General features: G+C 38.8%; 1 long non-coding RNA gene across 1 annotated transcript in view; it reads right to left on the bottom strand.

Moving 5' to 3' along the window:
* LOC310893262 overlaps positions 1–330 on the bottom strand; it is a 2,696-nt gene extending 2,366 nt beyond the window's left edge. Inside the window, exons 1-2 of the long non-coding RNA XR_014578854.1 lie at positions 256–330; positions 1–23 (exon numbers count right to left, since the gene is read on the bottom strand). The exon at positions 1–23 is cut by the window's left edge and continues 54 nt beyond it. This is a non-coding gene — a long non-coding RNA (uncharacterized lncRNA). The remainder of the gene's footprint in view (positions 24–255) is intronic.
* Between the last annotated feature and the right edge of the window lie 71,759 nt (positions 331–72,089).

Raw genomic sequence — 72,089 nt, 5'->3', positions numbered from 1 at the left:
GGAAACAATCAAAACAATTTTCACTGGAAAAAAAAAAAAAGCAAAAAGTAAGACAGCTTCTATTGTTAAAAGAACTCAGATACTTCAAACCATTCTATTTCAATTAGCTGCCACTATCTTAAATTAACTAATTAATTCTATCAATGCAACAAAGAAGAATATTATTTAGGCAGTAGAAAGACAGTGGAAACAAAGTTTTTTGGAATTGTAAAGTTATTTACAAAGACCAAGAGAAAATTCAATGGATTTTTTTACCCAGGGTTTGACTTGTGCTGGAAAGGGAAGGGAAGGGAAGGGAAGGGAAGGGAAGGGAAGGGAAGGGAAGGGAAGGGAAGGGAAGGGAAGGGAAGGGAAGGGAAGGGAAGGGAAGGGAAGGGAAGGGGAGGGGAGGGGAGGGGAGGGGAGGGGAGGGGAGGGGAGGGGAGGGGAGGGGGGAGGAGGGGAGGAGGGGAGGAGGGAAGGAGGGAAGGAAGGAAGGAAGGAAGGAAGGAAGGAAGGAAGGAAGGAAGGAAGGAAGGAAGGAGAGATAAAGATGAAGGAGGCTGCCAGGGAAAAGATTTTCCAGCACTTCCACTAATTCTGTTCTGTTCAAATCTCACTTCCAGCATACCCAGAATTGTATGAGACAGAATCATGCAATGTCACCTTCTACATTTATTAAACTCCAGGAAATAAATATTAAGGAGCAATATATATTCCTGTTTACTAGGCTGTGAAATATGGAATTATTCAACCATGGAGAAAGTTGTATCATTTATTCTGAAGAAAGATAAAATACTTTTTTTATAGATTAAGTAAAGAAACACACATTATTTTTTTCATTAAAAAAAAATTAATCTAGGAAGTGTTGAGTTCAAAACTTATGAAGGCAAAGTAGGTGTATTTTGAGATATGTGAATAATATATAACAGTACTCAGACAAGCTCATCTCTTCATATCGCCTTAGAAATCCGGTATATGAACTAAGAGCCACCTGATTAACTGAAAATGGTTGTGTGGTATAACTTCACATTTTTAGGTGGAACTGTCATTTTGATACATCACATCATTACACATTGTAACAATATGACATGCTGAAATGATAAAATGTCAGCTTTCAGCTGCAGAATTCGAGAAGGAAAAAAAAAAAAAAAGAATTTGGGATAGAAAAATTGTTGTTAAGTTATACATCAACCGTTCCCTTAGCTAGTGCAGGACCAAACACACAGCAGTCTTTACTCACCATACAGGGTGCTTGTGAAGGACACGACTATATGGCAAAGAGCCAATATTTAGATAATACATTATGTTCATGTTCAGTGTAAAATCTCATTTTCATCCTGCATTAATAATGACTCAAAAAATGCAAACACTTTTCACACTTCGGGAAGTTAAAGGCAAGACAAAATCAACACCACCACAAGATATTTATGCAAAGTTATTTATATTTTCCTTTACTCCTTGAAGAAAAAATGGGGAAGAAAACAAACACACAAATAAAAATTGCTAAATTTGATGCACGCTCTTCTCAAAGAATGAGTTGTGAACCAGACAGCTGGTCCATCTCTGGCTCACAATCAAATTACAATTTCATGTACAAACTCAAATAAAATAAAATAAAATAAAGATATATATATGTATTTGAGCTCTTAAAGAAAAATGCGTTGTGGCAGAGGCATGTATGTATATTCCTTCATCTTCATGTTCCTACAACAGCAAACAATGAAGCAAGGGGAGCTTGACCAAACCAGGCTAGAGTAAAAATATTAGGTCTTACATGCTTTATGGATCCATAGACTTGTAGGGGTGGCATATTCCATGGTACAATATTAGCCCAAAAGTACACTATGAAAGAATCACTGAAAAAATAAACCTGACTGTATTTTCTTGGCCTAAGGTGAATCTGTAACTCAGTATATAAGAACAATCCTGTTTTTAAATTTAAAGTTCTATTTTACAACTTCTGCATGTTGTTATCTTTATATCAGATTGTTTCACCACACTTATAATAGCTTAGAGGTAAGGCAGAGTTACTTCTGTTCTTCAATTTACCATTATTCATAACAGTTAGAGTTTTATTTTTCATTAACATAATAAGTTAGTAAGTTTGGAAACAAATTGAGATCTTCCAAATAGTTTTTCAGTTTAACTGACATATTTAATTTATGGTGGTAAAGTTATTAATATTTAGGATAAACTTCTTAGCCAGACCTCTCAAATCCTGACTAAAAGAACATACTTGTAAAGTAAAAGCTAGAAGTTTGTGATTGTTTTGAAATCCCCACTTCTGAGCTAAGATAATACTGGGTGTGCCAGTCCTACTGGCTCCACCAAGAGCCATTTCTCCATATTGTCACATATTCACTGTTTGATTCCTTCTTAGAATTGTGGCAGTTAACAAGATACTTAAGGAGTCTGTCCCTCCCAGGTACGGGTATTTAGCTTTGTTAATATTAGAATGTTTTATTTCTTCAACTTTTTTTTTTCTTTTTTTTTTCTTTTTTTTCTCCTGAAACAGTGTAAACCAGGTCTCTGCAATCACTTGGCACAAAACATGGGAGCAGAGGAGAAGCTGCTGTCTAAATGTTCTCTCATTATGATCATAGATAATAAAGCTTCTGTCTGCCTTGTCTTACATCATATTTGCATTATTGCATACATAGAGTCCCTATATTCTGAGCTTAGTGAGGGAACTAGCATATTAATTATTCCAGAAGCATACCAAAGCCATTAAAAAAGGGAAAGACAAGAGTATTTTGTCAGGAACAGAAGGTGAAGGAGAGGGTGGGACTACCTCTTCTATAGGTCACGTTTTACACTGGCTAAGCTTTTCTTGTTTTACCAGCCTACACACGTATAAAAGTTACTCAGATCAATGAGACCTGATTTTACGAGCAAAGCCAATAACAATTGCAACTATTTGACATATATAAAATAAAGCCATTTTAACAAAAATATCTACTTGTGATTTCAGGCAGCTGTCACTAACATCTTTCTTGGTCACTGTTCATCTGCATTCCAGTTGTTTTAAAGTACCAATAAAATAGTCTGGTGCACTGCCATTTCCTACAATGTCAACTCTCCTTTCTATCTGCCGAGAAAGAGAGAAGGATGCACTCAAACATGCTTTTCATTATGGCACTTGAAATAACGTTTTAGAATTGTTAATGAACCAGCCATCAACAGTAAGTTTCATTCCTCTAACTCCATCCAGTTGTTTTTTGTTTTTGTTTTGTTTTCACAAATAACTTTGATAACTATCATTAAAAACGGTTATTGTGAAGTGTAAAAATCTATACACAATACATCTGATTAGAAGATATATAACTGAAATATCTTTTCCCTTCCATTTCTGAGACCCAGACAGTTGCAGAATGGCTCTGTATTCTGAATATGTCAGTATATTACACATAAAAAAAACTAAATCTTTTCCTGTTAACATTGATTAAGATGTTCCATAGCAGCTAATATCAATGCACTATCCCTGATATTCTTTTTCTTACTTTACACCACTTGGGCCTACAAAGTTAATCATTTGCACACTTTTTAAGATAAAGAAATATATTGGCTATTGAGAATGGCTATAATGAGGTTTCTTAGTTTCATTATAAAACCTGCAAATCTTCTAACTCCTTTGGAAATGCACACAATACTACAGAAATATTTCAGACCAGATCCTCTGCAGCAGTAAATCAATATAGCTTTGCTGAAATCAATGGAGCTAGCATGATTTACAGTAGCTCAAGATCTGCCCTTTCGATTGCAGACGTGATATAAGAGACTCAAGAGGGTTATTACAGTAATATTCAGGAATATATTTTCCAGTAAATTACAGTTCTTTAAATAGAGACCAAGGAAATAATGCACGGGTACTGCTCAGTTCTCTACACAGTACTTCACTATAACACTGTTGTAGCAGAGGACTGAGCACACAGGGCTCTGCATACCAGCTCCAGCTACCTGTTATTATCCAAGTCAGATACCAGACCTAGCCTGTCTGACATAGATTTCTGCTATAGGTCATTAAGAGAGGTAGAGACTACCATTTTCCCTTTTCTGCACATTGTCATGAACTTCCAGAGATGCTTGTTGCTTCTTCTCTATTGTAAGAGAACTTGTGCAGCCGGTTTACCCCAGACATCCAACTCCCCAAAAGGTGGAGGAGTCTTGTCATCAGCCAAAGTTCTGGGTTTGATTATCCTGCATCCTTGTCACGGTTTTGTCTGGGAAGAGTTAAATTTTTTCACCGAGGACCACATAACATTGTGTTTGGATTTTTGATTAAAGCAGTGGTGATAACACTGATATTTTTAGTCGTTGCAGCACAATGCTTACTCAGAGCCAAGAACTTTTTGCTTCTTGTGCTGTCTTGCCAACAATGAGGCTGGAGGTGCACAGGAGTCTGGGAGGGACACAGCTAGGACAGGTGACCTAGACTGGCCAAAGGGATATTCTATACCATGTGACATCATGCTCAGCAGTGGAAGCTGGGGTAAAGAAGGAGGAAAGGGCACATTTGGAGTGATGGCATTTGTCTTCCCAAGAAACCATCATGTGTAATGAGCCCTGCTTTCCTGGAAGTGGCTGAATACCTGCCTGTCAATGGAAAGTAACAAATAAATTGCTTGTTTTGCTTTTCTTGCACACTCAGCTTTTGCTTTACCTAGTAAACTGTCTTTATCTCAACCCATAAGTTATGGTGCTTTTATCCTTACGATTCTCTCTCCCATTGCACCTGGGGAGAATGAGTGAGTGGCTGAGTGGTTCTAAGCTGTCTCCCAGGGCTAAACCACAACAGTCCTCCAGCAGAAGAGAGGTTGCTAAAGTACCTCCTCATCAGTCTCTGCAGGTGGGTCTAAATTTCTGTTCTGATTACCAGTGAAAAAGACCTTTCGTACTTCAGCACTTCACGTGACTAAAGCTAGCAACTCCAGCCTGTGACCTGAGAAATTAATATAAACTGTTTGCAATATAAGCATTCAAAATTAGGAGATTTAGAAATCTGCATGAGTTCACACTTAAAACCAATGTAAAACTAGAATAACTTAAAAGAAGAGTCAAGAAGACCATATTATATAATTACGTAGTTTAGTTTAAAGATATTTCTGCTTTTGAAGGTTTCTTAACTAGCTACTTAGTGCTTGCAGCATAAACCCTGGCAAACTAAATGCACTTTAATGCAAACTAAATGTGAAAACAACTGAGATGTGACACTATAATATATACTTAGTATCTCTTGCTCATTCTTCATATAGTTATACCCTTAAAGACACTTAGAAGCCAAATTTATTACAGCAGATTTTTTTTATTACCAACTTTGCCAAATGTTCTTACACGACTACCTGCCAGTTTGCTGGCTCGGATACATCTTCCTTTTGGCTTATCAAATTGCCATTTGATCATGCTGAAAGCTCTGGTTTAAAAAGGGTTTAAAATATATTAAAATAGAGAATTAATATACCAAATGTGGCTATAACACCACAATTTTTTTTATTTATTATTTTTTTTTTCACCTGCAATATTGAAACAACTAACCTGATTTGAGGACATAAGACACAATCTGGATGGAGAGAGATAACATTTTTCTATATCTGGAAAAACAATCAGAAGACCCTCTGTCAAGAACAAAACTTTTCTGTTAGATTTTGGTAATTTATTTTGTGAAGAATAAATAAAAAATAATAATAATTTTATTTGATTTTGATCTGAAATGAGCAACATAAAAGTAAAAAGGAGACTGAATTTAGAACAATTTCATCTCAGGTGAATATACTACTTTTGTAAGTCAACACTTAGAATTCTATAAACTTATAGATGACTTTGGAATTTAATTTTTTAAACATTCTGGCTATTTAAGGTTTCTAATAAAATAAGTCTTCATTTCTTCCTTTTTTAATGAGACTTCCACATCTCTTACCACAGAAATTGACAAGATCGGGGGTTGGGGATAGAATGTTTAGTTACTGTCTTAGGCTGTTTAATGTTTGCAAAAGCTTCTTAGAACTGTGGATGGAAAAAAAAAAAAAAAAGAATGATTATCACTTAATTATAGTTTTTAAAGAAAACAAATACATCTCATCTTTGAACTGTATTTACGCCAGATAACACAATACTCATGGGTTCAAAAAAATAAATAAAATAAAAATAATAAAAATAAAGATAAAAAACTCAGAAATCACTGAAAGATATCTGAGTATCTGGCTATCTGTTGTATCACTGCTTACACTTCAGTGATTTCTGTTTTCATTTTTGAAGAAAAACACATTAATACAAGTGCAGTAGACCTAAAAAGACTATATGAAGGTTCTGCGATACAGAATGCTGTGTTTAAACTTTTATATTTTATTTTATTTTATTTATTTTTGATGAATCGTTTGGAGAGCCAAAAATGCAGTCAGAGAGGGGAAGAATTGAATTTACACCCTAGGAATACCAAGGAAAAAATAAGTAACGTTTCTCTAATGGATACCTAATCACTCCTTATACCAATTCAAAGTCACAATTATATTCTTTACTGGTATTTTGAAAAGACGTTTATAGAAATTAACTGATGTTAATTCCTTTTAAGACAAGAGAGAAGGGAACATAAAGGAATAAATGTTATTTGTTTATTGCTAAGATGCAATCTTTTCTTTGGATAGAGATTTGTAAATTCAAATAGTAATTTGTAAATTCAACCTTTCAGGTAAATTATTCATAACAGAACTAGGTAAATGTTTTTATGATTGTATCTTGGAAAATCTGCCTTAATAAATATTGTTTAAAACAGGACATCTATAGCACTGCTAAGGCTATACGTCATTACTTGTGATTCGATTTCACAAAGAGAGAGGGAGAGGGAAGTATTATTTCCCTGCTGTCACACAATTTTCCTTATTCCAGTCAGTCGAAGAATTGCTATAAATTCTGTTTCTATTAATGTGTCTTAGAGTATGTTAACTCCATTCTAAAACTAATTATTTTCAAAATTTAAGATACTTAAGCGAGTTTTGATAGGAATTAAGAATAAACTAGCTAGGAGCTATTGTAGAATAAGTCAAAATCTACCTCCTGAAAGTCTTGGAATGTATCTTTGGCATGAATATTACCTTCACCTTGATATAGTCATAGACAAATTTTAGATATAAAGTCAGCTACAGAGAACATCTTTATAATAATAAAAAAAACTTGATGATATTGTGTTGGGTTAACCCCCGTCAACTAGACACCCACAAAACCACTTTTTCACTACCCTGATCCTTCCAGCAGTACAGGGGAGAGAACAGAAAAAGACATAGTGAGAAAACCTGTGGGTCCAAATAGAGACAGTTAAATAAGCGAAGGAAGTGTGTGGAAGGGAAGTGATGTAAAGGCAATCATTCACCACCTCTCACAATGTCAGTCTTTGAGCAACGGCCTCCTTGAAAGACAAAACCACTAGCTCATTCTAACTCTACTCTTTTTTTTTTTTTTTTTTTTCCTTCAGAGCATGACATGCTTTGCAAAGGGAATATCCCTTTGGAGAATGTGTGTCCTATCCCAGCTTCTTGCTGCTCCACAGCCTACTCATTGAGTGAGGCAGAATGAGAAATAGAAGGCATCAATACTGTGCAAGCACAGTTCAGCAATAACCAAAACGCTGGTGTGTTATCAACACTTTTTTTGTCACAAATCCAAGACAGATTACCATGTGGGGTGTTATGAAAAAAGTGAGCTTCATCCCAGCCAGAATGTGGCTAATGAAACTTCTTATTACACCTGAGTTTACATTATTAGGCTAATGAAGCTAGTTGGAGAAACTCATAGCAGAAGGAAAAGAGATTCAGAGACCTAGCTTTGCTAAGGAGAAGGCAGACATACCATAAGTAACAAGAGAAAGCACAATAATTTTCAGATATAATTACCAGCTTTAGTACATTAAAAAATAAAAGGGGGGGGGGGGGGGGAGGAATGAGAAGCTCAGCAGAACCTCCAAAAATATAAACAACAATCAGAGAGGGAAGTCCAGTGAAGACATCTGCATTACCTACATACATCCTTGTTTTACAACGGTCATCTCACAATACTAAAGAGAAGAAACAAGAGGTAAACGTATATGTTGACTAAATAAAAGTCAAAACATGCAGTTTTATCTCAGTTTCCTCATCCCTCTCATTTATTGGAAAATAAATTATTCTTAACAACTTACTAGCATTAGTGATGCTTTTGTAAGTAAAGGAAATAAGGGTTAGGAAAAACACATTAACACATTCCCATATATTTTAATGTGCAAATATAAAAATCTTTGTATGGTAAACCCAAAGCTATTCCTCTTATAACAGGCATCATATAGCAGGGATAGGAGAGCTCTGCACACTCTGAATAAGTTCTCTTCCCCTATCCTTAAATACATTCATGAATTTATTGATCTGTTCTTGTTAGGAGTAAGGAAAGACATACACCTGGTTTACTTGATCAGCACTCCATAAGGCATGCCCCAGGAGCATACAGTGAAACATCTGAAGTTTTACATCTGCTTCTGCTCCTGGGCAACCTACAGTACCCAAACAGGTGGAGCTTTTTGCTTTCTGAGTGGCAGTGTTACTATAGGGGTTTGTGTGGGTATTGTTTTTTTTTCCCTCTTTTCTTTAAATATATGGTCTTGCTGGAAAATTCACAACCACTGTACCATTGTAAATAAAATTTACTACTAGAAAAGCTAGACTTACATTTTTACTTGTCTATGAGGTAAGGATTTTGAAGATAAGACAATGTGTTGTTTTCTTTTTTGTTTGTTTTGTTTTTATTAACTTGAATGTGCTATGTTGTGTGGTATCAGTGAGAGGCTGCCTTTCACAGCTGTGTTCACCCTGACAGTGATTCAAAATCACATATATAACTGCCTGATGTTCTCTCTCTGATTTTCTGAAGCGGTCTGTCCTCCTTTCTGCACCTCCGGATGGTGATGCCTGGGATTACACATGGACCTGGGGACCCAGCCAGCACTGTGCACAGGTGAGCATACCCCTCAGCAGCCCATTGCCTAGAGGGAAGCTCTTGGCTTGCCTCAGCCCTGATGAGTGACCCCAGGCCCTCTGGAGCCTCACAGGATGGTACAGTAAACCACAAGCACCAACTGCAGCCCCCTGAGCTGGGCTCTTGGGGTAGGGGGTTTGGAGCAAGCACCAGCTGATCTGTTCCCAATCCTCTTCCCACCCAGCCAGAGCCTTTGTCGCCCCCGGGGCTGTTCACACCTGTTTGTTGATGCACTGTCGGCACATGCGCTCCCCCTACCCGATGACCACACTGTGGCCACAAACCCCTGGCACCTCAATCAAGATTCCTCCTAGAGCTTCCAAGTCAATTTGAACATCAGTGCCACAACTTCAGTTAATTTAATTTACTGCCCATTAAGATAAAATTTTAACTCCCAAGAAAAACAAGACAACATTGGGAAACACCCTCCCTCTCATCCTCAGGATCATCTTCAAAAACCCACCTCACATTTCCCCCCACGTGAGGAAAAAAAAAAAAAAAAAGCATTGTTCTTACCTTTTCACCTAATTTGAGATGGAAAGAAATGCTACTTAAATAAATAAAAAATATATATTTTTGCCATTCTTGGTATCTGGTCTTGATGCAGGAAAGCTCGAAAACACTGCATAGCTTTGAGCTGGCGGCCTGTGTCACCAGTTTAAAAGGCTCCTTCCTTACTGTAGCACTGTGTCAGGGTGAGCTTGGAGGGGGGAGGGGAGGGGAAAGCATGGCCAGGTGACCTCTGCATGCAGGCCTCAGCTTGGGAACCTGCTGGACACTGGTGACCATGTTTGCAGAGTAAGGATTTCTAGCACCAGGCTTTTAATGTGTCAGGGTTTCCAGAGCAGGCGAGACTGAGTGAAAAAAATACCACCAACACTGTGGAAATCCATATAAAGATTGCAGGAGGGTGTATGTTTATTGTACACAACAAAAAGGAAGAGGAGGGCAAAGGAGTCAAAGTGGAGAAAGTAGAATATATCTTGATGTTCTCTGTTCCATCAGACAAATAAAAGACCATTTGGTGATGTTTTGATGTTTTGTGTTGAGGCACCAATGACTACAGTACTCACATTTCATGTTTTTTTTTTTCTTACTTTTTTTTTTTTCTTCACTTTTTTTCTTACTTTGAACAAGCTATCCCTGAGGTTCCCCATTAGCAGCTGGAGAACACAGAACATTAAGTGTTCCGAGTGCATCTTCTGGTTCAACTTCCATTTACATGTAGTTCATGTCTCATCACGTATAGGCCTGACCAGAGGGACCAGGCCTGGTATATTCAATACAAAATTTTTTGCATAAAATAGGTTTCTACAAAACCACTATGAACCTAGTTTAGGCAAGAAGAATCTCTTGGCTTTGAGTTTTTTGTTTGTTAGTTTGTTTGGTTTTCCTACTTACTGCTTTATTCTTTGTGTATTCCCACAATAATCTCTTTGTTATTGTACCTTCTGATATCTTTAGAAATATGTTTGCTGTATCAAATTTACCCATATTCATACTGACGCTATTCTTTATGCTATTCACTTTTCACAGTCCAATCACAGTGCAAATATCTCCTAATTGTCGTTAAAAGCAGGTTTGTTTTGTTTTGTTTTGTTTTGTTTTGTTTTTCAACTGTTACTTCAATTGTTCCTGGAGCAGACTTGAAAGGTAATTTTAAGCTTGGTCTGTGCTGGTATATATCACATCACAAAACAACTCTGGTAAGACAGTATGAAACTACTGTTTTCTTACATAAGCTAGTTATAGGAAGTCATAGAGAAGATAGGATTTGCATCTGCTTATACAGTTAATAGCTTCAGGCTGAAAAAATTATTGCGGTCTCTGCATAACCAGCTCCCACTCAGAGATGCACGCTGCTTCTTCACCACCAAGCATTTAGCAGAGACATCTGTTTCAGAGACAATTTTGTGTTGTCACATGGTTTCACCTAGGCAGTCATTGCAGGATGCCTGTGATGAAATAATCTATTACACTGTTACTAGTGATACATGGTAGTAAAAAATTAATAATGTAATAGAAAAAAAAAAAAGAGAGAGAAACTGGAAATGTCATGCTCTTGAAATTAACTTTAAACTGAATAGTTTTCAGCATATAATTCTGTTTTATATTTTTTGTGAGAGAAAAAAAATGATATTGTAAAATATATTTTTGCCAAAAAAATAATAATGAAAAAGCATCTTCATCTCTGTATTGAGCTCAATTATTGAGCTCTTGATATCTGTTTGATGTAGAAAATGTTACTGTCAACAATTCTCCTTTATCCTTCATAAAAATGATTGGTAACTACTGTAGAGTAACTTTGAAGAAAACTTTTGAAAAGAAAAATATTAAATGTTGAAAAATTGCTTTCAAAGGAGTTCAGATGAATCTTAACTATTTAGATTATCTCCTTCAAAAGAGATTTATAAATAAGTTGGAAGTGGACACAGTGTGATCTCAGTTAAGAGTTATCGTCAGAAACTTTCTGCTCCACCTTCATCTCCTTCAGATTAAGCGTGTAACTCAGGTGTCTAGATACAGGCAAAGTAGCTTCAGTACCAAGTCCATATCCCCTGATCATTTCCATTGCCACAGAGAAAATCTGAAGATATCACTGGCTGAATCCCTTAGCTTTGAAAAATTCGGATTCAATCCCACTTAACAAAGGCAACGGAGACAGAGACGTGTTTCCCATGTTCCAGCTAGAGAGAAGTATTTTAAGAAAAAGACATCATTTATATCTCCTAAGAGTGTTCTACTCTTAGCTGAACAACACTGAAAGTATTAATTCTTCTGTCTTTGACCCTTTTTCTATTAGTATTGGTAGCATTGAAACCTCTGCATCATTTAGATTTAATACCCAGATCTTTTATTTGTATTCTTAACAGCAAATCTAAATACTGCCCAGGTAACCAATGTACTTCCAATGAAAAAAAAAGAAATATTTCAACCAAACAATTGGCTTGAACTAGTTTTTCCCCTCCAATCTCCAATTTTTCATCTAGCTGAAACACAGAAACTAGACCATTTAACAGGAAGGCCAGGTTTTGAAGATTGATATTAGCTAGAGTTATATAGCTATATTTTTCTATCCCATTTTCCTTGCTACCAGAGTTACAGACAACTTTTACCTTTTGACTACTCAGACTAACTGAAACTAAGCTACCCTCTTTTCGCATTTTTGTCCCTCTTTTTTTGCTTTTCTTTTGATGACATTAAGCATCAATTCAGGAACCCTGAGGAAAACTAAAATAATGAAAAGATCTATCTGAGCTATAATACAAAACAAAAAGATTATATGTGATTCACCTTGAAAGTAGAAGCCATCATTATACTTTTCATGGCTATTTAAAAAGTTAAAAAGGAAAAGCTGAAATAATATTTTCACCTTTATACATTGTCCCAAAAAAAAGTACCGTGGTTGAAAAATCATCAGAAATTCTATTTTTCATTTTCATTGTCAAACTAAGGGAGCTTTTGCATTCTAAGATGTACCCCCACATTGGGACAGCAGTCCCCTGGATTGCTCTGACTCTTAAATAAGAGTGCTTTGGAGAAGGTAGAAGGGAAAAAAAAAAAAAAAAAGTCTTTCAAAAGATCTCACACTAATGACATACTAAACTTTTAAGAAGTTTTCTTTTTGTATTTATTGAAGCCAGGCAGTTAACTCTGTACCCATGGGTCCCAACGTATTCACAGTTTCCTACAGGAGATTTGGATATTTCACTACTTGGACAATTGTGGCTGTAATTATCTATTATTCCAGCAGCCTGAGCCCTTTTGTGAGCACGTATTATTAGTTGGTGGAAGCGCTCAAATACTATCTCACATAGGCAAAGAACAATCTCTGGGCCCAGCTTTTCTTCATATATGCTGGTATGTGAATCAATAATAGCTCTTCAGAACTCAAAAAAATCTAACCCAGAGTGATATTGGAGTAATAATGAGGCAAAAATCAGTCTCTCTAGTTTGAAATTATCTTATTACAGAAAGTAGTTTGTACTTATAAGTGAACTTTTTCCTTTTTCATTTCTTCCCCCCCCCCCCCCCCCCTTTTTTTTTTCTTCATCTGTGGGAACTGTGGTCTGGTGAGGGTGAGGGTCAAATATAGTCTTAACAAGGAGGATGTTGTAACCGCTTTTTTATCAAATGTGCAAAGTACAAACGCAGGATGATGTTGTATTTAGCCTGTCAGGAAATCTTGGGTGGGAGGTTGCTAGAAATTCTTTGAATATTATGTCTTCATTCCAACAATATTTCATATGACATCTCAGTTTAACTGATACAAATCTTCTGAAACTAGAGTCAAGACCTGGTATTCATTGCAGGAAGGCATGTCTTTATCCCTACATTGCAAGTCTCAGCCCCTATGAATATGTAAGCTGTTCATCTGGGGAAGTGCCAGTCAAGGTACAATGGAAGAGGTACTCTGCTCACCTGCAGTTCCAGGCTCTTACCTTGTCTGAAACTCAGCTCTGCAGGAGCCCACAGATCTTCCGCGCTATCACTGGACGGGCAATTTGGACAGCCTCTAAACTGTAATTTGATTGCATGTGGTGAAGGTCTTTACCATTTCTCTAGCCTAGTCTATACATAAACTGTAGGAAATAGTACAAGGACATGTTTTTCTTAAAGTGATTTGTAAGCTTGGGCACTAATGTGGGGTAATCTGTGCAGAGGTTCTATTAATACTGGTCAACCATCCTCCTAAAATTCCTGAGGCTCTTTCAAAACATTAGTTCAATCATTTCAAAATCATTTCAAATCATTCAAATCATCATATCATTCAAATCATAATTTCAAATCATTAATATGAAGGACTAGTAAATAATGAGAGCCGAGAAGGCTGTCTTTCCCCTGCCATCTTTCTTGGAGAAGACAGAATGAACACCCCTGCTATATAAAGAACACTTCTTTGGAAATTAAGGAGTTTCCACAACACAGTGAATTAAATGTAAATTCAATAAAATACATTAGAGATTATCAGCTTATCTTTATGCCCAACACCTGTTAACATAAGCACATGTGCATTTTTTAATCCTCTTATGTTTTTCTCTGCCAATGAGTCACTGCAACCCTGTATCCGTTTTAGCACTACAAAATTTTAAGTTCTTAAAATAACTTAGTGAAATTGAGCTTGTACAGATTTATGATATATTCTATTCAGACTAAAAATGTGGCATCTTGAGAACTCAGCAGAAACTAAATTTTCACTTTTAACTTAAGTTTGATATTTATGATGGTGAAATTGTTCTCATTTTGTGTTCTCCTTTAGCCAAATGAATTACCATATTTCTGAGTTTAAGCAGGAAGAAATTACATGTAAGAATTAAACAAACAAACAAACAAACAAAGACTGTATAAGTAGACCAGAGTTAATATCAGGAAATTTCAGTGGAACTGTTCTCATCGTTTCACCTGTTCTTGGCCACTTCCAATAGATGACAACTAAGACAACCTATAGTCAGTCTATAGTCAGTGTTTAAAAGTGTAAATTAAAAATGAATCTTACTGGAAAGTATTAAGTCTTCATTTTCTACCTTGTCTTCTGAAATCCAAAGTTAGTCAAAGCACACTTGTTTTGTGTTTGCTGTCATAATAACACTGTACATTAAAGCAAATTGTAGGAGTTTTTAAAATTCTGTTTTCAACAATGTTAATTCATTAACTTAAGTTGTAGAATTAATCTATGTAAAATATAAAACACTATGTCTCTGAATTAACCTATGATAAAGACAAAATGCTGAAAAGAAAATGAAATGAAAATTTGACTTTACATCTCAGTCATTTAAGGGTGTCCATTCTTACAAGACTGAAGGAGACAGCTTTTGAAAAACAGCTATAAAAGCGGGGCATATTAGGACAAAAACAGTACAAGTGGAAAGCTTCAGTTATCATCGAGTAGACTAAGAAAATGCTACATTAGGTGAGGGATGCATTTTTAGGGATCAGATAGGAGTTCATCTTTAGAAAAAATATATATATATATTAAAAGACACATGACCTCTCTTTCTCTCTACATGCCCCACTCCCAGTATGCTGGGGAATAAAATAAATAAATATATATTGGATAAGGCCTAAAATCTGTTTTAAGAGATAACTGTCAGGGAGACCAAATTATATTTCAATTCAACTTCATTATAAAATTTCCTCTCTCCTCTCCTCTGAAAAAGGCTATATCTGGCTACTATACAGTGCTGACGTTTAACAACAGCAACAAAAATAGATGTAAGACACTGAAAAAAAGTAACAGTTTCTGGTGGCATGAGGACTGTTTGGAAAACTTGTGCAGGATTCTCATCTGTAGAAAGAATTTCTCCGGCTCAAAAAACCGCGATAGTTCAAGAACTTAATACAGGAAGTCAGTAGAGAAAGCTTTTTGAAAGCAGAAATCATGTGCAATTACTGAAAGTTTTAAAAAATCTCAGAATATTAAACAGAAATAATTGTTGAGCAATCTCCCTGTTCTTATTTCAACCCTTGAGCCCTTTTCATCATATTTTCTCCATGTTCCTCTTTGAGGAGGGGAAGTGAGAGAGCGGTTGTGGTAGAACTCAGCTGCCCACCCAAGTAAAACCACCATAAAAAAATAGGGTTGTACAGAAGTGCCCTGCAGTAAAGAACTGGTAGAACCCAGAGACACTTTACAAAAACTGAAGAGGTACTGACTAGCCTGTCTTCACTATGAATCAAGGGGAAACAGGTATTAATGCACTTGAAAATAAGATTTTGGGTCAAATGACTCCAGACACCAAATCAATCTTTATTTCATATGAACACTTTCTGTGTCCAAAGAGTCCTGAGCCAATGTTTCACTTTTTTGACTCATGGTATTTCCCAGAAGACTCTGAGGCTTATTGCTTTTACTAATATTATTTGTAATGTAATTGTTATTTTATTTCATTAAACACTTTATAGTATCAAACAAAATTATTTTTGGTCCTGCTGAACTCTCTGAAGTAATAAAAGACTGCATTTTAATTTTATGTATTATTGCACTGGAAAGTATTACTGTTTGAATGTTAACTTTTAATGAAATAACTTCATTCTGAAAAAAAATAATCTACAATTAAAACAACTATAAGATGTAGAAATTTAATGTTTCTCTGCAAACTGTTTCAGATCTCCATGTTCATCAATATCATGAAAGGAAACATCTCTAGATCTTTATTTCTTTCAGCAGATACGCATCAAAATCTTGTCCTCCATCTGCTGAACATATGTCATAGTTGTGCATGTTGATCTTAGGGAGCACAATGCTCAACATTTCATTCTGGGAATGATATTTTACAATCCTTAGCAGTATTACTGGCGACACTGTAAATAGCTGTTGCATATCAGGCAGTCGGGCAGTTTTAAGGGTATCTCTTTTCCAACTGTCTCATATTTTTATGTTTTATTTCAACTGTTATGAAAAAGGGTGGTAACTCAGGTCATCTATACAAAAACCAGATGGCTAACAAGTTTAATAAATACACCTCTAGGACATAACAATGCCAAAACTATCTTCCTTTATGCGCCACAGTTTCTTGCATGAAAAAACAAAACTGATATTTAGTAGAAATATTACTAAACAAAGAGCAAAATGGAGTTGTCCCCAAATTTTCAAAACTCTGGATGATATTTACGTTAAAAAAAAAAAAAAAAAAGTGGAGCTAAATGTTCATAATTTTTTTTTTTTTTTTCATGCAGGGAGAAAATGGGGTAACTTCTTAACTTATAAACAAATAGACACAGGCATCCCAAAATATACAAGGCACATGCCAACACTATTCAAGAACTACTTTTATGATGTGGTCATAGAAATTGTCCAAGAACTAGAATTCTGGAGTCCTGATTTATTGTTATTGTGTGTGTGCATGCTTGTGGAAAACTGCAAAGTAGAGCCGAAAAAGAGCTTCCAACATAAACAAGAAGCCTCCAAGTGTTACCCCAAGCCAAGGCTGGCAGAGAAAACCTTGGGGATAAATAGAAAAGAAACAGTTCTTAAGCAGGTTTGGGGCTTCTGCTCATTTCATTAAAAATTGAACAAAAGATGGTGTTGCTTGGTCTCAAGCAAAAGAAAAACAAAACCAAACCCTCAGACAGAATCCCTCTGTAGTCTAAGTAACCTGTTCAACCTGGAATTTTGGGTGACTCAAAAAAAAAAAAAAAGATAAAAAAAAAAAAAAGATATAAAGATGTTTGGGAAGTTTAAAAGATGTTTATAGGACCTGTGGAACCCAGAAAGGGAAGGCACTTTATATTTGAAATCAAGAGTCACTAGCAAAAATGAAACTATTTGTATATGTATAAGAAGGAAAATAGTGATCGTGTTTTTTTGTTGTTGTTGCTGTTGTTGTTTGTTTGTTGGTGTTTGTTTGGTTTAGTTTGCTTCCTTATTTTTCCTAGTAGTGTTTTTCTCATTAGCATTTTTTTCCTTAGGAAATCTTTAATGAACTCAGTAGTATTGTAGCTCACTAAGTGGTCTGGAAAGTAAAAACACAGATTAAATAGGGGCTGTTCAGCAGTTCAACGCTTTAGACATTCCCTTTTCTGGTTGATACATTCCAAGTATTCTGGCCAGAAACATAAGAATATAGGAGGAAGCAGGGGAATAAGTAAGATTGCTATCCTGGAATTCAGGACAGCTAATTTTGGCCTCTTCAGTGACCTTCTTGGAAGAATCCCATGGGATCAGGCTCTAGAAGGAAGAGAGATCTATGAGAACTGATTAATATTCAAGGATCACTTCCTCCAGGCTCGAGAACAGTGCATCTCTATGAGCAAGAAATTGAGTAGAGGGGTAGAAGACCTGTATGGATTAACAAGGAACTCCTGACAAACTCAAACATAAGCAGGAGGCAGAAGCAAGGACAGACCACTCAGGATGAATATATGGATGCTGTGAAAGTATGCAGAAATGGAATGAGGAAGGCCAAGGCCCATCTGGAATTAAATCTGGTCAGGGATGTCAAGGACAACAATCACAGAATCATAGAATAACTTAGGTTGGAAAAGACCTTTAAGGTCATCAGGTCCAACCATTAACCTAGCACTGCCAAGTCTACCACTAAACCATGTCCCTAAACAACACATCTACATGTCTTTTGAATACCTTCAGGGATGGTAACTCAACCACTTCCGTGGGCAGCCTGCTCCAATGCTTCTTCCAGTGAAGAATTTTCTTTCTAATATCCAACCCAAACCTCCTCTGGTGCAACTTAAGGCCATTTTCTCTTGTTCTATCACTTGTTGCTTAGAAAAAGAGACCAACCTCCACCCTGTTTCATCCTCCTTTGAGGTATTTATAGAGAGCGATAAGATCTCCCCTGATTTCTTTAGGCTAAATAGCCCTAGTTCCCTCAGCTGCTTCTCATAAGACTTATTCTCTAGACCCTTCACCAGCTTTGTTGACCTTCTTTGTAAGTGCTGCATGACCTCAGTGTCCTTCTTGTAGTGAGGGGCCCAAAACTGAACACAGTATTTGAGGTGCGGCTTCAGCAGAGCAGGGGGGGAAATCACTTCCCTAGTCCTGTTGGCCACATTCTTTCTGATACCAGCCAGGAGGTTGTTGGCTTTCCTGGCCACCTGAACTCACCGTTGGTTCATATTCAGCTGGCTATCGACTAATACCCCCAAGGTCCCTTTCCACTGGGCAGCTTTCAAGCCATGATTCCCCCAGCCTGTAGCATTGCATGGGATTGTTGTGCCCCAGGTGCAGGACCTGGCACTTCACCTTGTTGAACCTCATACAGTTGGCCTCAGCTCATCAATCAGCTTATTCAGATCCCTCTGTAAAGCCTTCCTACCCTCAAGCAGATCAACATTTCCCCCCATCTCGGTGTCTTATATAGACTTATTGAGTGTGCACTTGATTCCCTCATCTTGATCACTAAAGATATTAAAGAGAATTGATACCAATACCGAGCCGTGGGGGACACCACTTGTGACTGACCTCCAATTGGATTTAACTCCATTCACAACAACTCTTTGGGCCTGGCTACCCAGCCAGTTTTTTACCCAGCAAAATGTATGCCTGTACAGGCCATGAACAGACTGTTTCTCCAGCAAAATGCTGTAGGAAACAGTGTAAAAATATTTAGTAAAATTTAGGTAGACAACATCCACAGCCTTTCCCTCATCCACTAAGTATGTCACCTTGTTATTGAAGGAGATCAAGCTAGTCAAGCAGGAACTACTTTTTATAAACCTATACTGACTGGGTCTGATCACCTTGTTGTCCTGTATGTGCCATGTGATGGCACTCAAGATAATCTGCTCCATAACATTCCCTGGCACTGAATTCAGAATGATAGGCCTGTAGTTCCCTGGGTCTTTCTTCTGGCCTTTGTTGTAGATGGGCAATGCCTTTGCTAGTCACCAGTTGACTGGGACCTCCCCTGATAGCCAGGACTGCTGATAAATGATGGAAAGTGGCTTGGTGAGTACTTCAGCAAGCCCTTGGGTGGATACCATCTGGCCCCATAGATGTGAGTACACCTAGGTGTTCTGGGCTCCCCAGTACAAGAGAGACATGGAGCTCCTGGAGAGTCCAGAAAAGGGCTACTAAAATAATTAAGAGACTGAAACATCTTTCATATGAAGAAAGGCTGAGGGAGCTAGGGAGCTGGAGAAGAAAAGGCTTAGGGGGGATCTGATCAATGTAACAGGTCTGATCAAGAAGTATATGAAGAGTGTCAAGAGGATGGAGCCAGACTCTTCTGAGTGGTGCCCAGCAATAGGACAAGTGGCAATGAGTACAAACTGCAACACAGGAAGTTCTGCCTGAAAGTGAAGAAAAACTTCTTTACTGTGAGGGTGACTGAGCACTGGCACAGATTGCCCAGGGAGGTTGTGGAGCCTCCTACCCCAGAGATCTTAAAAAGCTCTCCGGACACAATCCTGGGTAATGTGCTCTAGATAACCCTGCTTGAGCAAGGAGGTTGGACTAAATGATCTCTAGGGGTCACTTCCAACCTCAGTCATTCTGTGAGTCTGTGACATTCACACATAAATGCTGATCTACCTTTATGATGTCTAGCACAAAATGACTGATATATTGGTGGCCTACATTTTCACTGATGACATTCTCAAAATGCTAGAGAGTTCAGATCTCACTATTCCCCTTCTGCTTTTGAAGGACAAAAAGCATCTAGGTGGAGCAGTTGTACATGAATGTAACTGGGATAGAAGCTGAGAGATGCTTAATATCGGCCCAGATTTCTCTTCACAGTAAACCGATTGGGTCCTTCCACTAGTTCCTATTGTGTGCTTGTATCCTAAAAATTGAACTTGTTTTTCCCAGTTCTGTACCTAGCCATGGTACTTGGCCAAATACACATACTTTTCTCCTGGCAACTCCTACAGCCGTTTTTTAATTCTTTTACTAATACCTTGGCTTTTTGCTAGCCATTCCCACTTTGCACCACACTGTACTCGTCTTCAACAAAATGTGATTATCAGCCTCAAATGCCTATGACTGGACCTCCCCCAGACATCTAAAAGTGTCCCTATAATTCTGCATACATATTCGCTGAACTTACCCTAACAAACAGTAACCATTTATTCCTATTAGTTATTCAAACATTCTCTTAAAAGCATGCATTTGAATTTCCCTGCTCCTCAGATAGCGCTCAGTTATTTCTAATATATTATTTAGCTTCTTTCCACCTACTTTGTGTAATTCTTTCTTTCCCTTGTCAGTTTATTAATATGTAGTGTATTTTACATCAACATAGTTTTACATCATTTACATCATTTACATTTACATCAACATACTAATTGATTCCAGATATAGCGGCTAGATACTTAGCTAAATTATACATTCTCAAATACCTTACTGAAAAATTTCCAAAGGTGAACATTTTCATCCACATACATAAATCACATCAGTTCCAATTGTCTGACTCTAAGATGTTTCTTTCATTGACTCAGACCCCTGAGAGTCTTTTCCCCTGAGTGTTAATGAGAATGATGACATGTCCTGTCCAATTCAGTCAAGACCTTCTCTCACAGTCTATGAAAAGATGAGATCTAGGGATCCCATACATATACATATGCAACCTAGGAAAAAGAAGGGGAAAAAAAAAAAAGTCAATTACAACTAAAAAAAAAAAGTCAATTACAATTAATAGAATTGAGCTGAGTCTCTGTGATGAGACTCTTCAGTCTGAGGAAAAGGAGATTTAATCCTAACGGGATATCCAATTCACAGGAAGCTGACACATTGAGTAAGTTGGGGATGAAGTGGTAAAAACAGGTTATTTATCATTTAAATAACCTATTTAGATCACAGATTTTCTAAACAATTTACATATATTGCAATAATGACTGCATAAAACAATTTGCATCAGAACCATGTATATTTTATATAATAAATTACCACACTACTTGCAGACTTTTTATAAGATAAAAGAGCAGTCAGAACTCTTATACTTCACATTTTCGGTGACTGCAGTTTGAGGAGGTGTAAAGGGGAAAAATTTTAATTGATTTCTGAACTGGGGATTGGTTTTAGATTTTGCAGCTGTAAAGAGCAGAGCAAGAACACTGTGACTGTACCAGAACTGTGCTGGATTACAAAATGCAAAGTAGAGTGGTTTCACTAAGGTCTGTCATCTATACTTCATTTGGTCTATGTAGTCTCACAGCTTTCCCAATTATATAACAACCAAATTTGCCATTTAATTATAAAGTCAAAAATCTGTAGTAACTCCATAACTTACTTATATTCCGTTACCAGTATAACAGTAGAATTTCAACTGCTTCTTTTATGACAAACTAAACCACAGATTTTTGTTTCCGTATTTTTCCGAGACTAAATATTAAGCCATCCATAAATGTGGAACTCAGTTATGAATCTCAAAAATTATTTCTATTCTAAGATTTTATCAAACCCAAAACTGCAGAAAAGTTTAATTTACTTTAAATATATTACACCTGAGGAAACTGATTTCATTGATACATATTAGCTGATTTAATTCTTCTCAGTCTTGTGCTTTTCTTGGAGGGGCAATGGAGATGGAAAGAGTTTTTGTTGTTGTTGTTGTTTGTTTGTTTATTTGTTTTCCTCTTTGCTTTTGGAGAGGAGGTTTTATGAAAAACTTCCAGGATACTAACATGATTTTATCTGAATATTCTCAGGTCAGGTGTTAAGCCTCCTGTATTAGAGATTTCACCATCACTGAAAGTGGGACTACTACACTGCATACTGAGTTTTGGTGCACTGCTGCTCACTTCACAAAACAGTCCTGCAAACAGGACACCTATCCAAGAGACTGGCAGTTCATTTCAGAAGTTGAAAGAGGAAAATCAATAGATAGCTCTTTTATCTTAAGTGCTGTCTTTGACATGAAAAGGATAGCAGGTTGCAATTTAAAGTGTTGTAGCTTGATGGTAGTGCTAATAACTTTATTCTTAGATCTGTGTGCGTGTGAGCATGTGGGTGCACACGGATATATGAGAGAGACTTCTTGATAAAAACGGAATCTTATGTCTGCAGTAACTAAGCAATGAAAAAAAAAATAGTAGAAATTCAATCTACCTAACCAAAAAAAAAAAAATCCATTATTTTAAATCATTGCTTCTCTACATTGTGGTAATTGCCTGGCATCAGAAGACATTTCCCATACTGGCAACCCCATGATATATAGATTCATTCTGTATTGCTCAGTGACTATCATAGAATCTTAGAATGGCTTGGGTTGGAAGGGACCTTAAAGATCATCTAGTTCTAACTCCCCTACCATGGCTACCCACTAGATCAGATTACCCAGGGCCTTGTCCAGCCTGGTCCTAAACACCACCAGGGATGGGGTACCCACAACTTCTCTGGGCAACCTCTTCCAGTGCCTCACCACCCTCTGAGTGAAGAAATTCCTCCTAACCTCTAATCTAAATCTCCCTAAATCTCCCTGCTTTTAGTTTAAAGCCATTCCTCTCAACCTGTCATAATCCGACTGAACAAAAAGTTGCTCTCCATCTTTTTTGTAAGTCCCCTTTAAGTACTGAAAAGTTGCAATAAGGTCACCCCAGAGCCTTCTCTTCTTTAGGCTGAACAGCCCCAGCTCCCTCAGCCTTTCTTCATAGAAGAGGTGCTCCAGCACTCTGATCAACTTTGTGGAACTTCTCTGTACCCGTTCTAACAGATCAACATCTTTCCTGTGTTGGGGGCCCCAGATCTGGGTGTAGTACTCCAAGTGGGAACTCCCAAGGACAGAGGAGAGGGGGACAATCACCTCCCTCGACTTGCTGGCCAATCTTCTTTTGATGCAACCCAGGATGCAGTTGGCCTTCTCTGCTGCAAATGCACACTGGTGGCTCATGTCAAACTTTTCGTCCACCAGAACCCCCAAGTCCTTCTCTGCAGGGCTTCCTCTCAGTGAGTTCTCCTCCCGGTCTGTATTCCTGTGTGGGATTGCCCCAACCCATGTGTAGCACCTTGTACCTGGACTTGTTGAATCTGATTAGGTTCACGTGGTCTCACTTTTCAAGCTTGTCCAGGTCCCTTTGAATGGCATCCCTTCCTTTTGCTGCACCCCTGCACCACTCAGTTTAGTATCATCTGCGACCTTGCTGAGGGTTCACTCGAACCCACTATGTGATTGATAAAGGTATTAAACAATACCTATGCAGGGACAAATCCCTGAGGGACACCACTCACCACCAGCCTCCACCTGGACATAGAGGATAAGAAGTCCTTATCCATATCCTTAAGAAAATATCCATATCCTTATATCTTTCCTTATATAGAGAGAGAAAGATATGGATAAATAGAGAAGCTGACAGCTCCATGTAAGCCATTGTATAACTTCCAAATATTCCTTTTAGCTTTTCATCCAAAAGTTACCTTACTCAGCAAAACAACATTTCTAATACTCTGGAACATGCAAGCCGAAGTCCCATCATCTGAGATGAGGAAGAAAGCAATTCTCTCTTGCAGTAATTTTCATGGATATGATCATTTATTAATCTTATCAGGTTATTAGTACATAAGCAAAAGTTATGTTTTCCTCTCTTAGTTTAGACTACTTTCAAACAGCTAACACCCCACCTCCCTTCAATCCTCTTGAAGTGCGGGGGAAAAAAAAGAAAGAGAGAAATAACAAATTTAAGATTAATTGGGCAATAAAAGAAAATCTGCTTTTGCTAGTATCATTTACTTTGAGTAATTAATTTTATGCTGCTGCTACAGACATCTCTCCAAATCATCATCTAAAAACCTACAACATAGCTAAATTGCTTTTTATTGTTTATTTATTTAATTATTTAATTATTTGTTCAAACAAAGGAATGTTCAGAATTAGCATTGGACTAAAACTATTCATGATATCAGTAAAATAAGTAAAAAAAAAAAAAAAAAGATCTTGACAACTTTGAATAACCACTGGAAAAATCACATTAGTATAAAAAACCTTTCCCACAATTTTCACCCCCAGGTTATTCTGTCTTTCTCCACTTTTCTCCTAATCCTTCTTATATATACTACAAACTACAGTACTATACACCATACCATTTTTCTCATAGTTACCCTCTGAGAAATTATTGTATGATGACTGTGCACAATTTTTACTTTTATTCGTTTCAGTCCAAGAAAAGTAAGGAGTCTGCATTTGGCCTGCAGCTTAAACAGTCTTTGAAGTACTACCCTTACATTATTGAAGTAATATACCTCAAATAATTTCTGACAATTTTTTAGTTATATTTAATCATGGATATGTAGCATGTAAATCAATAACAACAAAAAAAAAAAAGTCTCCACATATATTGTATTAGCACTATAAAACAAATATATGCTGAATGAGAATATATGCATTCTGTCAGCTTCACTGAAATGGATTATGTTCACAGGTCAGTTATGTCTAAGCAATTAATTAAGAAGTTATCCTTTTCTTGGCTGTGAATTACTACCACCCAGCTGAGATACCATAATTGACTGCATGCACACTCCGAGTTATTTAAATTTAGTTTAGGTTAAAAGGGTTACACAGACTCACTATTTGAAGAAGTTTTAAACTCATGATTAAGGTTTATGCCATCAACTTAACAGTAAAACAGTCTAAAAGTGCTTATAAAGACAGGATAGGTGGTCACTGCTAACTAGCTAAGGAATAATCAATCAATTCTTAAGTAACTGCAATAGCCTGATATATACCACAATATACTTTAATGCTAACTACTACAACATCTGCACTATGCATAACTACATATATGCTACCTGAAGACTGGACTTCCTACATATAGTAAGTTTCTGATTCTCACCTATGTGCACTAACATAGCAACAGAAAGTTCTCCAAGCTGAGACTTTGGACCAAGCCTAAAAATCAGTGTTAATATGTTTTAAGATATTTCATATGAGAAATATGAAGTAAGACAATTTGCTTTGGAAAGATTCAGTCATGCCACATGGTACTCTCAAATTTATAACATATTCTGGTTATTAATTCTTTCAATTGAAATAAAATTCATGCAAACAGTTACACAATATAGCAAATTTTGTGTGATTCTATTTTAAAAAGACTAAAATAAGACCTAAGTATAACTTGAGGTAAACTTGCAGATTCGAAAGAATTGTTTCTTATCACTACCAAGCAAACAGGAGTACTTGCTTAAGAATGATTGAAGAAGTGTGATAAACTGGCATCTCAAAGAGTAGCAAATCTTTAACAAGTGTTATCCAGATTCATAACATCAACAGGAATCATTTCTCCTATTCTAAATCTCAGAGGCCCTCAGGTCTACTGTGCTTATTCTGTGTTGATACCTCTAATGAAAGAGATCCAGTATTGAAAGTGCAGAATAAATTAGACAGGTCTTTGGTGCAATATAACTATGAAACAACTAAACACAAACTACATTTATTAGCTTTTTTAATATGAAAAAAAAATCTTCTGAATTAACCAAAAAACTCCTCAGTTTGTATGTAGTGCACAGAGGAGTGTTACTTGAAAAGCTTCCAGCTAACTCCTGTGGAGCTAAATGTGAAGAATTACGTGCCTGAATCGCAGCAAGTCTACACTGCATGTAATTAGCTCTGCACCTCAAAAGTGCAGCCCTCAAATTAATGTGACTGTACAGTGTATAGAAATCTATGACTGAGCAAGCATCTCATCCGAGTGTTGTGATGCTCTAGAAAGTTTACTTAATTGCTCAGTGTCAGCTCAAGGATTTATAATGTAGCATGAGATGACTATGCTGTGTAGCTATACCAGGATACCTGTCCTAAAAAAAAAAAAAAAAAAATTTCCAGAAGTAAATATGAAATTAAAAAACTACATTTTATATAAAATATAAACAAGCAAAAAATAGCAAAAAGCTTCAAGAGAAAATTAAGTATAAAATATAAAAGGTAAAAGGCTACCCTTTTCTAGGTTTTGTTTTCCCTTTAGGAAGCTTCACAACAGTGCAATTCTAGTGACTGTTCCAGTGACACTGTGTAGGGAAAAAAAAATAATCTCGAGTAGATAGATGGTCCTGAGCAAAATTCCATAGCTGAAAAATAATGAACTTAGGGGAGTTAAATTCCATACTTAGCTCCTGGCAGCCCCTCTGTGGCTTCAAAATATTGGCTAGATCCCATTTCTACATGTGCAGGGAAAAGAAGATGACAAGGAAGAAAATGAATGCTACCCTGGGACGTTTCTTAAAAGGTAAGTGTAATGTCTATACAAACGATAAGATAGCTGAATGTGAGATCCATGGAGGTAAACAGGAATATGAAAAGGAAGAGAAAATTTGCTCAAACATGAAACAGGAAAGATATCTTGCCAGAAAACTTCATAATATCTTTAATTTGCTCTAGGAGTGAGAGGAAAACATAACAGGTGGAGAGATTTTTTCTTACGGTAAATAAGAAACATTTTCTAGACCTAAGGTCTCATGAGAAGATGTCCTTGAAAAAAGACTAAGCTAATTCAAAGACATTTTGAGGTCAAACGGTACTCCTTTAATGTTTCAGAGAGTCTAACTTCCATATGTAGAAAAGCATTAACTGTAGGTGCAGCAGCCACCTGTATAGCACCTGTTAGTAAACAACAATATACTGATTTTTCTTTCTTTTAAAATGTGAAATAGAGGGTACATATTACAAAATAGACTAGATTTGAGCAACAGAGAAGTTACAAATTCAGAAAAAACAAACTAACAAACAAACAACAACAAAAAAACACATACTTTTCAAAAATCTTTACCTTCCCAAGATAATGCAAAGAACTGTGTAACACAACAAAATAATTTGTTTACTTAGCTGTGGAACACCCTTGTGATATAACACTTATTTTCACAGACAGACAAGGATGGATCAAAGATGTCCAACCTCAAAGCAGGAGTTTGGAGGAATTTCAGTATTTAATAGTGAAATTGAGAAAATTCTTCTACAAGCATACAAAATCCACTGGCATATGGTGTCTACAGTACTGCTTTTTTTCTGAGCATACCAAGAAGGGTCTTGGCAATGGGAGTCTGAGAATCAAGATCACTCACAAGATACATCAAGATCTGTCTGGATATATCTGAAGATCTCAACTCCTATCAACCGAACTCCCTCCTAAATATGCCTATCTTGTGCCTGCCCCACTGATCGCCACAGCAAAAGGGCTAGATAAATGACCCTCACTGGAGTAGATATTCACTTTAGGAAACAATGCAGGACTAAGCAGAAAATATGATACAAAATATGTTTTTTCTTGTTGTTGGTGGTGTTGTTTTTGTTTGTTTGTTTGTTTCCCAACACAACAGCATACATAACTGAGAGGTAGAGTACTGAGATGAGTAAAGAGTAGGGTTGCGAAGCACAGGATTAATGAGTCATACAGAGGCCAACATGAAAAAGGGTTTTGAGGAGAGGGGAGAAGCCAGATAGTTTGAGAAAGGTAAAGCCACCAACTTAGAACAGACAGGAAGAGAAATCACCACTGGTGCTTTACTCTCCATGGACTAGCTAGTTGGAAAGGGTGGGCTGGATGGAGAGGGAATTTACAAATAAGGCACAGCAGCTAGCTTATTACAATAGGTCAGATAAACTTCATTAGTACTGCACTCTGGCAGGGTTCATTAGCTGTTCTAAGTATCCTGGTTCCACTATTTATTTCTGTATGGTACATCACCCATAGCAATTTGTTTATATAGGGAGCGTGTTTGTTTATACGTGGAACTGGTGTGTTAGGAAACTAAACCAAGTCTTGAAAATCTTAGATTAGCCTGATTAGTACTGGCATATCATCTAGAATAGAAGCCCAGCTCTACTCACTCTACTGAACATTCCTTTTTCAATTTTAATCTTCTACACTGCCAAATAGGTCAAACAAACACTACTGTATATTCTGTTAGTTAAAAACAGATCTGTATGACATAAAAATGAAATAGATCACAGAAATCTAGTTCAAACGTCAACACATCTCACGTTAATATTAGAACAACTCCATCTAAGCACAAGACTATAAAAATACATTATCAACATTGTCTAGTACCTACAGCAATATTCATCACCTACCATTTAACTTCTGCTTTTAAAAGACAGTTGACTTGTTTCATTTCACTATGCAGCTAGGTTATAGTCTCTATTCCTCCTCTACCATTGTCTTCAACAGCAAGTCATTCTAATCTGAGCTATTAATGACATAAGTTTCTCTGTGGTGTTCTGACATGCCAAGATGTCAAGTACATTTCTGTGATAAGGTCCCCTAAAGCACACCATGATCATGTTCATGTTGCGTACTGTGCGCAAAACAGAACCTATTCCTGGAAATTTAATTTTCCTCGATTCATTAATTTTTCAAGACCAAGAGTTTATTTTCTTAAATTAGCATTGCAAAAGCCTCCATTCTTTCCATGACAGACATGATAGCACAAGACAAATTAGTGTTTAGCTCTTTCATGTGTCCAAACAAACTTGGCTGTAGAAGATACACTCATCACATTACAATAAATACTGTTTTCGGTGTTAATTCTCACCAGACCATAATTTCTTTTATTTTCCACAGTCTCAGGACTCCTGTGACCCTAATCCTGCTCACAACCACAGTAAACCTTTCTGCGGCCCCACTACCTTAACCAGAACAGTTGTACTGTAATCAAACCTAGTAACATTCCCAATGTTACCTTCTCTTCACCCACTACTCCCTAGTAAATTCACCTCACTGTTTGCTTCTCTTTCAGTCTTATTTTCCCCAAGACCAATTACTGTCTAACACTATGTTATTTCACAAAGCTGGAGGTAGTCTTGTACACAGGAGGATTACTGAAGAGATAGGCTTCAACACATCTTGTTCAGACACAGAGCTAGTCCCACGCATTTTGATTTCAACTTACTTATACTTCATAGATTTTAACAATTGATATTTCTTAATTAGTACTCTGAAAAATGCTTCCGAATCATGTCTCTTCTCGTGACCTATACACAAAGCAAGTCTCTGATCCCTTCTTAATTTGTCCATTAGAGCACAGAGAGCACTGGCAGAGAATTTGTCTCATTTGCTTTTCCTGGACTAAGACTACTGTGCATACACACCATTGCAGTGCAACTCAGATTTTCCTTTATGTTCCTAAGAGCTTCTTTGTATGCCTTCAATTCATCATTTAATCGTGCTTTTAATCCAATGGACTCCTCTTTCAATGTCCGCCAGAACACTAGCAATAAATTGGGGAATAAAAAAAAAAAGAATTCAATATTTATTTATTTTTTCTGCACCAAAAGATAAGGTAAGGTTTGACAGAAACTTGTCTGGCTTGATCTGTGACAAATATAGTCACTACTTCTGACATCCAATTTCCTATTCTTCAAGTTTTTTGGGGGAGGGGGAAAGAAGGAGAAAGTTTCATTATAACATTTCTCAAAATGAATATTCAGTCCATTGTTTCAGAATGTTTTAAGAATAAATTTATGTACATCTTCAACATGCAAAAGATAGCAAAAACATTTTTGGATCATTCAAAAAATGTTTCTCTTCATCTGAAGTTTCTGTACTGCCAATGAAGCCAAAAAAAAAAAAAAAAAAAAAGCACTTCTCATTTTCTCATTACTGTAATTATAACACCCTCTCTCAAATGAGTTATTCAAGTAATTCTCAACCATTTTCTCCCAGACTTAGATAAACAGAAATATATATTCAAATTACCTCAATGTTTCACATTTTATGTACAGAGAAACATCTGCAAGTTTACGTAAAAGCAGTGATACACTGTATTTTTATGTACAGCTTTCAATCACTTGCACGTTTCATAAAATCATCTTCCTATTTTAAATCTACACTTTGGCTTACCAGTGAACTTCTCAAGACAGTATGACAAACTTGATTTGTCGTCACTAAACTTCAGGCTGCCTATTGTGCTGTCTTCACAATCTAACCTGAAATCTCAGGGACTATAACATATTTTATTTTTCAACACAGGAAAGGTCAAGGGAAGTGACTAATCTTATATTTGCAAAGTAAAGAAAGATAAATTATATATGTGAAAACTAAAATGATCTCTTTTGAAAAAAAATGAAATAGTTTTTGTGAGTGATAGAAAACTTTTCATACAATATAAAACAGTTTTTGTGTGGTAAATAACATCTGGAGTAAATTGTGGTTTTTTTTTGTTTTGTTTTTTTGTTTGTTTTGTCTCCCCTTTTCATAGATTGTCTCCCAATTCTTGCCCTTCTGTGTGCATTCATGTGTGAATGAATACAAGCTGTTTACAGAGTAAAGGAAAGGGGGTACCTTTCAAATTTCAGCAGGTTGTCATTCTTTCTACACATTGCAAAACACACGGTAATACCATAAAGTGCAGTGAATCTTGACCTTGTACAATTATCTCATCTTTATCCATTTTATCTGAGGAAAAACTAATATTCTTTCTAAATATTCTTGTAAGTACATTGCTATCTGGGATTTATTTTTCTCTCTCCTCAGACCTTTATTTAGCTTGATTGTTTGGTTGGTTGATTGGTTTTGAGTTTCTTGGGATGGGAAGCCAGAATGTGACTTGGGTTTTATTTATTATCTTTATTGCATCTAGAGTCATTGGTGGCAACAGACATATCTATCGGAGCTTTGTCAGAACAAGGTCCTACTGGTAGGATGGCACCTTTTCCAGAAACATAATATTTGTGTCTCCTACATGTGGTCTCCAGACATTTTATTGACTGGATTCTTCCAACATCGTGCTCCTGCCTAGCTTCCCTTTGATATGCCTATCATCCTAATACAAAGATCACAGCATCCTATAAAGGATTTTCAATTACTTACATTTAAAATTCACTGAGAATTCACCTTTTTAACCCTTCCTTCTGTGACCTTATAACCTTATTGAGACATTTTTCTGAAAATAAATAAATAAATAAATAAATTGAAGAATTACACCCTTTTATCTAAATGTCACAAAATAAATAAAAGTATTGTTTGTACTCTTAGGAGTTGTATTTTCATAATGTTTTTCTCTTGGTCTTCAGATGAAGAAAGACCAGAGAGAGGCTAGGAAGAGGGTTTTGTTTGTTTGTTTGTTTGTTTGTTTGTTTTGCCTTTTTTTCCCCCTCTTTTTATCCATTTGTTCATCCCTCCTTTCTTTATACAGTGTCTCTAACCACATCTTCAGCAGACGCCATTGATGAAGAAAGATTTCATTAAAAGGTGGGAGCTACCTGTTATGTAGACTCAGACTGATCAGATGAACAGCAGATTTCTCCATGCCCTGAAAGGCACAGTTACAATGGTCTGCTAGTGAAGTCTGTGGTCTGATTTTACATCTAAAAAGTACTGTAAGATAGCAATCATGAACTAGTCTAAACATTTTGCTTTTAAGCCTTTTTGATGTGGAAAAGTCATAGAACTTCAAAGTGACAGTTTCTCTCCTAAAAGAAAATGAACAACAGCTGAGTCAACATCCTAGAATTTGAAATAACTGCAGTTTCTAAACAAAAACCCTGTTGCAGAAATGGTAGGAGACAATAGAGTTTCAGTATATAGAAAACATGAAACAGTAATTCTGATTTACCACAGATATTTTACCCAGAAATTCTTTGGTAGTTCCTTACAAGAATGATGGTGAATGTAAAATCAACATTTCTGAGATACAACAAATTCAAAACTATGTTGCCTCAGGTTCTGAATTTTGAACAAGGGGTATACCAGTGTTTGCTTATTTATAAATCTAGTTTACTTCATAAACTGTCACTTCTCAAACCCTCTCTGCACATATGTGTATGCACACACTTGAATGTTGCTGTCTGTCTTACCACTTTGGATCTTGTTAGCAAATTTAATTCCTATCATAGTCACAAAGAAGTCACAAAGTCACATAGTCACAAAGAAGTGAAGTCACAAAGATATGAAGTTCCCTCAAGTTTTACAAAACAAGGCAAGAAAACCCGTAACAGTTCCACCATTGAAAGAAAAGACCAACCTTCTGGGACACCATGGAAAAAGGTGACATGAATGCTTCAAGAGCAATAACATCTCTGTCAGAGCTTGCCCTTCAAAGAATATCAGAAAGCTCAGCCATATGATGCCCGGAATGAGCAGTAATCAGACTTCATTAGTTTTGGAGTTCACACAACTTGCTTTGCTTGTTAGAGTAATAGCAAGTATGTGCATCTATCAATACCACTGTTGTGTAAGCCCTCTGTGTGCTAAGGGCTATATAAATATAGGGAAAAATATTTTTCCTGCCCTGCAGAGGTTTTCATTCCACTCAGTAATATTGGAGAAAATAATAATAATAATAATAATCAAAACCACCCCATACACACATTCAGGAGATACTCAGGTCAACTTTTCACGAAGATGTCACACCAGACAAATGGGTGAGAATAGTGCTTAGATCCCCAGAGCCTGTCCTCTGGTGTATGGCCCAGGAGATTGCTTTAATTTCCCCTGGGATGAGAACAACAGCTGCTATGCAGTGGCAAGCTGAAGTCTAATAAGCTTGGTAGCTGATATGGTGCCTGCATCTTTTCAGTATCTTCAATAAATCTAAGTAACCAGAAGTCCCAGAAGAGAGGGCATCAATAACTAGCACATCAAGACCATTTCTTTTACATTCCTTCTGCAAGTAAAAGCCATGAAACTCAAAGCAATTATAATGAATCTATACATTGTAGCTATGTATTTTTTGGGAGGCTTTCCAATTGAAATGTTATAGACTTTATTAGCTGAACTTGCAGGATATAAAAGGGAATAACACAAAAGCAAAATTTAGACTGTGTTGGAAGTCAGAGATCACAACTAAATCTATGATTTTATGTATGCAAAGTTTTTGTTTCTGTACTAGATTAATCACACACAGAAAAAGTTTGCATCTTCTATTCGTTCTGCTACAGAGATCACACATTTCTTCATCATTTACCTTATTACTCTTTGGCTGCAGTGTAACATTCAACATTTTCATTTCCGTAAAAAATTTCTATAAAACTGGAGTGGAAGTAGGAAGAGAGAGGAAAGATAAACCTAGTCCTAGATTCTCAGCTGACATATGCAGATACATATCTGTATCTCAATTACCTAATATAAATTTAGGTGATTTATAATAGGTGAATTTGCACTATAATATGCAATGGTTTTATTTAAAGTGAATTGGTTCTCCATATAAAGTAGTAACAGCCTATTAAGGCCATGTCTATGCAACTTTCAAAGCTGCACCATATTAGAAAATCTTCCATTAGCAAGAAATCTTTCTGCTTAGGGATGATTATTTAAATTATTAATATATACATATTGCTGTGTTAAATTGCCAAGTAATTTGTTCTAGATAACTTAAAAATACTGATTGAAATTTTATCCCTGGTAGTGGAAATTTCTTGAACTGACTTTGATTGTCCAGAACTTGACCTGTAGTCTCACAATCATGTCTCAGTACATCTGGATTTGAAGAAGCGATGTGAAAACATTAGTATCAATTTACATTATTTTCTTATGACCCAGTCAGTACTTATTCCTCTAAAATTAATGTGTGTGTATATATTACATTAAGAATTATCTGATCTACAACATTTGTTATGCTTTATGGTATGAAATCCAGCAAAGTGCTGTTTTTTATTCCTATCTCAATGCCTTGATTTCCATTCCACAGAGAAGAACTATATAGAAGGGAGAAGAAAAGAAGAGACATCATTGTCAAAACAGTCCCTCAGTCTCCAGTTTCACTGGGGCACACTATAACACATTGCAGAAGATGGTCCAAATGCAAACACATTTAACTTGTACAGCTCTCAGATTAGTTTGCTAAGTGTGGGCACTTCACAGTTTTGAAAGGAGGTTTAATTTTAACATGGATGCACGTTCTCCCAAAGAGATACATGATCCTACAAAAAGCCTGTCCAAGCTACCAAACACTGAAAATATTTCCACATGCACAGTGTAATGAGGTCCTAAGTCAGTCACAGTTATAAAGTAAGCCTACCTAGATCTACTTTTTATATTGATTGCCTCAATGACCAAATTCTAGTAAAATTCAGGTTTTACTAGAATGAAGACTGTAAGACTGACAGGTTAGGTTTTAAACAGAGAAAATTCAAAGCAACAGGGTCAGAGAGAGCTTGTACAAGTGAAGTAGGTTTAGAATTAGTTCTCTTTGAGGCCATTATGTCTTTGCACCTGGGCACTTGTTTCTAAGCTTTCTTTCAGTAAAATCTGTGATTTCCTAAAAAGCAAGAAAAGTGGCTCATTTTCTATGGAGCAGCCAAGAATGTTGCAGGGTAAAAAGCTTCCAAAACCAGAAGGTGTAACAAGAAAAGCAATGAGAAAAAGAGACCAGGGGAATCACTGCACAGAGGTAGGAGCAGGGGGCCAGACATCAGATGGGGAGCACAGAGCTCCCTAAGAGGCAGGCGACACTGTGCAATCTCCTTCCCTCCAGGCATTTCAGTGCAATGTGGTTTCTCTTCTCTTAAAGTTACGTAACATAGTAGTGAACGTTTGTAGAAAAATAAATATTATCCATCACAGGCTCCCTTGGAGGGGTAGCTACTATATGCATTAGGCATGGTGTTTCCTAACAGTCAATTTCCCCACATACTTTATCTCTTGCAGTGAGTGGTGAATATAGCACTAAGATCAGAGGTAAGAAAAGAGGTGTTTTGTACCCTGACAATGGGAAGATAATAGAATTAGGATTCTGAGAGACAAAGACATGAGTGAAGACTGTGAGGAGACAGACAGATTGTCATAATAGACAAGATAATGTAAATACTGTACAATAATATGCTACTAATAACAATAGTAATAATAATTCTATAACAACATATGAGGAAACTGTAATGTGCAGTTGATGTGAATTTGGCGTGGACACTGTTCTCACCACTGAGCAATGAATAAGAGATGGAGATAGAGAAAGATTTTATTATTAAAAAACAATTCCCAGCAAACAGGGACTAAAACCTGTGAATCTCAACTGACAACATTCTTACTTCATATTTCCTTGCAAAATGTACGATTCATCTGAGTAGATGAATAGTTCACCCGTACAGAGATGACAACTTACTACAGCTATCTGCCATATCTATTAGCACATATACATCTCCACAAGGAATACAAAGATTGGCAAAGACTAACACGTGGATCATTTGCTGAAATTCATTCTGTTTAAAAATTATATTCTATATAGAATATAATTCTATAAGAATTATATTCTGTAGTGATTGTTCTCATTAAAAAGAATGGAGAATAAAGAACAAGAAAGATACATATTGAAGATATGCTAAAGTTGCCTAACCAGATATTCAGAAAAAATAGGTAAGATTTGACCAAAAAATAAAAAATAAAAAAATTGCAAAAGAAGACAAACATATTAATGAATTCAGTATATGTGAATAACCCATTTTGTAAAGAGGTATGATATTACAGCTATATGTCACATTTTTCTCATAAAAGCAGAATCACCTCATTACAAATTCAGTATTTTGTTAGGAAATAATTAACATAGATTTATTTTTTTTCTTGTTTTGGAATAAGAAAAGTGAAAGAAAAAGCATTATCATCTGTGAAAAGAGTTCTCATGAAACAATGTGCTTTAAATGATGTTTAGATTTGTGATTACTGATAATATCACAAAATTAAACAGAAATTCAAAAACAATTTCAAAATAATATTTTCAAATAATAAGAAATAATTCAAAATAATAAGAGGGAGACATGGCATATTAATAATGTAGGTAACTATAACATAGTTTGTGTAAAATATTCTTGGTTGAATTATAATAGTATTCATCTATCTTACCTGAAACCAGAAACTGTTTATGTCAAGCTCTGGAGATAGCACTCATTTGTTTAACAATATTTATTTAATTATATATTTATTTTAAGAACAGTTATAGCACTTTTTTTTTTTCTTAAAGACAACGTTAATTTCTCATGTTCCAAAAAAATAATTAAAAAACAAACACCTTAAAACTAACATTTTGTCAGTGTTAGTACCCATTTGCAAAGTTTAAAGCAAACCTCCCCCACTAAAACTAGCCAAAACCTCAGTATCAGAGGTCTGAATCACTCTCCACATTCTTTTTATACTAAATATAGTCAGAAAGCTATTTCATTTTATGACTTACACATGCTTTGAGGAAATCCATGTCATACAAAAGATGAAAGTCAAGAACTACCTTGTAGCGTTATACTTTTTTACTCGTGTGTGTGTGTGTTTGTGTGTACGCATGGCCAAGGTCAAGAATTTTCCTTGAGAAATAAGGTACACAACTTTTAAACTTATGCTTATTCTTAATATTTTTCAATTTTAACTGCTGGTTATCAGGACAGTTTTACAACAAATTTGGCTTCACATTATACAATATAAGAAAAAGCTATCAATTTCCCCCAATCTTTGTATAAAATGACACTGCCTCTGTATGCCTTTATGTAGGACACAACTTACAATTTGTGAGAATAGGAACTTGAAAAAGCCATAGCTTTTCCTCATAATGGTAACATTTTTCTGCTGACAGCCAATAAAAGAAGTTGGACAAGCTCAACATAAAAATACATCCTTTTATAAACTTGTGAATAATCCTGAAAAAATAGTAGGCTGAAAAAAAAAAAAAAAAAAGGCAAGAAATGTGCTCTAAAACATATTAACATTTTACTGAAAAGGAAAAAAAGACTCTTTTCCCACCTACAAATACTTTTCTCTGTCACCCGTATGTGTAATGCTGCATCCTTGTAGTTGCAGTCTCTCCACATTGTGCAGCAGCATACCTGTGGAAAACACCATGTCCATGGACAGAATCATGATAACGGACACACTGGCGTTGTCTTTTGCAGGTGCAGAATTTTTCTCAGTACAAGCTCAGAGGACACTGAAGAACTGGCTTTGAGATTCAAACTCCAGGAATATGAGCTGTGAAATCAGATAAAACATTATGTCCTAAGGAGGAGACATAAATATAAACTACACAGGTCTGAGAGAGAGAGCAGTAGACATGCTGATAGCCAATGACTTTGTAGTCAAACTAAAAATATAACTGAAGGAAGAATGACAAATTTAAGATGATACAGGAGGGGAAAAGGTTTATGTGTGATAACGTTGCTTTCCTGTTTGCCACTTTCCATCAGTCAAAGAATCAAAAAGTGAAGAGGAAAAAAAACACTTCATGAGTTGCATTTCTAACAGGATATATCATTCACAATAAGAAAATCTGGTAGGGTTGATCCCCTTCTCTTTTGGGGCTCAATTTAAATGCATTCAAATTACCAGCCTCACTTGAAATGCGACAGAGTTATTACTGTCCTAGACCATGATATTGCAAGATATGCCAATCACTCCTAAGGAAGCTTACCTATTTCATTGTGAAGTTTGTTTTATTTATTTGTTTATTTATTTACTACCTATCATCAGCCACAAATCTCTTTTGGCACCATAGTTCCTGGGGTTCCTTGCTTCCACTGAGATTGAGCCACATTCCCCTGGTCTACATTTTCAAGAGAGGAATCTCATTTTGTTGTTTCCCTGCCCATATTTCTAATCTCCCCAAATCCTTTTTATTGTTTTATTCTCAGTGACATTTGAAATACATCTTGATTCAGTATCATTCAGGCATTGCATTCAAAATCTGCAATCTTCCTCTGATCATTTAAAAAGATATAAAATAAGACATATTAGTATGAGATTTTTGTAGAGGTTAGACATTCTTTCCAACAGCTTCTCTTTCACTGCTGCCTTTTATTTACAGTATGCAAATATGAGAACATTCTTCATAGTTATGTTGAGGTCATTTGAAATAGAAATACCTTATAAATATTAATGCCTTAAAAAAAAAAAAAAAAGTAAAGTTTTACCAAGTATTACAAGGGGAAAAAACAAACAAACAAACAAAAAAAACCTATTTCCCCCTTAATAAAAAAATTGTTACTCTCATTATTAGATTATTAAGGTTAATTTAGGTTTTGTGAAAGCATATTCAACCTTTGCTCTAGAGTTGATCACTGATTTTTCTTTTTATTTTTTTTTTATATTTTTTCCTTAATCTGTTAAAGGAATTAAGAGAAAAATATTGGTCATACATCTCAGCCTCTTTCTTTATCTGAATATCCCATTATTTCCATTTTTGATCTCTATTTCACTCCTTAAGATCTACCTAAGTACTCTGTTCCTCTGTGACTTGTTGAATATGCTTCATAGTAGTTTGCACACTCATTATCTGTTTCCCTTACTGTCATAAAATCTGTCATCCAGATCTGATGATTTGCATGTGTTTAAACTTTCAAGATCTTCCAGATCTTTCCTTATCTGTTAATCTTTTTTTCCCAACAGGTTTTTGTACTTCATCCTAGCTGTATACAACCCATTTAATTATCTTCCTTTACTCAACATTAAAGATTAAAAAAGAAAAAATGAAAATAAAAATCAGAGGTTTAGTAATTTTAAGACCGGAGTTGTTATCTGACTTATCAGTCACCAAATTATTTCTGAATCGGAGGTCATTATGAAGGCTGAGACAGTCTTACATTTGAGCCTAGATCCAAGCCAGGTACTATAAAGCCTTCTCATGCAAACCTGTAGAAGCCCAAATGAGATCTGACAAGGTGCTTAGCTTAACATTTCCAAATGCCAACAAACTGGTAGCTACCAGATTATATTCTCTCTCCTTCACACACAAAAGTATAAATCAGTTATAAAATTTGCTATCACACAACTTCAGGATACATGATTAAGAGGCTGCAATTGTATGATTTTTCTAGTATCTTATGTCCAGAAACATGTCTATTATTCCATCTAGTTTAAAAAGAATGAGGAATATGAAACTTGTTACTTCCCCTGATAAAACTGCAGCTGATATAACTTAGACTTAATGAGTGCTTAAGATTTCATTTTTTTGGAGAACTTAAAGTAATTATCACAAAAGAGATACTGTAAATTTACCCTACATGAGTCAAACCCATACTAGATACTAATCCATGATGTTTTTTTTTCATCTTCGGTGGTAGCACTCTTTCATTTTTTGGTGTTTTGGTCTTTACAGCAAGTTCCAATGAGGATTAACACAAAGGACAAGAGTACTTGCCTTACTGTGTGTGATATCATTGAAATGTGCAGGTGTAGGCATTTATCCTATTTATACCATATTTTAATGAAAGTCCCAAATGCTGCCCTCTGCAATCCATCTCTGTCAGATAAAAACAAATAAAGTACAAAGTAGCATTCCTATTACTGCATAGGACTACCTCTTTAATTCAGTAGGGAAACATAACAATTACTGAATTACTGTGAAATAGAAACACAAAAATCACACACACACACACACACACAAAATCTCTTTGAGATTTTTTTTTAACTATTTCCTAATCAGAAGATTAGGAAAAAACAACTGAATTAAAACCAAAAGCAAAATCCCCCCAAACCCATCTGTTTTCAATAAGAGTTTTGAATATTTATACATACACTATGCTCCTGAATGCCAGCTTCTGGCTCAAAGCGATTTTTTTAAAGCCAAGCTGTAAGCATGCATTCAAATAGAGAAATACTAGAGAATCTTCTCTCCAAGCACAATCCCAGACATAGTGAGGAAATATCAACCAAAGCATGAACTACTGCAATCCCAAGTTTGCTGAGAAAGCTGTAAATATGCATTCCAATATCAATGATCATATACTCTTAGCTTTTACCTTTTATTCCTACCCTTTTGTCCTTTTTTGTGTGTGTGTATATATATATATATATAATTATTTTGTGCAACAGCAACTTCTTTCAGAGAAGGGAAGTGGGAGATGGACTGAATTGTCTGGGATAGAGACTTATTGCAGTATTAGGTACACAGTGTCATCTAGAGGCCAAAGAATTTGTATAATAAGCTTTATGGTGAGGGGCTGTTTTGTTTTTGTTTCATTTTCTTTTTCCTCTCCCAGTTTAATAACCAATACTTATGTCTGCCTGACTGTCACACATTATCTCTAGAAACATTTTGTGCTGAAGACCCAACACAGTCATTCAGAACATCTTCATTGACATCTACAGATCCATGCAGCAGTGTTTAATTGAAAGATGCACATTAATGAATGGGCCATATGTGACTAAGTTTCTAAGGACAATATCAACCTCATGAACTTTTTTCTCCTTATACTTCCAAGAAAAGCTGTCAGCACAGTGAAGATCATGACCAAGCACCAGTAAAGTTTATTTAATTAGAAAGCATTTGTTCTTGGACTGTGACAGATGACACATGGATTTAAACTGTAAATCCATGTCACCTTTTCCATTCTTCCAGTAACATTACACAAAACCTGCCTTCAGGAAATGAGACGTTATATCTAGAAAGTGCTCCATTACTATTATAAAAGTATGATTAAAAAAAAAAATGATTTGAAAACAGCTATCACACATAGGAATCTGATCTAACTAACAAAATGAGATCATGACATATTTATGTCAGCCCAAACATTAATTCATGACAACATTTAAAAAAAAAGGTGTTTTCACTGGGTAAGATGGTATAGTTGTCATGTGTGTACATTTTATTGTTTCCAAAGGAATGATTCCTACCTGAATACAAAAATAAAACCATTACCCGACTCTATACTATTGTTTAACATGGAATTAGACAGAGCTCTTCCTCTAAAGCAAGTCTATATTGTTTGGTATCGCACAAAGAGAAAAACATTAATATAAAGGAAATGCAGGCAGAAAAGTTTCAGGCTTGATACAAGCTGTAGATATTCTGATTTCTTCTGGGACAATAAAATAAAATAATGAAATGAAATGAAATGAAATAATAAAATGAAATAAACCAACAGAAAATAAACCAACAGAAAATAAACCAACAGAAAATAAAATAAAATAAACCAACAGAAAATAAAATAAAATAAAATAAAATAAAATAAAATAATAAAATAAAATAATAAAATAAAATAAAATAAAATAAAATAAAATAAAATAAAATAAATAAAATAAAATAAAATAAAATAATAAAATAAAATATTAAAATAAAATAAAATAAAATAAAATAAAATAAAATAAAATAAAATAAAATAAAATAAAATAAAATACTTTAAAAGTGTATGGAGACTGCTGTTCCAGAGACAGCACAGGCTCCATCAGACAGGGGTGGGAGGGAGGAAAGTTGGCAGAGCATTGCACTGAATTAGAAAAATCTCTTAAGATACATGTATGCTCTTGTGAAGAGTTGACTGACTCTGTGACTTTTGAAAATGTTGTGTAAAATTCAACGTAATCTTTCTCCTAAGAACAGTAGTGTAAAAGTAGTTAATTTGCCTTGGTATATTTTATGCTCTTAAACAGATTTAACTACTAGGTGTAAACATACTTTCCAGCAAAGCTTAACCCTCATTTTAAAACTGAGATGTTCTCATTCTGCCTTTAAAGACCAAAAAATCTTAATGAAGGAGAATTCATTACTTAAGGAAGTAATGTATAAAGTTTTTTTGTTCGTTTGTTTTTGTTTTTGTTCTTTGTACTGCAGACAGAATTTCTTCTTTTCTTAAATTTTATACCTTTAGGATTCACAGTTCATGAATTCAAATGATAAACTTTATAGTGTGATACTTTACTAACTGATAGATCTCTCATATTAATAACAGAGAGCTGATGTTAGGCAAACTAGGGATTTTTTCTGGTTTGTTAGTATTTACACATTCATTTTAAAATGATGTTTTGAATGACTCCTATGTAATGAATAGAAATATATATATATATTTATTTCTCTCTCCTCATACAATGAGGCTAGAGCACTGTTAAAGCACAGCATTAACTCATTATTTAAAGTCACTAGCTGGAAAAGTGCTTTGACAAGTAGTATTAGGTTTCTTTCAGTACAAATAGGGCTTCTTTTTAGTGCCTTTTCAATTAAAACCAAAGGGAATACGTGAGACACATAATGAAAGGATTTTACAGACAGCACTTTTTTTTTTAAAGGTAGGAAGTTTTGTCGATAGCTTCTTCTATTACTCTAGATAGGAAATGCTCCTGAGAATTGAACTTGCATATATATAAGAAAAACTGTGATCAAATAGTTCTTCTGCATATGTTTAAGCAACATTTGAAAAGGAACAAGAAAAACAAAATCTATTTAAAGCATTGAGATAAAATAATGGTGTACACAGTGAAATTTCTTTTATCTCCCAAAAGAGCAGTTCACAGATATGATTAATGGTTGTGTGTAAAGGGCATTAAGGAAACATTATTAGAAAACATTTCCATTCCAAAAAAATCTATTTGCCAGCTTTCTAAGAAGACTATTATGTGATGCAGGTAACTGAAAGTAAAATAATAAGATTCACACGATGTCTGATATTTCTATTTTATATCAGAACACTTAGGGGTTTACAATAGCTTACAAGGTTTACATTGTGTCTACAGTATATAATCAACCACTGGCATTCTCTTTTGGTCATCCATGTATTTTAAAAATAATTAATCACAACCAGTTTCTGAATAATATATGGTTTCAGAGCAGAATTCCAATAAGACTTAGCTACTGCAGTTCATAGACCAGGATATTTGTTTCAACTGCATAAAAATCTCTGTATTAGTAAGGTAAGCTAAAATTATAGGGAGGGAAAACATCAATTCTTCTGATGTTTCTAGCTCTAGAAGATTAATAGAGCATGGAGTAGCTCTAGTAAGTAATTGGAGGTACTTCAGCCAAAGCTTTTCAGACAAGACAGGTAAAGCCAGTTGAAAAATTCAGAGTAGTTTGCAGATACTGGAAAGAAACAGTCATTTTAAGAAAACATCATGGCTAAATATATAAATAAGCAAATGTACCTAATGTTCAAAATAACAGAATCAGTTGTGGTGAATAAGAAAAAGAAGGTTCATGGTAATATTCATGTCTATATTCACTGAAAATACCAATGGGTGGCATTTTCTGTTTTGTCACTTCCTTTGATTCCCTTATCAAAAATCAAACACTTTCTCCAAAGCTGTAGATACTCAAAAGTCATAAGGGAGTTTAAAGGATTGCAATTCCATTAAAAAAAAAAAAAAAAGAGAGAGAAAAAAGAAGTCCACCCTATCCATTGCTGGACAAAAACACTAAGTACCCCCCCACACATTCTTCTAACACTACGTTCACACTTTCACTGAAGTGGGGATAGTGCTCCAAAATTAGCTATTTAAAATTAAAATTATTGGCAAAATAACATGGTTTTAATTTTTATTTTTTGATTTGAAATTCAATTTTAATTAGCAATGTTGTTAAGCTCATTCCCAGTTATGTCAGACCCAACTGAAGCCTGTTTTATTCACAGACAGCACAGCTGATGACAGCTCCTAGCAACTTTAACAACAGATGCTGCTGGAATTATAACGATGTTTCCAGAAATCAGGAAGGTAACTCTTCCGGTAGCATGGGAGGAAAAGTTCTGATCCAGCTTCTCTATTGATTAAGGCATCATTTCTACATAACCATGGAAGGTAATTTAGTTTATATTCGGGTTATTATATAGCTCATAGGCAAGAAGTATACAAAAGAATCAAAAAAACAATGTCCCCCCCCGCCCCCCCCCCCTTCAAACACACACTCTCTTGTACAAAATAATATCCAGAATTTCAAAGTAGCAGCACAGTTTTTGAGAAACTTTCAGCCACCTTTGATCACGACAGTGAATATCTCTCTGCTCTGCACCAGAAAGAAGAACTAAAAGGGCAGGAAGTGTTGAGAATGTGTTGTGTAAGTCAGTGCTAGCCACAGTAGTCCTATCTAAGCTTTTCAGAATGAGGAAAGTGTAATGCTATCCTTCTTTGCTGCTTGGTATGAAATGTTCTATCTTTGTCAATGCACATCTTTCTCCCTAGAGAAGTAAAATGGTTTTGTCTAACATTTTTCAGTTTCCTTTTATAGCTGTTTTTGGGGAAGGAAGATTAAATATATAACACTTTTAATAATGAAAAAATATACTTTTACTTTACTGTCTGCCAGACCCTAAATCTTTCCTTGTATATCAGGAATAGCTTCAATTACAGAGGGTAGCATCCACAGCTAAATATTATTCTTGCAATTGTGTTTTCTGATTATTCCAGAAAATTACATTTTTACCCCTCCTCATGGCAAGATAAAAACAAGGACATGCCCTTTTTCTAAATTTCGCAACAAACCATTCTTTTTTTGGTATTATTATACCTCCAACCACTCAGATCTTAAAAATTCTAATAATTTTGGATAGAATGCACTAAATATTTAAAATTCATTTTAGTATTATATTTGTAAACTCTACTGTAACTTTTTAAGATGCTTACACTTTTCACTTCGTGTGCACAATGCTTCAGGAAAAATAAAAAATAAAAATAAAAAATTAGCTGTACACAACCCCAGTAATCTAAAACTGACCCAGTTCTTCTCTAAGGTGGAAATCTATTTGACTTCCAGTATATTCCAGGATGTTGAAAACAGAAAAGAAAAAAAAAAACAACTGTGGAAATTGCAGATTTATTTTATACCTCCCTAAAGGTATATGCATTCAGAGTTTTATTATTATTATTGTTAATATTATTGTTATTAAATTGAAATATAGACAGTCTTTTATCACTTTATTTTGCAGAATTGAATTCTACTATCACTGTTTTTTTAGAAGATACTTTTAATATATTTATCAAGGTTACACCCACACACACACCATAGATGAGCTACAAATGTTGATTTAAAATTGAACATCAGCTTCATCCTATAAGATGGTATGGTAACAAAAGTCTTTTCTTATCTGACACCAGTAACATTTGACAAAAAAAGAAGAAAACAAAACAAAAAAGACCCAACCTATAAAAAATTGTGATGTTGTGTATTCTTAGAAGACTTATTTTTCTCAATAGTGCCTGTCAGTTCAGTCCTCAGAATCTTTACGGAGTTAAATCTTTACAAAGTTAATTGAATACTGAAGGTGATCATAGCTGAAGTCATCTTCTATGCTATTTAAAAAGTTTGATAGTGTTTCTGATTTTTGTTTATTTATTTATTTATTTAAGATTTTGAGACATATGCAACCAAAAGGCACTGGATAACAGATATAATTTTACTTATTCTTTCCACAACGTCTTCCAGATCCTCTCTTTGACTTTACAGTTTCACTTGCTTGAGAGAAAGTTGTGTGTAATGAAGTATTGCTTCCTTCAGTTTCTAAACTGTAGCCACCTAGTAGTGTCAAAAATCATACATATTTAACAAAACAGAAATAGGTAGTATACAGTTTTGATAAAACTAGGCTTTCAGAAAGAAAAACAACAACAACAACAAACACACACACAAAACAAACAAACAAACAAACAAAAAACATGCAGATGACAAACCATATTACCTTGCAACTTGTTCTGTATTTATACTGCTTCTTTCGTATCAGCACACTTCAGCAACAAACAGGAGTCTTGACAAGGGTGTCTTGAGACATAAGCTCTTTGGCTTGCTGGAACTCTTGTCCTCATCTGGAGCATTCTCAGTAGTGTAAAATATTTACACAAGGACAGCAGTAACTCAGAAAAATACCTTGGTAATTCTTTTGAGATCCTTGATTGTAAAATTCCTTCAGGGCTATTTATTTTATTTTTATAGCTGGAGGAGGAACTGGGGCTGTGTTCAAGACCTGAAGAGAAATGCAGACTACTTTTGTGTCACCTTTTTTAAATTTAGCCCACACTTTCTGGTCCAGACCTTGTTTGTAAGCTCTGTAGACAATGGATGAAGGTTACAAAGAAAGAAAGAATGCTGAGCAGAACATAGAAATAGATTTTCCACTGTTAGTCTGAAAGCCAAAAGTAAGGTGCCCAGTTGTGTGTCATAGACTCTTGATTGCAATGCAACATCAAAATCAGTTATGTGCTATAACCTGCTCATGTGAATAAACCTTAGCTTGGCATGGACAAAATGATGATTTATGGGACCAGGATGATAGACAGAAACAAACAACAACAAACAAGCAACAACAAAACAAACAAACAAACAAAATACAGGGAATCAGGTCAGCAATAGCCATGAGGTAGTAATTGTGTATGATTTCACTGCCCAAAATCCACATATTTTTTACTTTTATATATATATATATATATTTAATCAAATGCTTCAGATATGCATCTGGAGTATTTGTTCTTTGATATCTCCTCTAGATACTCTTGAACTTGAAGGTACACTCAGCTTGGAGATGTGAAAACACCATCATGATAGTTCCGCAGGCAGCAAATTAGTATTTATTCAAATGTATCTGCCTTCTGAATCAATGCTCTCCCTTTTTAGCAATCTATCTAAATCAAAACTAAGCTCTTTATTTTTCTTAGAGATACTAAAATGCTTCTTCCTGTCCTTATCCTTATTTGCTGTAGAATTTAACATCGATTTTCATTTCTGTCATCAACTATCTGCATTTCATAACACATAATTTATAACCACCTCTATGAAACTCTCAGGTTTTTTTATAACTTACTATATATTTAATATGAGAGAGGCACTTTTACTTCGACTACCATTTCCAATGAGGACATTAAGGTTTTATTATGGGTGTATCTGAATACACTGCGGAAAAGCAGAAAGGCACCAATAAATTATTCAGGTCATTTTAAGTGAATGCCAATAAAATCTTCATATACAACAACGTTCCTTTGGGCATTTAATATTCTACTCATTACTCCAGTGCCAAGCGTTACTTTTTGTATTGTGCATGTGCTTTTCTTCCACATTTTTTGCTAAGGTAAATCCAGGTGTCTTTAATTATCATGAAAGATAATTTGGGGGAAAAAAAATAAAGAAAGAATTAGAAAAAAAATATTTTTTTATTTTTATTTTTTTTGTCTAAGAATAACAAACAGAAAGCCTTCTTTATAAGAGCTTCATCTCTTCAGAATTCCAAGATTTGAAGTAATTTTTCATGATCCATTAAAATCTTGAGACTTTCCCTCTGTGCTCTCTGTATTTCCTAAATGTATACTTATTTAAGGTCATGATAGCATGGACATTAAATATTGTTTTAAAGTTAGTTTGTTTCACTATAAAACATCAGACACATATTTGTTGATGACCGATGAAAGCTAAATTTTGCATTTCTGAAAAAGTGCAAAGGAGAAATAAGTTAATTATTCAAAGAAGCTGCAATCCTTACTTAAGAATGAATTATTTGGCAGAGTGGCAATGAAGTGTAAAATGTGTACAGTGAATCTAATTTATCGTACAGACATCATCATTACATTTATGGTCTACTCCTTTGAGTTTACTATTCTGCAATGTAGCACAGATACACATAGGTATCCTTGAAGCAGGGTTTTGTGGAGCAGGATTCTACAACTTGCTATATATTCTCAAATTCTCTAGGGCTCTAACAGGTCCATGTTCCCTTCAGAATCTCTGTATGCAAGGCTCTAAATTTAAAGAAGCAAAATTCATACTGGAAAAGTAAAAGTTCAATAAACCTCAAATATTAAGTTTCTAGGGAGCTATACTTAAAATTCTCTGCAATCTTTTGGAGATGCATATTGATAAGAAAGAAAGAAAAAAAAATCTCATACCTACAGATATGCATACACACAAGTTATAAAAATAGGTTTTGACTTCAGAAGCAAAACAAAATAAACATTGATAAAGAAAAAAAATGTACAGCATAAATAAAATTATTAATGACATTTTATTATAGGTTCTCTTATTCTCATTCTCTAAAAACTTGATCTTTTCACTTGTTTGGTAACAAGATTAAATTTTCAAATGCAACCTAGAATACCGAATGCACCTTTTTGGGTGGCCAGCTTCAATGTGTTCTTTAAGATTCAATTATTCCAAAAGTTTTTTTAAAAAAAGTTTCATAGCCTCACATAGAGTTTGATTTTAATTATTAAAGTATATTAAAAAAAAAAAAAAAGTGATAAAGAATAGTGGACCAAGCATCACATGCAATACAAAAGACCCAGAACAGTATTTATGTCTCCACTGAGATCTTACAGATCTTTTCATCATTCAGTAATGGAAATACAGGTCATTCCACTGTCAACAAGTGAAGCAACATTTACATACTACAAGATTAGGCTCTAATTATAATTCAGTGTCAAACTGTGAACACCATGTAGACAACTGCCACTTCACATTAGAAACACATGTGTTCCTGAAATATTTTTCTATGTCCTGGTTTTCATGATTACCAGGATGGATTGATAATAACTGGTCTGGCTTTTTGCCCCTAAAAAATATTGATGGTTTGCTAAAATAGACTCAGGTTTTGATTCATATATGTTTCTGTCTGTGTTTCTGTTCTTAGTTTTGATTCCTAATGTTCACTCTCCAATCTGAACTGCTTTCTTGGCAGACAAAACTCAAGCCCAGAAAACTGACCTAAACTCAAAAATTCATGTTAAACTTTGGCATTTAGTTATGCAATGAGTGAATATAACCTTGTTGTCTCCCCACCAAACCCTCTACATTTCTGTTTTGTTGTTGTTGTTTTTGACTGGTGGATTGCAGGCAATAAATAAATAAATAAACAAATCTTTCCTGTCTCATAATATATGTTTCTAAGTATTCCTTCTGTCCCTATTAATGGATTTCTCTCCATTGCTGAGAGTTTACAATACCTTTTCTTTTACGAATGTTATGCTCCACTTCCTTAATATCTGTTAAGCATTGTAACAGTTCTGATAAAATCAGCATTGTCTCAAGAGGAAAGATATTTATCACTGAGATTCTCTTGGTGGCATTCTATCAGCTGCTCAAATATTGCTCTGACTGTAAAGTGTAGGAGGTAATACACTCAGAAACCCACCCAACACACAAGGCAGTACAGAATTCTCTAGTTAGGAAAAGTCACTTTGTTTTAAATTATAGATATTGGAAAGTTGTTTGAAAAAAACATAATAGAAAATATATTGCACTTATTCTTTTTACATATATTCTTACCAAACATTATACATCTCAGTCCACCTATTTTTTAATGGAATAAATATGAACGCACCATCTAGTGGCCAACATGTTGCCCTTTCCAAATAAGCCTCCCTGATTATTTTGACAGTCACAATACTCTGTTACCATGGAAATGTAGGGGGAAGTATCGCATGACTGGGACACTGGAACAGAGGGCTACAAGCTCTTCAAAAGAGATAGGCAGGGAAGGAGGGGAAGGGGTATGACCCTCTATGTTAGGGAAGGAACTGATTGCAAAGAGATGCCTCTGAGAAACAGCCACAGACAGGTTGAGAGCTTGTGGGTAAAACTTAAGGACAGACCCTGTGGTCAGGGCCTACTACAGGCCACCTGATCAAGGGAAGCCTCTTGATGAGGCCTTCTTGCGTCAACAACAAGAAGCATCACACTCACGCTCTCATCCTAATGACAGTCTTCAATCACCCAGGTGTCAGCGGGAAAAGAAACACAGCAGACTGTAGGTAATTCAGGAGATCCCTAGAGTTCACTGAGGATAACTTTCTGGTCCAGGTATTACACAAACCAAACAGATCAGAAGTGTTACTGGACCTGGTGCTCACCAATGCAGATGAATTCATTAAAGAGGTTAAGATTGGAGACAGTCATGGCTACAGTGACCATGCCCTGGTTGAGTTTGTGAACTTGAGGACTATGGGCCTGGCAAAGAGCAAAGTCAGAACGCTGCACATCTGAAGAGTGAACTTCAAGCTATTTAAATACCTAGTGGATGAGATCCCCTGAAATACTTTCCTGAGGGACAAAGGAGCCGAACAAAGCTGGCAACACTTTAAGGATGTTTTCCTTAAAGCACAAGAACTCTCCATCCCCCTGTGAAAGAAAGCAGGCAGGGAGGGCAGAAAACTGACATGGCTGAGCAAGGACCTGCTGGTCAAACTGAGGTGCAAGAAGGAAATGAACAGGGAGTGGAAGCAGGGACATGTGGCCTGGGAAGAGTACAGGGATGCTGTTTGAATGTGCAGGGATGGGATCAGGAAAGTCAAGGCATGGATGGAACTGAGCTTGGCAAGGGATGCAAAGAATAACAGGAAGGGTCTCTATAGGTACATTGGTCAGAAAAGAAAGGCCAAGGAGAGTGTGCCCCCTCTGATGGATGAGAAGGGTGAACTGAAAACGACAGACATGGAGAAGGCTGAGGTACTCAAGAATTTCTTTGTCTGGCTCTTCACTGACAGTCAGGCTTCCCATGTCACGTTTCCCTGAACATGAAGATGAAGGCTGAGGGAACGAAGTCCATCCCAAGCTGTAAGCGAAGAGCAAGTTCAAGACCACCTGATGAAACTGAACAGGTACAAGTCTATGGGGCCTAATGACATGCATCCCACGGTCCTTAAGGAATTGGCTAATGTAGTTGCCCAGACTCTCTCCATCATATTTGAAAAGTCCTGGCAGTCAGGTGAAGTCTCCAATGACTGGAAAAAGGGGAAACACATTTTTAAAAAGGGTAGAAAGGAAGACATAGGGAACTTCAGACCAGTGAACCTCACCTCTGTGCCTGGGAAGATCATGGAACAGATCCTCCTGAAACCAATGTCTAGGTACATGCAAGACAAGAAGGTGATCCAAGCCATCGTGGTTTCACCAAGGCCAAAGCATGCCTGACCAGTCTGGTGGCCTTCTATGATGGAGTGACGGCATCAGTTGACAAGGGAACACCGGACAATGTCATCTTCCTGGACTTCTGTAAGGCCTTGAACACAATCCCACATGACATCCTGATCTCTAAATTGGAGGGAGATGGATTTGATGGGTGAACCATTCAGAGGATAAGGAATTGGATTGAAGGCTGCACCCAGAGAGTGATGGTCAATGGCTGTATGTCCAGGTGGAGGCTGGTGACGAGTGGCGAGTGGTGTCTTTCGGGGTCTGTCCTGGGACAGGTACTGTTTAATATCTTCATCAACAACACAGACAATAAAATCAAGTGCACCCTCGGCAAGGCTGCAGATGACAGTAAGCTGAGTGGCATAGTTGATACAACAGAAGGAAGAGATGCCATTCAAAGGGACCTGGACAAGCTTGAAAAGTGAGACCACGTGAACCTAATCAGATTCAACAAGTCCAGGTACAAGGTGCTACACATGGGTTGGGGCAATCCCACACAGGAATACAGACCGGGAGGAGAACTCACTGAGAGGAAGCCCTGCAGAGAAGGACTTGGGGGTTCTGGTGGACGAAAAGTTTGACATGAGCCACCAGTGTGCATTTGCAGCAGAGAAGGCCAACTGCATCCTGGGTTACATCAAAAGAAGATTGGCCAGCAAGTCGAGGGAGGTGATTGTCCCCCTCTCCTCTGTCCTTGGGAGTTCCCACTTGGAGTACTACACCCAGATCTGGGGCCCCCAACACAGGAAAGATGTTGATCTGTTAGAATGGGTACAGAGAAGTTCCACAAAGTTGATCAGAGTGCTGGAGCACCTCTTCTATGAAGAAAGGCTGAGGGAGCTGGGGCTGTTCAGCCTAAAGAAGAGAAGGCTCTGGGGTGACCTTATTGCAACTTTTCAGTACTTAAAGGGGACTTACAAAAAAGATGGAGTGCAACTTTTTGCCCTATCAGATAATGACAGGACAAGGAAGAGTGGTTTTAAACTTGCCGAGACTTGCCGAGGCGATCGGCTCCGGGGCAGATGCATTCTGCAGTGGAGCAGGGGATCAAGACAGGCAAGGCTTTTTTTTCAGCATCGAGGCCACTCGAAGCAGCTGTGGGAGCCGCCACGACCCGGCAGCCCTCGCGAGGGAGGCTGACAAGAAGTAGGCAGAGCCAGCAGCGCCCCATCCCTGGCCATTCAAAAGCAGCCCCTAGGGAGCGCGAGCAACCAGGAGTGAACAGGGTGGGTAAATAGGGCGTGGCACGTCAGAAGGGCAGGGTGCGGCAGTTTGCGCAGCAGTGCGCACAGGCAGGGCAAGCAGGGAGGGCCCCTCGCCGTTCTTTTGCAGTGGTCTTTCCCTTCGGTACTTGTAACCTGTCTGTGAGGAACCTGGTCATGGTATCAACCAGGCAGAAAAACATGGCCTCAGCATCTCTTGCGGCCTCTCCAGCCGCAGTCGCCGATGTGGCTACTCAGACGGAGGGCTCGGGGAAACACTCAGCTGTCCAGGTCTTGGGCTGCAGGGTGTGCCCAAGTCTTCTGTCGGTATCTGACAGCAGTAGCGAGGGTTATGCCTGTGCCCAGATTGAAGAGCTGCTCAGCCAGGTAGCAGAGCTTTGGGAGGAGGTGAGCAGGCTCAGGAGTATCAGGGAGTCAGAGAGAGAAATTGACTGGTGGAGGTGTACTCTACCCTCTCTGAGACAGACTCACAAGCCTGCCACAGCACAAATGTCTCCTGCTACTCAGAAGACAAAAGTTCCCTCATCCCACCAGGCAGTAGGAGGAGACCTAGGCCAAGGAGGGGAAAGGAGGCAGGTTCCTGTTTGGGGTGGTAGGCGAGCCCTGTCCCTGCCCACCTCACCTTCCCATCTACCCTTATATAACAGATACGAGGTTCTAGAACACGACAGTCAGAACAACGAAGTAGACGAAAGCCCATCCCAGCTGGAGAGGATGCCTAAGGCAAGGCAACCTACCCACCACATTGCTACATCTTCTGTCAAAAAAGAAAGAAGGGTTATTGTCATGGGGGACTCCCTTTTGAAAGGGACAGAGGGCCCAATATGCCAACCAGACCCAACCCACAGGGAAGTCTGTTGCCTCCCTGGGGCTCGGGTGAGAGACTTAGCTAAGAAAGTCAAGCGCCTGGTACGACCCACCGACTACTACCCGCTACTGGTCTTTCAGGCTGGTAATGACAAGGTAGCAACGAGAAGTCCGAGAGTGATCAAAACGGACTTTAGGGCTTTGGGGGGACTACTTAAAGGATCAGGGGCACAGGTTGTGTTTGCCTCTGTCCTTCCCATAGGGGGGATCGATGCTGACAAGCAGACTCATCACATTAACACGTGGCTTCGGGACTGGTGCAACCAGCAGAATTTCGGGTTTTTCTATCACGGGAAGGTCTACGTGACACCGGGCCTGCTGGCACCAGATGGGATGCACCTCTCTCAGAGAGGGCTGAGGATTTTTGCTCAGGAGTTGGCAGGGCTGATAGATAGGGCTTTAAACTAGAGTCGAAGGGGGAAGGGGATAAAACCAGGCACACCGGTGATGAGCTAAGGGATGGTGCGCTAGAATCAGAGGGACTGTGTGCTAGTGAGGCCCTTCAGTCAGCCACACAAGGTTCTGCGTGTGGGGAGGCACATTTGAAGTGCTTCTACACAAATGCACGCAGTATGAGGAATAAAATGGATGAGCTAGAAGTCTTGGCCCAGTCCCGCACCTATGACATCACTGGGATAAGTGAAACCTGGTGGGATGAGTCCTGTGGCTGGTGTGTTGCAATTGATGGTTACAGGCTCTTCAAGAGGGACAGGCAGGGCAGGCGAGGTGGCGGGGTGGCAATGTATGTGAAGCATGGGCTGGACTGTGTGGAACTTCAGGTTGGCGATGGCAAAGTCGAGAGCCTCTGGGTAAGGATTAAGGGACGAACAAATACAGGGGATGTCGTTGGGGGAGTCTATTACAGATCACCTGGCCAGGATGACAACGCCGTTGAATTATTCTTTGCAGAACTAAGACATGCCTTGAGATCAACTCCCCTTGTCCTTATGGAGGATTTCAACTTGACAGACGTCAACTGGGATCATCACACGGCTGACACGAGCAAGTCCAGGAGGTTCATAAAGCACCTAGATGATAACTTCTTGGTTCAGGTGCTAAGAGAGCCAACTAGGAAAGGTGCCCTCCTAGATTTGTTGCTGGAGAACAGAGAGGGTCTTGTGGGAGACGTGGCAATTGGCAGCCATCTCGGTCATAGTGACCATGAAGTGGTTGAGTTTAGAATTTATGGTGACAGAAGGAAAACTGTCACCAAAACTTCAGCCCTGGATATGGGGAAAGCAGACTTCAGGCTGCTCAGGGAACTAGTCAGCAAGGTCCCCTGGGAAACTGCTTTTGAAGGCATTGGCATCCATCAGTGCTGGTCAATCTTTAAGCACTGCCTCCTAAAAGCACAAGATCAGGCGATTCCAAAATATCGGAAGTCAGGCAAGCGGGGCAGAAGGCCAGCCTGGCTGACCAGGGATCTTCTACTGGAGCTTAGGCGAAAAAAGAAAGTGTACGGCTGCTGGAAGGAGGGTCAGGTGACGAGGAAGGAATATAGGGATGCTGTTCGTGTTTGTAGGGAGAAAATTCGTGTGGCCAAAGCCCAACTAGAGTTGAAGCTGGCCATGTCTGTGGGAGACAATAAAAAAGTTTTTTTTAGATATGTGAAAAGAAAAAGGAGAACCAAAGAAAGCATAGGTCCGCTACTAGATGGGGAAGGTCTCCTCACAGACAATGACACAGGCAAAGCAGAGACATTTAACACCTTCTTTGCCTCTGTCTTCAACACTGATGATGGGCTCCGGGACCCAGGGTACCCTGAGCCAGAGGACCATGACGGTGGGAATGACAAACTCCCAACCGACCCTGAACGTGTGCGGGATTTGCTGTTCCACCTGATCCATACAAGTCCATGGGTCCGGATAGAATTCATCCCAGGGTGCTTAAAGAGCTGGCTGACGTCATCGCGGGACCTCTCTCAATTATTTTTCAATGATCTTGGGAATCTGGAGAGGTCCCATTGGACTGGAAGCTGGCAAAAGTTGTGCCAATTTTCAAGAAGGGTAAGAAAGAAGACCCTAGCAATTACAGGCCTGTCAGTCTCACATCAGTGCCTGGTAAAATTATGGAGAGGATGATCCTTGAAGTTATTGAAGGGCACCTGGGGAACAATGCAGTCATTGGTCCCAGCCAACATGGGTTCATGAGGGGTAGGTCCTGCCTAACAAATTTGATTTCTTTTTATGATAAGATCACCCACCTAGTCAATCAAGGGAAACCAGCTGATGTGATCTTTTTGGACTTCAGCAAAGCTTTTGACACGGTTTCCCACAGGATTCTACTGGACAAAATGTCCAGCATAAAGCTAAACAAAAACATCATACGATGGGTGAGCAATTGGCTGACGGGCAGGGCTCAAAGGGTTGTGGTAAATGGGGCCACATCTGGCTGGCGGATGGTCACTAGTGGGGTCCCTCAAGGCTCCATTTTAGGGCCAGTCCTCTTCAATGTTTTTATAAATGATTTGGGTGTAGGACTAGAAGGTGTTTTGAGCAAATTTGGCGACGACACCAAACTTGGAGGAGTTTTAGACTCGGATGAGGGTGGAAAGGCCTTGCAGAGAGATCTGGACAGATTAGAGAGCTGGGCGATCACCAACCACATGAAGTTTAACAAAAGCAAGTGCTGGGTCCTGCACCTGGGACGGGGCAACCCTGGCTATACGTACAGACTGCGTGACGAGACGCTGGAGAGCAGCCCCGCAGAGAGGGATCTGGGGGTTGTGGTTGACAGCAAGTTGAATATGAGCCAGCAGTGTGCCCTGGCAGCCAGGAGGGCCAACTATATCCTGGGGTGCATCAAGCACGGCATTGCTAGTCGGTTGAGGGAAGTGATTGTCCCACTCTACTCTGCGCTGGTGCAGCCTCACCTCGAGTACTGTGTGCAGTTCTGGGCACCACAGTACAAAAAGGACATTAAACTGGTGGAGAGTGTCCAGAAGAGGGCAATGAAGATGGTGAAGGGCCTAGAAGGGAAGACATATGAGGAGCGGCTGAGGTCACTGGGCCTGTTCAGCCTGGAAAAGAGGAGGCTGAGGGAGGACCTCATCGCAGTCTACAACTTCCTTGCAAGGGGGAGTGGAGAGGCAGGTGACCTATTCTCTGTAAACACTAGTGATAGGACTCGCAGTAACGGTGTTAAGGTGAGGTAGAGGAGGTTTAGGCTAAACATCAGGAAGAGGTTCTTCACCGAGAGGGTGGTCGCACACTGGAACAGGCTCCCCAAGGAAGTAGTCACTGCACCAAGCCTGTCTGAATTTAAGAAGAGATTGGACTGTGCACTTAGTCACATGGTCTAAACTTTTGGGCAGACCTGTGCGGTATCAAGAGTTGGACTTGATGATCCTTATGGGTCCCTTCCAACTCAGGATATTATATGATTCTATGATTCTAAACTAAAAGAAAGGAAATTTAGATTAGAGGTTAGGAGGAAATTCTTCACTCAAAGGGTGGTGAGGCACTGGAACAGGTTGCCCAGAGAAGTTGTTGGTACCCCATCCCTGGTGGTGTTTAGGACCAGGTTGGACAAGGCCCTGGACAACCTGATCTAGTGGGTGACTTCCCTGCTCATGGCAGGGGGTTTGGAACTAGGTGATCGCCATTATATGATTCTATGATTCTTATAGACACAGCATATTAAGAATGTTTATTAAAAAAAAAAAAAAAAAGACTAAATACTACATGGGGAACTGTGATCCCACGACAACTGGAGGGATAAAATACTTCATCTAATCAGCTTTTCTTCAAGATACATAGGAACTGTGAGGTTAGAGGAGAGTTCTACAACAGGCTTATAAAACAGGTACTTATTTCATTTTTCAAATATCAATCTTCCTTCCATACTGGGCCAAAAGAAGACTTTATAAATGATATAAGAGATGATTGCCACTAATTGGACCTAATTCTGAGGACATTTTTACTGCTTTATATTTCTGTGTGGTATTTCATCTGCAGGGAAAGTACTCCTGATTACCACAAATATCACTGTAATAAGAATGTTTCTATACAGATCTTCACTCACTTTTTGTTAAAGTGGCAGGAGACATAGCTCTGAAGTCCATGTCTCTTTTTTTTTTTTTCTTTTTTTTCTTTTCTCTTCCCTGCTCAAAACAAACAAACAAAAAATTACTTTACAACTTAACACAAGATTCGAACCACTAATCTCTAATTGCAATTTATAATGTTTCTCAGGTGTAGGTAAGTTGTTTGTGAACCCCACATGTGTTTTCACATCAAATCTGTGACCCCTTTGAAGCTTCTTGTCAATGTTGACTTTTCTTTATGTGGAAGAAAAGTCCCTTACTCTTACAAAGATATGCTTTAAAACCCCTCCCCACCCTCTCTTTTTTCAATAGGTTATATTTTCTTTGTATTTCTCAAAAATGTTACATTATTAAACACCATGACTCCTGAGGTGTGTGATCAGTCCCATATTTTTCATTGTTCATTCAAAGAAGACCCTGAAAGCTCAGAAAGCCGATTCAGCATGTACACTAAGTACTCAGATGATCAAAATAGCAACTTACCAATGCAAATGTTAGTAGAACAGTGATCAAAGTTACCCACACAACTCTTGTCTTCCTTTTCTAGGCCTTCAGAATTCTTTACCATTAAAAAAAGCTTTCATGATTTTTTTCCTTGTATCTTTACGTATACCATTTTTAGCTTATAATACAGAAAGGTAACAGGAACAGCATAATTGCTAGAATCAAAAGAGAACACACCTAATACTGCACTGCTCAGTCAAGTGGGTGAACAAATGAAGATAGATAATGATGAAATAATTTTATCACAGTGCTGATTTCATTTTAACACTCCAGTTAGTATTTTACAAAAGCTTACAGTGTTTCTGTAAAAAACAGAAACTATAATATCATAATATTGCAACAAATTAACCAGGCATCATCATCATCTGATGACACCATTAGGTATCTCTGAAAACTGCCTATAGACTGCTCATGTGGGACCAAAAAAAAAAAAATAAAAAAAGGAAAGGACATAGTCACTAGATTCTTGGTCCTTAGACTCATCTCAGAAATATATCTAGTGATAAAGCAATAAAATAAGAACTGTTGTGTTTGACAGCTAAGAACATCTACTACTACATGTAATACCACTACAAGTACTACTACTACTACTAAGTACTACTACATGCAGATGAGAAGGATTCTCTTGGCTTGGACTGGCGTACGCTTTGTTGGGTTAAAAACTGGCTGGATGGCCGGGCCTAAAGAGTTTTGGTGAATGGAGTTAAATCCAGTTGGAGGCCGGTCACTAGTGGAGTCCCCCAGGGCTCAGTGCTGGGGCCGGTCCTCTTTAATATCTTTATCGATGATCTGGATGAGGGGATCGAGTGCACCCTCAGTATGTTTGCAGATGACACCAAGTTAGGTGCGTGTGTCGATCTGCTCGAGGGAAGGAAGGCTCTGCAGGAGGATCTGGATAGGCTGGACCGATGGGCTGAGGCCAACTGTATGAAGTTCAACAAGGCCAAGTGCCGGGTCCTGCATCTGGGGCACAACAACCTCAACCAGCGCTAAAGGCTGAGAGATGAGTTGGAAAGCTGCCTGGCAGAGAAGGACCTGGGAGTACTGGTTGATAGTCGGCTGAATATGAGCCAGCAGTGTGCTCAGGTGGCCAAGAAGGCCAACAGCATCCTGGCTTGCATAAGAAGCAGCGTGGCCAGCAGGTCTAGGGAAGTGATTGTCCCCCTGTACTCGGCTCTGGTGAGGCCGCACCTCGAGTACTGTGTTCAGTTTTGGGCCCCTCGCTACAAGAAGGACATGGAGGTGCTCAAGAGAGTCCAGAGAAGGGCAACGAAGCTGGTGCGGGGTCTGGAGAACAAGTCTTAATGAGGAGCGGCTGAGGGAGCTGGGATTGTTCAGCCTGGAGAAGAGGAGGCTCAGGGGTGACCTCATCGCTCTCTACAGGTACCTTAAAGGAGGCTGTAGCGAGGTGGGGATTGGTCTATTCTCCCACGTGCCTGGTGACAGGACGAGGGGGAATGGGCTAAAGTTGCGCCAGGGGAGGTTTAGGTTGGATGCTAGGAAGAATTTGTTTATCAAAAGGGTTGTTAGGCATTGGAATAGGCTTCCCAGGGAAGTGGTTGTCACCATCCCTGGAGGTCTTTAAGAGACGTTTAGATGTTGAGCTTAGTGATATGGTTTAGTGGAGGACTTCTTAGTGTTAGGTCAGAGGTTGGACTCGGAGATCTTGGAGGGCTCTTCCAACCTAGATGATTCTGTGATTCTGTGATTAAGATGCTGATTCCCTGATTGGATGGGAATGAAAATAACAGGTAACAGGCTTCCTGTATGACTTTTGAGGCACTGTTTTGCGGTTTATATTTTGGTTAGAATAGAGCAAGTAGTCTCAATTCCTATTTAGAGCCTCTTGGTGTTACCATAATTAATGTATTAAAAACAGGCATGTTTACTTAGTCAGAATTAGGCTAAGTAATTTTTTTTTTTTTTTTTTTGCAAAGAAGAAAACTAATTGTAGGTAATACTCACTTGGTTAAAAGATTACAAACAATATTATACAGATTAACTCACTTATCTGGTTGAGCAACCAAGAAAAGGGGTACTAGCAAATAGTACTTAGTGCATATGCTGTTTCTAAAACACAACAAGAACGAAATTACTGGAAATTCAGTTATTTTGAGGCATCTCATTCATACACAGTGAGTTCAGTGGTCATTATAATGTTGCAACTCACAGAGAAATATCTGGGATTATGAAGTTTGTTTTTTTTCTAAGTAGTTTCAAATGAAAATAAAAAGATGACTTTTCAATAATTTAAATAGTTATTATTGCAGTTGGCAAATTTAAGTGTTTGACAAGACTTTGATGATATATGCTTATCATTATTAATAATCATAGCCATGTTGCAAAGTCTCTACCAAAGAAAAAGTTACTTTAATTGTCCTAAGCCAGCATACAAACACAGAAACAAAAAAGAAATTCTCAACTAATGACTAGGAGTAACAGATAAGCACACTCACCACTCTTTTTTCTAGAGTTTGTTCACTGTGGACAGATATTATAAAGGAGTTTGTTGCATTTTCTCATCTGGAGACCAGAGCTTTCTAGTCTAATTCTGATACAAATTGTTAAAGATAAACTGTGATTCCTATTCTGTAAACTCTCTTTCTGTCTTTCTAAAATATCCCAGCTGGCACTGGATTTTCTTGAATTCATAGAATCATAGAATCATAGAATATCCTGAGTTGGAAGGGACCCTTAAGGATCATCAAGTCCAACTCTTGATACCGCACAGGTCTACCCAGAAGTTCAGACCATGTGACTAAGTGCACAGTCCAATCTCTTCTTAAATTCAGACAGGCTCGGTGCAGTGACCACTTCCCTGGGGAGCCTGTTCCAGTGTGCAACCACCCTCTCTGTGAAGAACCCTCTCCTGATGTCGAGCCTAAATTTCCCCTGCCTCAGCTTAACCCCGTTCCCGCGGGTCCTGTCACTGGTGTTAATGGAGAAAAGGTCTCCTGCCTCTCGACACCCCCTTATGAGGAAGTTGTAGACTGTGATGAGGTCTCCCCTCAGCCTCCTCTTCTCCAGGCTGAACAGGCCCAGTGACCTCAGCCGTTCCTCGTATGTCTTCCCCTCTAGGCCTTTCACCATCTTCGTAGCCCTCCTCTGTACACTCTCCAAGAGTTTAATGTCCTTTTTGTACTGTGGTGCCCAGAACTGCACACAGTACTCGAGGTGAGGCCGCACCAGCGCAGAGTAGAGCGGGACAATCACCTCCCTTGACCTACTAGCGATGCCGTGCTTGATGCACCCCAGGACACGGTTGGCCCTCCTGGCCGCCAGGGCACACTGCTGGCTCATATTCAACTTGCTGTCTACCACGACCCCCAGATCCCTCTCTTCTAGGCTGCTCTCCAGCGTCTCATCGCCCAGTCTGTATGTGCAGCCAGGGTTGCCCCGTCCCAGGTGCAGGATCCGGCACTTGCTCTTATTGAACTTCATGCGGTTGGTGATCGCCCAGCTCTCCAACCTATCCAGATCCCTCTGCAAGGCCTTTCCACCCTCAATCGAGTCCACAACTCCTCCAAGTTTGGTGTCATCAGCAAACTTGCTCAAAATACCTTCTATTCCTACATCCAGATCGTTTATAAAAATATTGAAAAGTACCGGCCCTAAAATGGAGCCTTGAGGGACCCCACTGGTGACCGCCCGCCAGCCTGACGCAGCCCCATTTACCATAACCCTTTGGGCCCTGCCCGTTAGCCAATTGCTCACCCATCGTATGATGTTTTTATTTAGCTGTATGGTGGACATTTTGTCCAGTAGGATCCTATGGGAAACCGTGTCAAAAGCTTTGCTGAAGTCCAAAAAAATCACATCAGCTGGTTTCCCTTGGTCCATCATACGGGTGATCTTATCATAAAAGGAAATCAGGTTAGTTAGGCAGGACCTGCCCTTCACAAACCCATGCTGGCTGGGACCAATGACTGCTTTGTCCCCCAGGTGAGCCTCAATAAGTTCGAGAACCATCTTCTCCATGATTTTACCAGGCACTGACGTGAGACTGACAGGCCTGTAATTGCTAGGGTCTTCTTTCTGACCCTTCTTGTAAATCGGCACAACATTTGCCAGCTTCCAGTCTACCGGGACCTCTCCAAATTCCCAGGATCGTTGAAAAATAATTGAGAGAGGTTCCGCGATGACGTGCGCCAGCTCTTTCAGCACCCGGGGATGAATCCCATCCGGACCCATGGACTTGTAGGGATCCAGGTGGAGTAGCAAATCCCGCACACGTTCAGGGTCGGTTGGGAGTTTTTCATCCCCACCGTCCCGGTCCTCTAGCTCAGGGCACCCTGGGTCCCGAAGCCCATCATCAGTGTTGAAGACAGAGGCAAAGAAGGTGTTAAATGTCTCTGCTTTGCCTATGTCATTGTCTGTGAGGAGACCTTCCCTATCAAGGAGCGGCCCTATGTATTCTTTAGTTCTCCTTTTTCCATTCACATATCTGAAAAAGCCCTTTTTATTTTCTCTCACAGACACAGCCAGCTTATTGTGGAATTGCCCCACTGAGGAATTGCCCCACCTCAGGCCCTCCCTCGTCTGGCAGGAACAGAAGGTAATGGAGCAAGGACCCAGAACAAAGTGTGCATCTGGTCATGTACTTTTAGCAGATGGCACAGTAAAAAGAACATGTTTCTGTGCATCTGCTCAGCTACACTCACTGGCCAAATTTTTCACATGGAAGTTACCAAGCCACAATTTTTTTTTTTTTTACTTAAAAAATTAAGTTTTTTGTTGTAATTGTTGTTTTTTGCTTTATATATATATATATATATGTACACACACATCTATAGATATATACTTCTTTAAAATGAACTATGGATGTTATTTTGCACTTCTCTAGGGGTTTCTTAAGGACCTGAATAATCATTTATATGCTTATATAACCATAACTGAGGTTTCCAAACACGGCAACTCACCACTAGGAACTGTCAAAGACATTGGCCAAAGTGGTGGTAAATGAATGGCCAAACTGAGGAAAAAAAAATAAAATATATATATATATAGTATTTTCTTCCTTATTTTCTGTTCTAACAGAGACTTTGGTCTATATATCAGATTTCAGCACTTGTGGAACTGAAGAACACAGGCTTAATTCAGTAAGTTGTCTGCATGAGGAATTACTGTAACAGCTTGTATGCCTCACTTCACAAGGATGTGCAGATATTCTTTTATGATTTTCACTGTCACCATCTAGATACCCATGAGGTCAGATTCTCAGCTAACATCAGAGATTAAAACAGCTGCTGATGTAGCTGCTTTGTTCCTAAGGAATTCAGTCTTGAACTCACTAGTGATTCTGAGTTTAAATTATCATGACTAGTAATTCTTTAAGAGCTCAGAAATATGGTTTCTTTCAAATGTTTGCACAAGGAAATATATAAAACACACTCCTGGTAAAAATAACTATGAATCAAAATGTAAATCCAGATAATACAACTGTGTGTTGTAGCTTCATATGCATCTCCTGTGAATGGTTGTGTAGCAGATTTAACTTCCCATTACTAAACAAAAGGAAATGAGGAAGTCTGCAGGAGTAATTGAATTGGCTCAACTATTAGTGAAACAGTCAGAAGATACTAATCTTCCTTAATTTACTGAATTGACTTTGAACTGACTGAATTGACAGGTACAGGAGCTGAAGAACTGGCAAATTTGAACTGGTTTCAAAAAATTCTCTATTGCTTGCAGAGTTCGTGTTTTATTTATTTTCAAATATCCTGTGGCTAGATTTAGTAATTACAGGACAGAAACGATTCTAAAATCATTGGGGAAAACAGCCAACAACATGCCTACCTTCCTAAATTAATCCCAAGAAAGAAAATGAAAGCATTCTTTGGCTCAAAACGTGGCTTCACAGTTCTCCAAAGTGAACACCATATGTAAAGCTGTTAGCTGCGTGTACTAACACTCTGAAGGAAAACACAACTTGATTTTAAAAAGGCAGGGATTGCCTGTTCACTTCATAATGTCCAACTCCAACCAGTCATGTCGGTTTCTGTTTCTCTTTACAAACGAATAGAGCTAATTACAGAATTTAAATTTTCATTAGCTGAAGCTAGAACAGCAAATTCTGGTCTTTCGTTACACTTCCTGGAAAAAAAAAAAAAAAAAGTTGATTACAGGAGCAGATCATTTCCAGACATAACTCTCTCCTTCCTACTCCATCTCTCTAAACAGGCTTGAATTTGGGCAGTGTACCCTACAGAGGCTAATACTGAGGAGAGTCTTTCTTCCAAAACACACACACACATATATAAATGTTCCAGAAAGCTTTTCCATTCCCACAGTAGCAGAGCTTCAATGCCAGCTGTGCTATGAAATAACTGCAAGTAGAAAGAATATTAAGGCTACAGTCTCATCTGTCCCTTCCGTGTAAGAGCGTTTGAGGCATGTGACAGAAGTTCTAAGTATGACTGACTTGGCACTCCTCATATGTGGATCATAGAAAATAGATTGACAATTTGCCCAAGAGACTGACCATGAACATCTCTGCTCTTCACCATGATCTCTAGAAAGGAATGAGTTTATCTGTTGCAAGAACAGAACTAAGATGCACTCTAAATAGTACTTTTTTTTTCTTTCCATTCCATTGTAAAACCTTAGATTAATGCGTTACACAGAAATCAGAAGAGCCAATGTGAACTACAGAATTAGCTTCACAATATTAAGAAAATGAAAAGGGAGAAAAGTACATCATAAGATAAAGTGAGTGAAATCATTATTAAAGCTGCCCGTGGAATATGGAGAGATGATAAACTACATTTCTTTCATTATAGCTCTCCTACCACATTCAGATAAGAAATAAAGTTTCTAACCCTAGTAACTGGACAAGGAAGACACTTAAAGAAAATTCAGATTTACTCTTCTTCCCATACTGCCATGTTCCAAGAAGGACTTGCTCCCAGAGAAGTGCAGACAATATCGTTGCCAAAACAACAAATAAAAAATCTTTGGTCTAACCTGCTTGCAAAATAAGAACCGGTACATCTTTGAAGTCCTTCCCAGCTACAGGCAATACCCAAATACTTGCCCTGTTGCCCTCACTCTTACATGAACTGCTGTCAGCCCTGTCACTAACAAAAGATAGAACCCTTGGCTGTAACTCTGATATAAAAGTTCTTGTCATATGAACCACTCTCACTAGCTCTTCCTTACTTTTCAAATGATAAAATAATTATTTTTGAAATATTGCCACCTAGTTCTTATAGTAGAAATACAAAGTTACGGTTACAGAAGCACAGAATGGTTGATGTTGGAAGGGACATCTGGAAATCACCTTGTCCAATGCCCCACTCAGAAACAATTAAGGCAGGTTGCCTAGTACCATGTCCATGTGGCTTTTGAAGATCTGCAAGGAGGGAGATTCCACAACCTCTCTAGGCAACTTGTGCCAGTACTCAGTCACTCTTCTTTATGGTGAGGGTGAGTGACTGAGCACTGGCATCGGTTCCCCAGAGAGGCTGTGGAGTTAGGTTGTAAATTAGAAATGTTTTCCAGTATTTCAAAAACAGAGGAACTTCCTGAATCATCTGTAACTTTAGAGATGAACTGGTTTTAGATTAGAAGTCCAGTGTCTAGATGTTTACATTGTACCAGATCTCATCAAAGTTTGGCCTCTGAAGAAAACTCAGAGGAGTTTTGCTCTTTTTCTTTTCTTTTTTCTTTTCTTTTTTCTTTCCTTTTCTTTTCTTTTCTTTTCCTTTTCTTTCCTTTTCTTTCCTTTTCTTTTCTTTCCTTTCCTTTTCTTTCCTTTTCTTTCCTTTCCTTTTCTTTCCTTTCCTTTCCTTTCCTTTCCTTTTCTTTTCTTTTCTTTTCTTTTCTTTTCTTTTCTTTTCTTTTCTTTTCTTTTCTTTTCTTTTCTTTTCTTTTCTTTTCTTTTCTTTTCTTTTCTTTTCTTTTCTTTTCTTTTCTTTTCTTTTCTTTTCTTTTCTTTTCTTTCTTTCCTTTCCTTTCCTTTCCTTTCCTTTCCTTTCCTTTCCTTTCCTTTCCTTTCCTTTCCTTTCCTTTCCTTTCCTTTCCTTTCCTTTCCTTTCCTTTCCTTTCCTTTCCTTTCCTTTCCTTTCCTTTCCTTTCCTTTCCTTTCCTTTCCTTTCCTTTCCTTTCCTTTCCTTTCCTTTCCTTTCCTTTCCTTTCCTTTCCTTTCCTTTCCTTTCCTTTCCTTTCCTTTCCTTTCCTTTCCTTTCCTTTCCCTTTCTTTCCCTTTCTTTCCCTTTCCCTTTCCTTTCCTTGAACAATTTTTTATTTAAAGTCTAAGGCAAAATGAGAATAAACTTTTTAAAGAGAAATCTCAAGTGATGTGTTCAGACAGAATAGAACTAGAGGGAAGGTAACTCGCTGTTCTTGCTCACTGTGTCCTTGCCAGTGGGTCTTTGCCTCCTGGACTGATTTCAGATGAATTGATGACTGAGTTGCAGCAAATGCAACATAGTCCTCTCTTGTCCCGAGAAAGGTTATTTTCCTTGAGCATGAAATCTGGTTCCTTAACTCTCATCAGTCCCTTTTCTCAATCTGAGAAATTTCTCAGTTTATAGGTTTCCAGCCCCCTCTGCAGCAGCTGTCCTTCTCTGCAGCCTGTGAAAACTGTAGCACCCTCAATTGCTTCTACAGAAGAAGAAATCTTACCCTTCTTCTACAGGCACTGGTCTTATCTCCATTTTAATCTTATAATTCAAAAGAGCACTACATTGAACCATGAATCAAACATACAAATGCCATTTTTCAGTTTCCATAATAAAAACTGTCCATCTATTCCCGCATATTGTTGTTACTGTCATGCAGATGTATGAGTTTTTTTGTTTGTTTATTTCTATTTGTGAAGAATTTACAGAATAATCTGTGTCCTGTCTTATCTTCATCACCTCTTAGCCACCATAAGCATAGATGTTTCTTTCTCTAATATTTTTTCCTAATAACTCTCTTCAGGTTGAGACTGGTTAAGGACATTCGCCATAAGAAGTGATCACAGAATCACAGAATCGTCTAGGTTGGAAGAGACCTCCAAGATCATCTAGTTCAACCTCTGTCCTAACACTAACAAGTCCTCCACTAAACCATATCACTAAGCTCAACATCTAAACGTCTTTTAAAGACCTTCAGGGATGGTGACTCAGCCACGTCCCTGGGAAGCCCATTCCAATGCCTAACAACCCTTTCAGTAAAGAACTTCTTCCTAATATCCAACCTAAACCTCCCCTGGCGCAACTTTAGCCCATTCCCACTCATCCTGTCACTAGGCACGTGGGAGAATACGCCAATCCCCACCTCACTGCAGCCTCCTTTAAAGTATCTGTAGAGTGCGATAAGGTCGCTCCTGAGCCTCCTCTTCTCCAGGCTAAACAACCCCAGCTCCCTCAGCCGCTCCTCGTAAGACTTGTTCTCCAGACCCAGCACCAGCTTCGTTGCCCTTCTCTGGACTCTCTCGAGCACCTCCATGTCTGTCTTGTAGCGAGGGGCCCAAAACTGAACACAGTACTCAAGGTGCGGCCTCACCAGAGCCGAGTACAGGGGGACAATCACCTCCCTAGACCTGCTGGCCACACTGCTTCTTATGCAAGCCAGGATGCTGTAGGCCTTCTTGGCCACCTGAGCACACTGCTGGCTCATATTCAGCCGACTATCAACCCGTACTCCCAGGTCCTTCTCCGCCAGGCAGCTTTCCAGCCACTCATCTCCCAGCCTGTAGCGCTGCTTGGGGTTGTTGCGCCCCAGATGCAGGACCCGGCACTTGGCCTTGTTGAACTTCATACAGTTGGCCTCAGCCCATCGGTCCAGCCTATCCAGATCCTCCTGCAGAGCCTTCCTTCCCTCGAGCAGATCAACACACGCACCTAACTTGGTGTCATCTGCAAACTTACTGAGGGTGCACTCGATCCCCTCATCCAGGTCATCGATAAAGATATAAAAGAGGACTGACCCCAGCACTGAGCCCTGGGGGACTCCACTAGTAACCGGCCTCCAACTGGATTTGACTCCATTCACCACAACTCTTTGGGCCCGGCCATTCAGCCAGTTTTTAACCCAACAAAGCGTACGCCAGTCCAAGCCACGAGCAGCCAGTTTCTTGAGGAGAATGTTGTGGGAAACGGTGTCAAAAGCCTTACTGAAGTCAAGGTAGACAACATCCACAGCCTTCCCCTCATCCACTAAGCGCGTCACTTGGTCATAGAAGGAGATCAGGTTCGTCAAGCAGGACCTAGCTTTCATAAACCCATGCTGACTGGGCCTGATCGCCTGGTTGCCCTGCAAGTGCCACGTGATTACATTCAAGATAATCTGCTCCATGAGCTTCCCTGGCACTGATGTCAAACTAACAGGCCTATAGTTCCCCGGGTCTGCCCTGCGGCCCTTCTTATAGATGGGCGTCACATTGGCTAGCCGCCAGTCGACTGGGACCTCCCCTGATAGCCAGGACTGCCAATAAATAATGGAAAGCGGCTTGGCCAGCTCCTCTGCCAGTTCGCTCAGTACCCTCAGGTGGATCCCATCCGGCCCCATCGACTTGCATACATCCAATGCTGTAGCAGGTCGCCAACCATTTCCTCGTGGATAGCAAGGGCCACATCCTGCTCCCCATCCCCTTCCACCAGCTCAGGGTACTGGGTATCCAGAGAACAACCGGTCTTGCTGCTAAAGACTGAGGCAAAGAAAGCATTGAGCACCTCATCCTTTTCCTCATCTTTTGTAACTAAGTTTCCCCCCGCATCCAGTAAAGGATGGAGATTCTCCTTAGTCCTCCTTTTTGCGTTGATGTATTTGTAAAAACGTTTTTTGTTATCTTTAACGGCAGTAGCCAGATTGAGCTCCAGATGAGCTTTGGCCTTCCTAATTTTGTCCCTGCACAGCCTCGCAACATCCTTATAGTCCTCCTGAGTAGCCCGCCCTCTTTTCCAAAGATTATAAACCCTCCTTTTTCTCCTAAGCTCGAGCCACAACGCTCTGCTCAGCCAGGCCGGTCTAGTTCCGCGTCGGCTCGTCTTTGGGCACGTGGGGACAGACCGCTCCTGAGCCATTAAGATTTCCTTCTTGAGGAGTGCCCAGCCTTCCTGGACTCCTTTGCCCTTCAGAACCTCCTCCCAAGGGACTCTGCCAACCAGTGTCCCGAACAGCTCAAAGTCAGCCCTCCGGAAGTCCAAGACAGCGGTTTTACTGGTCCCCTTCCTGACTTCGCCAAGAATAGAGAACTGAGCCATTTCGTGGCCACTCTGCCCAAGACAGCTCTCGACCACCACATCTCCCACCAGTCCGTCACTGTTTGTGAACAGAAGGTCTAGCGGGGCACCTCCCCTGGTAGGCTCTCTAACCAGCTGCGTCAGGAAGCTATCTTCCACGCTCTCCAGAAACCTCCTAGACTGCTTTCTCTGGGCTGTGTTGTGCTTCCAGGATATGTCTGGGAAGTTGAAGTCCCCCAAGAGAACAAGCGCTGACGATTTTGCGGCTTCTGCCAGCCGCCTGTAGAACCCCTCATCCGTCTCCGCATCCTGGTTCGGTGGTCTATAACAGACCCCCACCAGGATGCTTGCCTTGTTGCCCTTCCCTCTGATCCTAACCCATAGGGGCTCAACTTTATCATTCCCAGCGTCAAGTTCCTCAACATCTAAACACTCTCTAATATAGAGAGCCACACCACCACCCCTTCTGTGCTGCCTGTCCCTTCTGAAGAGCCTATAGCCAGACATTGCAGCACTCCAGTCGTGAGAGTGGTCCCACCACATTTCCGTGATGGCAACCAAGTCATAGCCTTCCCGCTGCACGATGGCTTCCAGCTCCTGCTGTTTGTTACCCATGCTGCGTGCATTAGTGTAGATGCACTTCAGCTGGGCCATTGCCATCTTCCCCGGCCTTGCCATTGTTCCCCCTGGCACAGCTCCAACAGGCCTTCTTTCCCATCCCCCTTCTTTCCTAGTTTAAAGCCCTCTCAACGAGCCCTGCCAGCTCCTGGGCTAGGATCCGTTTTCCCCTTAGAGATAGGGACCCGTCTGCAGCCATCAGGCCGGGTGCTGAGTAAAGCGCCCCATGGTCAAAAAACCCAAAATTTCTGTGTTGGCACCAGCCTCTGAGCCACGTGTTAATCAGGTGGGCTTTCCGTGTCCTCTCGGTACCCCTCCCTGCTACTGCAGGGATAGATGAAAACAGCACCTGTATTCCCGCTCCAGCCACTAACCGTCCCAGTCCCCTAAAGTCCCGTTTGATAGCCTTCAGGCTTCTCTCATCAATATCATCACTGCCAGCCTGGACTATCAAAAGAGGGTAGTAGTCAGAGGGGCGGACCAGGTTGGGAAGCTTTCTGGCAACATCCCTGACCCTGGTCCCAGGGAGGCAGCAGACTTCCCTACGGGTAGGGTCAGGCCGACAAATAGGGCCCTCCGTTCCCCTGAGAAGGGAGTCGCCTACTACGATCACCCTTCTGTCTTTCTTGATGGAGGCAGTCTTGAGGCATGGGGTCGGCTTCCTTGCCCTAGGCATCCTCCTGGGTAGACTTTCTACCTCATTCTCACCCACCGGTCTCTCAAGCTCCAGGGCCTCAAATCTGTTGCGTAAGGGCACCTGGGAAGGTGGGGCCGGTAGGGGGGGGCGTTGCCTGAAAGGTCGAGCAGGGACCTGTCTGCATTCCTCCTCAACTTCTAGGTCGCCTCCCTCTGCCCGACAGCGACAGGGCAGGGGGTCCATCCCCATTTGGGGTGTCTCACCCCGGTACCTCTCCTTCAGGCCCTGCAGGGAGTCACTCCACCAGTCTATCTCCTGCTCACACTCCCTAATAGCCCTCAACCTCTCCACCTCCTCTTTGAGTTCTGCCACCAGGCGGACCAGGTCATCCACCTGCTCGCACCTCACACACACGGCGCCTCTGCCTCCCTCAGATGGCAGCAACAGGCTCAGGCAGTCCCTGCACCCAGAGACCTGAACTGCCGCATTGTTGAGCAGGCAGTCAGTCTGGGTGGCCACAGACTTTCTAGTGAGAGTGCTCTGCCTGGTGAAGACCATTGCAATCCAGTTAGCAGCCAACAGCCGTTAAAGATGTTGTTCTTATGGGCGGGGGGAAACTCCGCCCTCTCTGCCCTTCCTGCTAGCCCTGCCTGCACGAACTCCTGTGCAAACTGCCGTGCCCACCCTTTTGATGTGCCATGCCCTGTTCAACGCGCTCCCTAGAGGCTGCTTTTGAACGGCCGGGGAGGGGGCGCTGCTGGCTCCGCCTACGCCTCGTCAGCCTCCCTCATGGGGGCTGCCGGCTCCTGGCGGCTCCCTCGAGCGGCCTCGATGTCGGAAAAAAAAGCCCTGCCTGTCCTGATTCCCCGCTCCGCTGCAGAACGCGTCTGCCCCGGAGCCGATCGCCTCGGCAAGTGGCTGCGAAATGGCGGTGTTGCCCGATTTAAATGGCCTGCTGCTGACGCTGCTGGCTCCGCCTACGCCCCGGAGCCGATCGCCTCGGCAAGTATGATTTTGGATGATGCATCATCCTAAATGACAACAAGCCTTGTGGCTGTACCAAAACATTTTTTCTTTTAACATACACAACAGATAAAGAGGATATTGCCGTTTGTTTGTTTGTATATTTGTTTGTTTGTTTGTTTGTTTTTCAGTGAGATTAATTCTGGAAAGTCATAATTTGAGAAATGATAGATAATGATAGATACTGCAAAGTGAGACTTCCTACTACATCCTTCTGATTTTCAAAATATATTCCAGTATTTGTTTCTATTAAAAATGAGGTTAATGTATTTCTTGACTAAGAGCAAATTCTAACAATAATAGAACCAGAATGGAAGGAAGTTTATTAGTTTATGGGGTTGGGTGTTTTTGTTTGCTTGTTTGTTTTAATTCTTGAAGATATTACTTAAGTAAATAAATGAATAAATAAAGGCATATTAGTCTCTTTTATACTTCCTCGGCCAGTATTTACATGTTCATTAATGTTATTGCAGGTTGTAGACAGGATTTCAAGGTGGAGACCGGTTCAGATGGAAACAAATCAGGAATTTGGAACTCACCTAAGAGCTGTGTGATGACTCCTGCCTTGATCTGGTAATGCCAGTAAGATATGGAACACAGCAAGCTTTTTAGGGGGCTGAAGAAGAGGTAATATACCAGATAAAACCAAAGAGACTTATAAAGGACACAAAATAAAGTAGATCATAAATAGATCTCCATGGATCCTTGGTTAGATAAAAGATTTTCTGAGGCAGTTTCTGAGACCTTCCCAGGAAAAGGTCCGAGAGTGTTAGTGTAAGAAAGCCTGAAACAGATTACAATACAGCAAAACTGAAAAGAAAATGGTGACTGAGCTAGCAGTGGACAAAATCTTTCTACTGTTTCCATCAGTGTTGGAGCTCTACTGGCATGACTGTCAAGCAAAGACATGCAGCAACATCCAGAGTTTTTTTTGAATCATTAGGTAATCCGGGATTTATTTGAAGTTATAAATTCTCATACTTTATTAGTCCAGTTTTACGGAGTGACTCCAATGAAGTCAATGCCTCTACAAAGCACCAAACTGTCATAGCACAGTAAAGAATCAGGCCCTTAATTGTCCTTCCCATTCTTACAGTCTAGCAGTGTTACAGATTGTATAAAGTGTACTTTGATGTGTGGGCTT

This window comes from Anser anser (genome assembly GCF_964211835.1).
Source record: "Anser anser genome assembly, chromosome: 2".
NCBI lineage: Eukaryota > Metazoa > Chordata > Aves > Anseriformes > Anatidae > Anser > Anser anser.
This window is presented reverse-complemented; position numbering and strand designations above follow the sequence as displayed.